Raw genomic sequence first — 71,771 nt, 5'->3', positions numbered from 1 at the left:
GATCGGAAGATCAGTAAACTATGTGAATATGCCTCAAAAAATCTGATCCGTATCCCAAAGGTACAAGGTCTTTATTTTGTGACTGACATTGTGGAAGAATGGGTGTGAATACATTGTTGTGCATGAGGATCATATTTGCCTAGGACCTTGCATATTTGGTTCATTATTTATCTATTCTTGTTTATGCAACAGTTTCATATAATTGGAATTTTTTATATATAGTTATTTCATATAATTGGAATTAAATGAATTATGTTTATGTGCTATAAATAAATTAATATGTAGAAGGTGTTAATATGGAAGTCTTGATGGAAAGCTGTCTATTTGGAAGATTGATAAAAGGCTATCCAAATAAAAAGAGTATATCCAAGTCTAGGGAAGGACACACCTTGATTGTGTAAAGATCTTACTCATTGCATGCACTTTGGTTAATGTATAGTTACATCACTTCTAAGCTCCAGTGGTTGAAGGGGTTTAGTGGCAGCCATCAAGATAGAATGTGTGATAGTGGCTATCCAAAAATTTTTTTATTAGTTCGGTTACTGATGATAACCAAATTGAACAGACACGTTTGTTGCCTATAGCAAGGAAGCTTGTTTTGTTAAAGATTACTTGTTTCACTCCTACATGCATTGTATTGTTTTGGTTGACTAAATTTGGCATTTTGAAGGAGCCCAAGAGACTTGAAAGATATTTTAAATAAGCATACCTATCCAAAAAAAAAAAAAAGAAAATTTAAAAGAAGCATATAGTTTTTTTTACCATTGGAAACTTAGCTTGTGGGGCAATATATTAAAAGGTTTGTTTTTTTGGGTTTAGTTTTGTGGAGTTAATGTCAAGTTAGAAATTTGTAAGATAACTTTTGATTAAGTAGGACTAAAATAGAGTACATGGAATGTAAGTTTAATATAAGTAGGAACAAAGATGAAAATTTAAGAGATATAAAATGAGTTTTCAATATCTTGGATCAGTCAGCTCCATCATCTTTTGAAAATTTAAGTAGATGCATTGTGCCACATGCCCATTGAGAAAGAAGTGTTTGTAACAAAAGAATAGTTTGTGGCAACACACATAGGTTTATACATATATAGGAGAGTAAGTCGGCACCTCCTTCATTGTGAAGGAGTTTGCATTGCATACAAACATGATTTGGAGACTTCCACGCCACTCCAATAAAATCCAATTCCTAATGGGACTCTTAATACATGGCAATTGGCTAAGTGCCATTAATCTAACTATATATGATCTTCTAATATCTCTCATATAAAATCAGATTTTAAAAAAAAAAAAATAATGCTAACGTGAAAACTTGTAGAGCTTAGCAAAAAAGTAGAAGCACGTTGAAAATAAAAAGAATCTAAAATAAAAAGGAAAAGAAAATAGTGATGACGTGGAAAATTGTGGGAGCTTCAGAGGTATCAGTTTTATATATATACTAGTTATAGGCCCGTGTGTTGCACGGTTTTATGAAAAAACTTATAAAATATATGTATAAATAATTATATATTTTAATAATTATTATAACAAAATAAGTACTAATTTGTTAGTGACTTGAGGTAGTATTAAAAATAATATCAATGATTAAAAAATGTTAGAAGTATTTTTTTCCTTTGGAAAATCTTTGAATACTTATTTGTACACTATGTTTTTAGAGTATCCTTGTTCTTCTTTGTCATTATTCTTTATTAAAATCTTTGTACATGGTATTATAAAAATTGGCCACTTTTAAGAGATAGAACTATTCAAAGAATAATAACCTTTAATTTGTTCTAATTATAGAACCTATCATAATTTTTGCTTCCTATAGGTTGCACGATTTTATACATAAATTCATATAATACAAAATTTATTTGAGAAACAAAAAGAAAATGAATAGTTTGAATTGTAAGAGAGACACAACGTGTGAATGAAAAAAAAAAAAAAAAAAATTTGCAGAGCTCTACATATAGATTACACACCTTTCTTAGAATGCTTGGAATCTTTTATGACAAACTTGGAAAACAAAATCAAGAAAAAAATTAAACTAAGTTAAAAAAAAAATAAAAAAATTGAAGCATATAGATTGTAAAATTGCATATGAGTCTATGACCATTTAATAGTCTATGACCATTTAATACCAGGCTTTAGTTTTTTTTTTTTAAATTCCTATAAAGAGCTATCATTTCCACTTTGATTTTACTACTTTAGTCAAATAAGTTCCATAATCACAAGGAAAAAAAAAAAAACCTATTTTATAATGATGGTAAAAAATTTTGCAATTTAAAACCAAAAATATAAAAAGAATAATTAATGAAGAATTTGTTGGGAATAGAAGATTATACTAATAATTAGCAAAAAAAATATTAATTAATGTTGCAAATGGATACATAATTCTATGCACACTTTACATAAATAAATGCTAATATTCAAAATAAAAATAAAAAGTAAAAAGGGAACAACATGAATAAATCATACTTGACAAAATTTATTTCATTTTGTTTGATAAATTATATAAAATAAATCCTATTAACTTAGTTTTAGTCTATTTAAATGATCTAGAAAAATAATGAAGAATATAATTTTGAGCCTAAACATCTAGCAAAATAATAAAGCATTCAAAATATTGAAAGGAAATTTAAGTTCATATATGCTTGTATGAGATACATACCTGTCCATAATAGCAATGGAAGCCTCACCTTTGAGATGAAGAATCAATCTAATGCTAATAAAAAAAAAAATTAAAAATTAAAAAAGAGAGAGAGAACTTGGTTGATATATATATATATATATATTTTATAATATAAATGATGCAAAAATTCATATCTACAATTAAAACCTATCAATTAAAAGGGCCATTGATGATATAAACTATGCAATATTTTTTGAGTCAATCAGAGCAACAAACATACATGTATCAAACTCATAACACAGATAGGAACATAAAAATCCAATGCATCCAATAATCTACATCTAACCCCATCAATTCTATGCATCGGTATGAAAATAATAATAACAAAGTAATGCAAATCCAATAACCAAAAACAAAAGAAAATATGGAAGACCTTCAAACTCCAAAGGAAGAAGCCCAAGTTTAAAAAAACCATTAAAGTATTCAACTTTTACCATAATAATATTGCTAATGGTGCTAGACAACGGTGAGGTGCAAGGTTCCCATGGAGGATAAAAGACGTGTGAGGTTGACATGTGGAGGCCAATGGATGATGCACTAGTAAATGAATAAGCCATTAGGCAAAAGGGAGCGAGTATGACTTGTTTATGACCTATGGAGAGGTCTTGAAACCCACTGAGAGACAGAGACTCACACGTGAGGGGGAGATTGTTGGGTATACACGAATGAGTGAAGTCCCACATGGAATAATGATGAGAAAAATGGTAATTAATATAATATAATTGAGCATATATCCATTGGACATAAGCCTTTTGAATTAAAGTGTGTCTATATATGTTATATTAATTATTCAAAAAGCTCTCCATGGTATTCAATTTCCCAACATATTTTTATAAAATATATATATATATATACACACACACATTTAACTTAGTCCCCTAGAAAAAATTTAAATAATTGGTACAGGTATTACTCCTAATACTCATACATGAACTTCATTAATTGTATATATGAATAATACCGAGCATATTTCTTGTTCAACGTATCTAAAAATCAATTTTGCTTTTCCAATTATAAATGTTCGATTACGTATTCTAACTCTGTTTCATAAATGGATAAATTCTTGCAGGAGTATGGTTTTTGCACCGTCATTTCGAACGACACTTAAGTTGGGGAATGACCACAGTTTCTATAGTGAAAAATGGTGGCACCCTTGAGACGAGTATTCGAGAATCTCCTCCTTATCAGCCTCCTTGTAAAAGTTCATCTACTGGTAAGCTCCAAGGCTATAAGAACTCAGATGGGAATAAATTAAACACGATTTAATTAGTTGACCATCACTTGAAAATGTTTTCGTTGAGCTCAGAACCTGAGGGGGTTGTACTTTTGAATAAAATGACATCGTGGAAGTTTGCTTTTTCATGATCATAGCTATTGTAAGGTGTGATCTTGCACCTAGTGTAAAATTGCATTGAATAATACAATTGCGTAGCTTTAGATTATAATTTTCCCCAAACTACAAAAGGGCTAAGAAACAAAAAAGGAAAAAAAGAACTTGCGGTACAGGAACGGGTTTCCTGTTTACAACTGTCTCACACCTTATAGAGCAGCATCTCAATAAATTTTCGTCTATTCTTTCCATAACAACTCTCTGCAAAAGGGGATTTTCCTTGGTCGATCAAACATGATAACTGCTGCCGATTATGAACTCAAGGTTGGGTGTTTGATGGATAAAATATGTGCCTCCTCATTTTTTGGGTAGAGAGAAGTTTTTCTGAAACTGGGAATGCCTATATTATTGGTGATCAATGTAAGGCAATTGGTACTAATTGGTGATCAATGGTGCTTTTTGTGTTGTGAATCCCCCTCAATTTATAGAGGTGGAGCTTAAGGTTGTAGAGTTTAATTGAAACTCTTCATTTTCAAAAAGTATATGGTTGCCAAGAAAGTGAAGGAAAAGAAAAGAAAGTGAGGATTGGGTTATTTTCAGGTTCCGATCTTCTACTTGGGGTAGTCATCTCTTCAATAATGCAAGCCAGCCATCGAAGTTAGATGACAAATTCTAGCATAGCACTAAGATGACTTGATAGGTCACCATAATGGACCTCTAGGCTGTAGCACCAGAGGTCTGAGAAAAAAAAACCTTTGTGGCTTTGTACATATAGAAGAATTCTTTACTCTTTGCAATGCACCAATTTTCCAAAACTCTAGTGTGGTGTCTGAAATGGTTGCACCATCTTGACGGCCCACTTACTTTGTGTAATTGGATAGGAGCAATACTCCGGCCTTAATTTTACTTGTTGGGCTCTTCTCAAGACGAAGACGGCCAATTGCGTGTGTGGAGTCACAAATCACAATGTCATATATAACATGTATAAGCATTTAGAGCATCCTCATCAACAATTGTAAAAATTTTAGCATTTACAATTTCAAAACACTACTTTTACAATTTTAACACCTCATTTTACAATATACCAAACATTAAATATTCTATTTTTTTTACAACTTCTTTTAAATATTCTTTCTTTAACATTTTTATTCATTTTTTTTATATATTATTTCTTACTCTCCCTCTGTCTTTCTCTCCCACTGTCTCTCCATCTTTCTCAACCCAGGGCACAACCCACACCCACGGCTAGCCACTGCCAGCCACTACCGCAGCCCAGCCTCACCCCAATACCAATAGCCACAACAGCCACCACAAAACCCACCACCGCCTATACCCAACTTAACCAAACCAAACCCATGACCCATCACCATCCATGGCCAAAAACCCATCACCAAAACCACACCTACAGCCAAACAAATACCCACCACCACCGGCCCACCACAAACCATACTCATTCAAAACCAAATCACAAACCTACCAAAATATGCCCAAATCGAAACCCAAGGCGTGAGATAATCCAAAACACCAAATCCATAACCCACACAACCACTGCTGAATCTACCATTAAATCACAAACTAAAAAAAAAAAAAAAGAAACCATTGCGATAGAGATCGACTTGGCTTGATACTCTGACCTGGGTTTCGTCAGAGAAGGAGGCAAAGACATCGAGGAGAGGGAGAGAGAAAGAGAGCAAGGAAATGGTTGGAGGCTCAGAGCAAGAATGAGAGACAAGGAAGGAAAACAAAAAACAAAAAAAAAAAAAAAAAACAAAAACAAAAAACAAAAAACAAAAAAAAAAAAAGAAAAGAAAGCAGGCCCCACCTGAATAAAAAAATAATATAAGTTTTACCATTTGTAAATAGTGCGATCTCAAATTTGAGATTGCACTGTTCATCAATGCCAAATATTATGGCATTTAAAACACTTGATAAAAGTGGTTTTTTAGAGTTTGGTGTGTCAAATGCCAAATATTTGACATTTGACACACTTGATGGGAATACTCTAAGAACCATAGCTACATTGGGGCAAGTCATTAACTTGGTTATTTATCTAGAAAATTAAGTTAATGGTTAAAAGGTTTGACTAACCATTAGAGAATGAAGTTGTATCTAATTGTTGTGATTTTCAAAGAACTGATTGAATATTTCTACCTCCTACTCCCTTACCTCCCATTAAAATGGGAGGGGGAAGGAAACAAATACATAGTTGATGCATTAAAGGAATCATACAAATATTTGAAATATAGTTGTACTTTCAAAAATTCTAGTACTACAAACTAAATTACAATTATTCACATAGTGAGTAGTGGGTTCATTTTAAAGTAAAAGGTAGTCAATCACAGTCTGTCATGTAACATAATTATAGCAAAAGTTTTGGTTTAGTTTGTGGTACTAGAATTACTTTTATGCTTTTTGGTTTTAAGTTCCCCCCCCCCCCCCCAACCCCTTATTTAACTTCTTTAATTTATGTATTTACTCTTAATTTCATTTTTTTTTTATCTAATTAGAGTTGTACTTTTGTCCAATGTATATTTTAAACAAAATGAAATAAATTTTCTAAAAAAAAATATTCAATAGTTGTGTAGAGGTTTAATACTTGTTAGTTGTTAAATATTTAAAGGATATAATTATGAATTCTAGAAAATAAGTTCCAAAATCGAACCCTCTTAAAAAAAATATTTGAATTAGCCAAAATCAATCATTGCTCACAAAATATTTCATAATTGTCAAAGTGCTAAGTTGTGAAAAAAATATTGTAAATTGGGTTTCGGTGACCATTTTGATTTGTCTTTTAAAATAGAGAATTTTGGTATCATTGTTCATTCTTCGTTTTGGGATCATCGACACACAAATATATATTTAACATTAACACTCTTATTCTTTCATCATCAATAATATAATAAGAATTAAATCAAAATAACACAGATAATTTTTTTTTTTTTTTTTTGTTGCCAAAATGATCCAAAATAGATTGAAATTTAACCTGAGGTGGAATTATGGAATTTCTCATTACAATTTGGATATTGAAACGGAACGAAATTCACAACATTGATTATAAATGGTAAATGATAAAGTGAAATATCAAGCAAGCTCAAATAAAACTAATAATAAAAAAACCTTTCTATAAGGACACAATTTGATTCCCAAGCTTAAAAGATGGATGAACTTAAGCCTAAAAAGCCCAATACAATGAATTTGTAGAGAGCGGGTTAGAAAACTAGGACCTAATGAGTTGAAACAACAATTAAAGCGGATCTAGATGACAAGGAAACAAAGATAAAAAGGTTTTACACAAAGAAAATCGTCTTCGGTACAGTCCGAGGAGATTAATTCTTGTATTTTTCTCTTTAGAATTTGGTTACAAGTTCAGTTCTTGATTGCTAAAGTATTTTTCTCTCAAAATCCTGATCCCCTTCCTTCAAGGATCTCCCTCTATTTTATACTCTCTTCTTCCTTTTATCTCCACCCTCCACGTGTATATTTAGATTGCTAGTGTTGATACTTGTTTTATCAGCATCTTTCTGAAGTATTTGGGAGTAGCTGTAAGGCTGAAAATTACTGTTCAGGTATCACTTCCTCATCAATGCGGCTAGAGAGTTAGCTACAGAGCATTCAATGAGGTGGTAGTAGTTTTCTCTTAGATATTTCATAGCTTTCCTTTGTTTCGTGCTTTCATGATGCATATCCTTATCAATAGAACCTCTTGGAACATTGCTTCGGGTTGGCAGACTGCACCTTCTGACCTCTGCATCACTCAACTGAGGAAGCATCTCTCCTTGGACCATCATGACCAAACCCCTTTCTTTATTCATTAATGCCGACCTCCATAACCGTGTTTACCCGTCCTTGGACAACTAGGCGTCTTCGGATTAGGCCCCCAGCCCAATATATACTACTGGGCCCATCATCCCTACACTTTCAATTCACTTATTGTAAAAAAAGAATTGTGTTTATAACATTATACTAATTTTTAATTAAAAAAATCAAAATTATATAAAAAATTTAAAGAGAAATGGTCCATTTTAAACTTTTTATTTTTTCAATTTTTTACCCTCCCATTGCTAACTGGCCCCTGACACAAGTTGATAGTGCCACCCACCGCATAGCCGTCATTTCCCAACAAAAGAAGCTTAAGCTAAACTCCCACAATTTCTTCCCATTCCCTCCAAAATCCAATCCAATCCTCTTCATTCCTCATGTCCAATATTTCCAATTATTACAATTCCTAACCAAAACCAAACTAATCCTCTATATACTTCAATCCTTACAAAACAGACTCTTTTTTATTTACAATCATGGACAAGACATCATTTTACACAAAAACTTAAGCCTATGAGTTTTGGCTTAAGAATTTTTTAACTTTAATGTGTGACTTGTATACCCAACAACAAAATGAAGAGGCCAAATGTGTGTGGAATGTGGAGTCACAATATCATATATGCACAAGCACCATAGCTACATCAGGACCAATTTATGAAGGCATCCATGAGTTTGGCAAGTCATTAACTTGGTTAATTATAGAAAATTAAGTTAATTAACTCTTTAATTTGTAGAATCTTTCAAGAGCTCCACCGCCTAGCCTCAAGAGGGGTGGCTTGGTGGTTGGGATCTGTGAATCAACTTTGAGGTCCCTCATTCGAGCCCTGGCAAGCACCTAGGGAGGATTGTGTGTATCTTTGCTGAGGAGCCCCTAATTACCAGCTCTATCGAGGTGCTAGGGTGAGGTTTGTGGTCATCTCGAATCACAGTGGCTATGGCTCAATCTAACATTCCTTAGCAGGAGGTGCTCCTATGGTCACACCCAGCGGGGTGAGTCACAATGGTTGCCCCCGCCCCACTTTTTGTTCATCAAAAAGAGCTCCACCGCCCATATAGACTATTTGGGGTGAATTGGTGAAGCTTCTTAAGAGGTTTGATTGGCCATTAGAGAAGGAAGTTACATCTTTTGGCATAAATTGTTATGAATGTCAAAGTATATTGATTGATATCTCCCTCCGCTCCAATTAAGATGGGAGAAAAATTAAAGTAAGAGCTAAATCACTAACCTCAAAGTTGAGGCATCAAAGGAAGTATACAATTGTACTTTGGGTTTTAAAATTCCCCCCACCCCCACCCTCCGGCGGAAATCTACATATTTAAACTGCTTTTTAATTATATTTTTGTTTCTAATTAGTCATGTACTTTTGTCCAATGTATATTTTAAACAAAATAAGCTTATAAAAATAATTTAGGTGACTTTTAATTGGTGTTCTTGTGCATTCATTAAGAAGGCCTCAAAACTCTTCTTATGTCAAATACCAATTTGTCTACGTCTTACAGTAAATTAAAAAAAAAAAAACCAATTTTCAATTTAGCCTAACAATAAAAAAAAAAAAAAAGATTATAGAATAGACATCATAAGTTAAAATTCAATTGTATCTAATACAAACAAAAAAAAAAAAAAAAAAACACTTAAAAAGGTTTCCACATACCCTAAGAGGTAGGAAAAACTAATTAAAATATATAAATTTTAGAAAGAAAATGGCTCGACTTTCTATTAAAAAACCCAATTGACTACATTACAAAATTCTATCTTAATACATGCACAAAAACACCCATAGCGGACCCAATAATCTATACCAAAAAAATCTTATCGGACAACAAAGGTTAATATGATGGAGAAATTTGTTATATATATTTTTTTTATTTATATCGGGTGAGACGGAAGGGCTTATAATTCATCACAAGGGTTGGATTGGCCAAGAAAGAAGCCAAGATTAAATAACCAAAAAAGAAAAACCCTCTTTTAAATGTATTTTTAAAATTTTGGTTAAAGTTTTTATTTTGTACCTCAAATTCAAAAAATACAGTTTGTAAAATATTATATTTTCATTTATTTGTCAATAAATTTATTTTCCACATAAAAAAGTAATTTTTTGTAAACTTATCCCAATCAATTTGTTGTCTATATAATTAATATATATATATATATATATTTACAAAAAAAAAAAAAAAGTGTTCCCATAGCCCATTCCCTCTTCCTCAATCCAAAATGACCCTTAAACTCATTTGAGATGAAATTTAAAAATTTTAAGTTTTAACAGTGATGAAGTATTTGAAGGATATAGTTATGAATTCTAAGAGTTCATTTGGTAACATTATTTAAATTTTGTAAAAATACATATAGGTGAAAAAGTATGTGGAAGTATGTGTTGTAGTGTTTAAACAATAGTTTTTGTTGTTTAAACATCGTTACCAAATGAGCCTAAGAGCATTCGCATCAGGTTTCTTCAAACTATTCTATTTTACCATCTCAAAACTTACTTTATCATTTATATCATATCATTTTACATCACTCTCAACGTCCTATATTTTATTTTTCTATTCTACTCATTAAAATAATATATCTACCCAATAAAATATATTTTTTCATTTTTTTCCCAATTTTTTCCTCCCCACACGTATACATCTTCCAGACTTTTCTTTACTTTTCACCTTCTTCCAAACTCCTCCACTGCTCACAAGCTCCCTCAACCTCTAGCACTGCGCCTCCACTGCCCAGTCACCACCACCGCGCATCCACCATGCCCACTTTGCCACTACTGCCCATCAAAATCCCACTGGAACAAAAACCCATATTACAAGTAAAAAAAAAAAAACCCAAATTAACCATGATCAAAACCTAGACACCGCCGCCATTAGATCAACACCGCCACTGCTGCTACTGGATCAACCCAGATCAACCCATCATTGGCGAGAATCATAGCATCACAAGAAGGAAAAAAAAAAAAAAAAACCTCAGTTAGATCAACACTGCCACTGCCGCTACTAGATCAACGTTTCCTCCATCGTTGATCAACCCATCATCGGCGAAAATCATAGTACCATAACACGAAAAAAAAAAGAAAAAAGAAAAGAAAAAGAATAACCCAGATCAACGTTTCCTCCAATGTTTCCTCCATTGTGATATGTGATGTTGATATTAGGAGGAGGATGGTGTTTAGGTCTGAAGAAAGGAGAGAGCAGATGAGAAAGAGAGAGGGTAGAGAGAGAAGAGAACAGAAATAATGAGAGAAAGGAGAGAGAAATACTGGGGAAAAGGTGAATAAAATATATATATATATATATATATGTATATATATATATATTTTTACAATACTGCTACAGTACAATTCTACTTTTAGAATTGTACTATAACAGTATTGCAAAAAAAATTGCAATACTTGAGTTTTACAATCCCAGATACTAAGCACTTTGGAACTTGAAATGCCAAATTCTTCTTACATTTGGCATTTGCAATCCCCAAGCTCTAAGTAACAAATGCCATGGTAAATTGTGAATAAAATGAATACAAATTTGCCAAATTAATTATTATAAAAAAAATTGTGATGTAACAATATTATTTAGTACATTACTCAAATCAAAATTATATAAAAATGTTGTATTTGTACTTTGTATTTATTATTAAAAAAAATATTGTTTTTGTAATGTTTTATAAATTTTATTTTTAATAGTTTCTTTTAAAATTTTCCCTTCCCCATGGCCAACCGGCCCCTGACACAAGTTGACAGAGCCACCATGGCCGCATTTCTCAACAAAAACAGCTTAAGCTAAACTCCCACACACACTCCCTTCCCATCTCTCCTCCAAAAATCCAATCCTCTTCATTCCTCATGTCCAACATTTCCAATTATCTCAATTCCTAACCCAAAACCAAACAAAACAGAACAAATCCTCTATACTTCAATCTCCCCCTCTATTTACAATCATGGACATCCTCTACGCTCAGATCCAAGCCGACCTCCGCTCCAACGACGCCCTCCGCCAAACCGGAGCTCTCCTCCAAGCCCTCCAGCAGTCCGCCGCCGGTCGCGACATTTCCATCCTCGNAAAAAAAAAAAAAAAAACCTCAGTTAGATCAACACTGCCACTGCCGCTACTAGATCAACGTTTCCTCCATCGTTGATCAACCCATCATCGGCGAAAATCATAGTACCATAACACGAAAAAAAAAAGAAAAAAGAAAAGAAAAAGAATAACCCAGATCAACGTTTCCTCCAATGTTTCCTCCATTGTGATATGTGATGTTGATATTAGGAGGAGGATGGTGTTTAGGTCTGAAGAAAGGAGAGAGCAGATGAGAAAGAGAGAGGGTAGAGAGAGAAGAGAACAGAAATAATGAGAGAAAGGAGAGAGAAATACTGGGGAAAAGGTGAATAAAATATATATATATATATATATATGTATATATATATATATTTTTACAATACTGCTACAGTACAATTCTACTTTTAGAATTGTACTATAACAGTATTGCAAAAAAAATTGCAATACTTGAGTTTTACAATCCCAGATACTAAGCACTTTGGAACTTGAAATGCCAAATTCTTCTTACATTTGGCATTTGCAATCCCCAAGCTCTAAGTAACAAATGCCATGGTAAATTGTGAATAAAATGAATACAAATTTGCCAAATTAATTATTATAAAAAAAATTGTGATGTAACAATATTATTTAGTACATTACTCAAATCAAAATTATATAAAAATGTTGTATTTGTACTTTGTATTTATTATTAAAAAAAATATTGTTTTTGTAATGTTTTATAAATTTTATTTTTAATAGTTTCTTTTAAAATTTTCCCTTCCCCATGGCCAACCGGCCCCTGACACAAGTTGACAGAGCCACCATGGCCGCATTTCTCAACAAAAACAGCTTAAGCTAAACTCCCACACACACTCCCTTCCCATCTCTCCTCCAAAAATCCAATCCTCTTCATTCCTCATGTCCAACATTTCCAATTATCTCAATTCCTAACCCAAAACCAAACAAAACAGAACAAATCCTCTATACTTCAATCTCCCCCTCTATTTACAATCATGGACATCCTCTACGCTCAGATCCAAGCCGACCTCCGCTCCAACGACGCCCTCCGCCAAACCGGAGCTCTCCTCCAAGCCCTCCAGCAGTCCGCCGCCGGTCGCGACATTTCCATCCTCGCCAAATCCGCCGTCGAAGAAATCGTCGCCTCCCCCGCCTCCGCCGTCTCCAAAAAGCTCGCCTTCGATCTCATCCGCTCCACTCGTCTCACTTCCGATCTCTGGGACACCGTCATCACCGGCGTTCGCTCTGATCTCGATTTCCCCGACCCTGACGTCACCGCCGCCGCAATCTCCATCCTCTCCGCCCTCCCCTCCCACCGGCTCTCCAAGCTCCTCACCGACTCCACCAAAGAGATCAACACCTGCTTCGATTCCATCAGCGATAACCTCCGCTTCTCCATCACCGAAACCCTAGGTTGCATTCTCGCTCGCGACGACGTCGTTACGCTCTGCGAGAACAGTGTTAGCCTCCTCGACCGAGTCTCCACCTGGTGGGCTCGGATCGGCCTCAACATGCTTGATAGATCCGATAACGTCTCCAAAGTCGCATTCGAATCTGTCGGGAGGTTGTTCCAAGAGTTCGATTCGAAGCGGATGAGTAGGTTGGCCGGAGATAAGCTCGTCGATAGCGAGAACTCGCTTGCGATTCGATCCAATTGGGTTTCTTCAATGGTAGACTTCGTGTGGAAGAAGCGGAACGCGTTGATGGCTAGGTCGTTGGTATTGCCGGTGGAGAGCTTCAGAGCTACGGTGTTTCCGATAGTGTATGCGGTCAAGGCCGTCGCTTCAGACGCCGTTGAAGTCATTCGGAAGCTATCAAAATCTTCTTCTTCTTCAACTAGTAGTGTATTGGATTCAAATGCGGAAAGGTTTGTCGGGGTTTCGGACGTGGTTTCGCATTTGGCACCGTTCTTGGCTTCGTCATTGGATCCGGCATTGATCTACGAAGTCGGGATTAACATGTTGTATTTGGCTGATGTACCTGGAGGAAAGACCGAGTGGGCTTCACTCTCCATCATTGCGATTCTCACGCTTTGGATAGGCAGGAATTCTCTTCTGCCAGAGAGAGTATTGTTAGGGCTGTTGTTACCAATCTACACCTTCTTGATCTTCATATGCAGGTGCGCGTGCTCATTTTTCTTTTCTATGGGTGTTATTATTTACTGTTGAATTTGAATTTTTCATGTATTGGGTGTGTACATTGTAGTTTAGAATACTGTGGAGTGGTTGTCATGGAAATTATTGGGTCGAGTTTGAGTTGCCAATTTGTGGTTTAAAGAGTTGCACTTTACCCGTAATTGTATTTGCATTTAGTTCATGAGTTTAGGCTTTCTTTTTGAAGCAAGTGATTTACATATGTGAATTTTAACAATGGGTAAAACTTAATTACAGTTCCTTAGGTGCATTATATTAGGTTTTCCCATTAAATTCAAGCACGTAGCTACATTGAAGTTGATTTTCCTTGGAAAAGATAACACTTTTTGCGTTTTATTGGTCAATGCAACCATGTGTTTGAATTTTGGAGAACCTACTGAATTGCACCTAAGTAATTGTAACTAAGTTTTGCACTTTAACGATTTGGGGATGAAAGGATATTGGTAGATTGGTAGAGTGCAATTTTTCAAACCTTTTGAAGCACATGTTGGTAAATCAAACTCTACCAAACCAGTGTTATTAGCCGTTAAAAAATAATTAGTGGCTCAGCTTTAGAAACTAAAATCGTAGTCACTTTGTCAAGGATAGAGAATGAAACCTGAAAAAATTTTAAAAATAATAATAATAATAATAATAATAAATCATTAGTTTAGTTTTTAATTTTTTTTTTTAAAAAAATTTGATGTTATTTCTTCACAATATTTTTTTACAAAAACTTTTATGTGGCCACTGGTAAAAAAAAAAAAGTAATTCTAATAATAAGTTCAAATTAGAACTAATAACAACTTAGCATGAAGGTCAAATTACCAAATTTGATTCAACTTGAGATGAGTGTTAGAGAAAATAACTACACTTGGGTCATCCAATGGTTTCTTCTTAAAAAAAAATGTAGTTTTTACTTTCAATTGTTGATTTAGTCTTTACTTTTTTTAAATAAATACTTTTGATTTTATTACGGCCAAGTTTTACTAGTAGTCTTGATTATTCCTTATCCCACCAAAGCAATTTACTGTACACATACTGCCATGTGGGCTGAAATCATATTTTGAAAACATAATTTCAATTAAAATTGTGAAATTATGTTTACGGAATGTACAATAAAAAGTATGTAACAAGATTTAGCATCTACATGACTTGTAAACACAACATTATGAATTACTTAATTTGTAATTAACTCAAAATAAATAAGTCCATAATATGTGTCATGATAAGTTGATTCATTTTGACATAACTCTTTTAATCCATATAATAAATAATAAATATTATTCTTATTTAACATAAATTTAAATGTAATGCATATAATTATTTGTAACTTGAAATCAAACAAAAATTATAGGACCACAAAAAACACAACTTTTGCCATAAGGCCACAACTTTTCATGTAATTGAGTGGTGAGAAAAAAAATGATGAGTTTATGTAAAAGTAACAGTCAATAAGTCACACTCTTTTTTTTTTTTTTAGAAACTATAATATAATAAGTCACACTCTATCACATAAGATAGTTATATTTGTATTTTATATGGTATTAGAGTTACACTAAAACTAAAATTTTAAGGGGTATATAAAACACATTTTAATTTAATTTTTTTCACCAAAATTTATGGGACCGCAATTCGAGTGGGTGGTAAAATACCAAAAAAGTTTTTTCCTTTTTTAGTTTTTAGTTCCGTCAAAAATAAATAGGTATTGCCGTATTGGTTTGTTGATTTCTTTTGAAATTCTATTCCTCTTTAATGATTAGAGAGTCCGAGTTAAATTTGACAGAGAGATCTGATCAGTAAAAACCGCCAGTAAATCTATCATCTACGTAAATTTGGGCAATTCAGAAGTGATGCTTCAAGCTTGAGTTATCCTTTTAAGAATTATCTCCTGCATCATCAATGTATATATATATCACTATATTATATAAGATGTTTTACAATATTCCAAAAAAAAAAAAAAGTCTTAGAATATTTTATGTGGTGTGGATCTACTAATTATTCAATACATATATTTAAGCATAAGATCCCTTTTCGTTTTTTTAGTTAGATAATTGTGATTGTATCATTTTCATTTTGATTAATATATAAATCATTGCCAAAAGTTTTATTGGCACCTCTTGAGGTTTCAAATAGAAACATCCAAAATTCAAATTTTTCCACCCCTATTATTGATGTATCAACAAAATTTATTAAAGTTTCTAAGACTTATTATGAATAAAAATCATGAATTATAAGATTGAGTTGAGTTGGAATTGGGTAGGAGTGTTCACCAAACCACATAAACCGCATAAATCGCAAAAACCGCATCAAAACCGTTTGTAAAATGGCATAATCACACTGCACCGCAAGTAATAATGCACTGCACCGCATGGTGCAGTGCGGTTTTATAATAAGAAAACCGCACAAACTGCACCGCACCCTCTCTATATATTAATATATTTAATTTTTTTTAATATTAAATATATTATTAATAGTTTAATAACCCTGGTTTTCAAAAAAAAAAAAAATAGTTTGATAACTCTAGCAAGTGTTGACTAGGAAAGTCAGCAAAAAGAAAAACTAAGCTCAATAGTTTAAAACTTGGACCAAAACAAAGGAAAAAAATAGTTTTTGGCTGGGTAGAAAAGCCTAAAATTTGAAAAATATACCAACTTCAAATCATTCAAATCGCATTTTATATATTGCACCGCATATGTGACCGCAAAAATGAGGTGTGATGTGGTTATGGTTTTGGCTAAATTTTGAACCACATTGTACCGCACAAGTGATCGCAAAAATAAAGTGCGGTGCAGTTATGGTTTTAGCTAAATAACACCGCAAAGTATGGTGCTAAAACTAGCTCAAAACCGCACCGCACCGTACCGCGAGTACCCTAGAATTAGGAATGATGGATTACTATCAAGGGACTCTTTCAATCAGTCCCGACAGACTAATTATTGGATATGCAAATTTTATAATTGCTCTAGTGTGAATGCATTTTTTATTAAATAATTCAATAGTTGATGGTGAAAGAGTTGAAATGTTAGCTTAATGTATTTTCACCATTTTTTTCCTTTTTTTTTTTAACCTAACAATAGTGTTTAAGCTTTTATAATTTCCCACATACTAACCGCCATCTTACCGAGAATGAATAATGTCCAAGGAGGAGATTTTGGTCTTGTGTATAACTAAGATTAATTCTGTATTTGTATTTTCATATATGCATACTAAATGATGATCCTCCTTTTCATATGCTAGATTTTCCCATTTTATGATTGCATTTGCAGGAAACCTCTTCAGCAGGATTGACTGACAGGTCGAGAGGAACCAAACCCGCCAAGTGTACCAAGAAAGTAGATACTTGCGGAGATGTGTTGACAGTGCAGAGTGGTGGTGCTATGGTCGGAAGGACTAAGAATATATTTTTGTCTTTCGGTTTGTATTCCAACAGTTTGTGTTGAATTCCATTCATGTACTTTTTTTTCTAGATACATCCTCATGTACTTTAATTTACTAGGTAATTAATAGAAAAAAAATCCCATTTAATCTTTTATTTATTTATTTATACACAATTGATAAAATAATTATGTGATCAAAGAGTTCTAAACACCCACATTAACAATATCAGAGTTCCGATATAAAAATTTAATACTAAGACAGCTTATATACCTTAAAAATAACAAAAATTTTAAGACCACATAATACAACCACAACTCTTGGCACAACTACCTATATGACGGACTATGAATGATAGAGAAAAAATGATATGTTTATGTAAAAGTAATTTGTAGCTAATTGTCACGTAGAATAAATGTGGTAAAAATTATGACTTTTCATGTGTTATTAGAATTATTCTAAATATAAGCCTAGTTTGTTCTATACTCCAGAATTACCACCTGATAACTTCCTAGAATAATAAGTTATATTCCTATTGCAAAAAGATGAGAGACTCGAAGCCGCTGTTGGGCATGCATGCGTGCAATAATTGATTATTCAACGAAAAGTAGATGAGGGTGAAATACAAAATGGGAAATTCAGAACAAGTTGAGCTGAGGCTGAGCATAATAAATTGTTAAATCATAAATGTTAATCGTAGTACACTAGTACCAGTGGCTGGCTGCGAGTGCGAATATCCATTTCAAGTGGATATATATATTCCTTGTTGAAAGCTCAGTGGGGTAAGAATAAAGGTGATACAACTTTGACCTTTGTGTTGTGACTACCATTTTTGACCATCCAATTTAGCCTATGCCGATTGATACCCAAGCCAAAGAATGTGACCATCTTTCTTCTTTCCCTTTTAATAAAATTAATTATTAAAAAAAATCCAAGAATTTTTTTGTTTGAAGAGAGTTTCAAAAAGAAAAAAAAAAACCAAAATACCAATCGGTTTTTAACATAGAGATTGAACCTTAAATCTCTTATTCAACTATTAGAAAATTTACCAATTGAGTTAATTAGAGCCAAAAAAAAAAAAACCAAGAATGATGGGGGGGGGGAGGAGAGAGTGGGGCTTGTTGAGTATTTGCCTTAGCAGTTCATCTTATTGGGGGGTTTTGAGAGCCTTCTCCAGTTTTCCTTTAAATGATAGTCTTTCTTAGTCAATGAAATTGTTTTTGATCAATCCCTTAGTATACATATGGTGGGGTCTATAGTTACGAGAATCGTGTCTGTTATCAGGTTTTAACAGGCTTTAGTGATCAGAATGTGTGGAGTTCCTAAATATTATTTTTACTGTAATATAACTTACCCCCACCCCACAAAAAGATTCTATTTTTTTTTTTTTTTTTTGAGTTTTTTGTTATCCATTTTCCTGATGTTATTTGTAGGATCCAGTACTGTCCAGTGTAACGGTGGGTGTAACTCATTTTGAGAGATGTGCCCTTTGGGTGCAAGTATTATATTATCCATTCTATGGGAGTGGTGCTGCAGGAGATTATGAAGGTGACTACACTGAAGAGGATCCACAAATCATGAGACAAAAGAGAAGCTTAAGACCTGAGCTAGGAGAGCCTGTTATTTTGAGATGTCAACCTTACAAAATTCCGCTGACTGAGCTTCTTTTGCCGCATAAAATCTCTCCTGTTGAATTTTTCCGCCTATGGCCCAGTTTGCCAGCAGTAATAGAGTACACTGGTACATATACATATGAAGGAAGTGGCTTCAAGGCTACGGCTGCACAGCAGTATGGTGAATCACCTTTCTTAAGTGGACTGAAATCTTTGTCCTCTAAGCCATTCCACAGAGTTTGTTCACATATTATCCGGACTGTGGCAGGGTTTCAGGTATAGTTTTCTTGATATATGAGTCAACAATCCCTTTTGCAGTTCATTTTCTTATTCTAGTTTTGTCCTACTGTTTAGTTGTCATTTCTCTGTGAAACCACTTTTGGTATTTCTTAGACCTATCTTGAATTCAAGTTCTAATTGGAGCACAAATCTGTCAGTGGCAAATTTCAATTTTGGCTTTGATATGTTGTTTTCAGAAACTAAGAATTTCTGATAATTAGTTGAACTTGGTAAAAATAATTGAATATCACTTCTTGACTAGGATCTAAAATGGTTGAAAGTTCAAAGTATTTGGAGCTGAAATTATATGTGAAATATATATTTATTTTGTGGGATTAGACCAGTGCCATTCTTCCTACATGCTATTTTCTTGGAACAAATTATTGAAACAAAATATAAATTAATTCAATTTATTGGAACAGCTTTGTTTTGCTGCAAAAACTTGGTATGGAGGTTTTCTGGGCATGATGATCTTTGGTGCCAGTGAAGTGAGCAGAAATGTGGATTTGGGAGATGAGACAACCACCATGATGTGCAAATTTGTGGTTAGAGCCTCTGATGCATCAATTACAAAGGAGATTGGATCAGATCTACAGGGATGGTTGGATGATCTTACTGATGGGGGTGTGGAGTACATGCCCGAAGATGAAGTGAAGGTGGCCGCTGCTGAGAGGCTTAGGATCTCAATGGAAAGAATTGCCTTACTGAAAGCAGCCCAACCTCGACCAAAGACTCCAAAATCTGATGATGAAAACGAGGACGAAGATGAGGATGAAGATGAGGAAGATGAGGATAAAAAGAAGAAAAAGAAGGAAAAGAAGAAAGATGGTGAAGAAGATGGAAAAACGAAGGGACCTTCAACCTTGTCAAAGTTAACTGCAGAGGAGGCTGAGCATCGTGCTCTTCAAGCTGCAGTGCTCCAGGAGTGGCATATGTTGTGTAAAGAGATGAACCAAAGTCAAAATTAATCATTCTTTAAAAAAAAAAAAAGGGATACGAATATATTCTTTGTATTCACTATTCATAGGTATTCTTTTTGTGATAAATGATTTAGGTGGTAGTTGAAAATTTGACAACAGAGTGCTCTCGTGTCTTTGCTTTTCTCCCCTTTTTTTTTTCTACTTATTCTACCCCTTGGGGAAGTCCCTTGTACATCTTGTATCGGCTTGTCATTGGTATGGTGTTCACTTTGAGAAATTGATCGTTACTTGTTAGAAATATGATTTGTGTTTAGTATTTATTATATAGCAGATGTAATTCCACTTTGAAATTTCATTTCTTCTGTACACTCTTGTGATTGTTCAGAAGAAATTTGTTGTTGACATTTGGAATTGCTTGTTGATCTGGTGCATTAAAATTTATACTAGTTCTCTTTGCTTTCCTGTCTTTCTATTATCTGCTTTCTAATGAGCCCCGACATGGCTTCTTCTCCAGGCTATATTATAGAATATAGACCCAAATCCAGAATCTGAGCAAATGATGGGTCTAAGTATCCCAACTCCCAACGGTTGAACTTGAAGTTTTGAACCTTGATCTCCAACACTTAGATCATACCAAGTGTTGATTCTCAAAAAAGAAAAAGAAATATATATTTTACCAGATGTTAAATTGTCAGCTTGCGGGGAAATTTGCCTTTTTACATATTCTTTCAGCTTGTCTTTCTACCGGACTATAGTGTCTACTGTCTGGCTAAGAAAATAAAGAAATTTCTTCATCAGTCTTTTTGGATAATTTGACAGGCGCAACAATAGGAGAGAGAGAATTTGAACCCTAAAATATCTTTGTAGAATACCCCAAGAAATGTCAATTGAATTACAAGACTCTTGGTGATTCTTTGTTAGTTGATTGCCCACATATTAGATACTTGGTGCAGATTTCATTGCAAGAGGTGTCTTTCCCAACTGAAGTAGAGACTAAAGATTAAGATATAAGGGCATTCGTCTACAAATTGTGCTCCAGCACTATATCAAGAAATGGGAATGTTTTTGGTATTGCACTGACTCATCAATAAGTTTATTTATTTATTTTTTTTTGAGGATCAATAAGTTTCAATTTGAAAACATTTCAATGTTAACAATGCATAATGCTTAGACCATCATTGAGTTATTTACCAAGACAAAAAAAAAAAAAAAAAAAAAAAAAAAAAAAAAAAAAAAAAAAAAAAAAAAAAAAAAAAGAACATCATTGAGAAAGAATACAGGAAACGATATCATAAATAATTGAGAAAACACTTCAATATAAAACATCCTCATAACTAAATAGTAATTGAACAAGGTTCTAATCACAGATATCCACATCTCTCATTTTGGGAGTAAAATAACAAAAGAAAAATTTTCATCTCTTTGAACAATAAATGCCGATGGAGCAAAGTATGTGGTCTGGCATCATTCTCGTAATCATGTATCATTTCCATAGATCATGGATGACTAATCAAGATTACTTCATATGTTAAATTTCTGAGGAACAGTATCAAAGTCATCGAAGTCAAATCTCTGTCTCTCTCTCCCAGCCTGAACGTATACATAATAAACATGTATTGTGTGATCAGTGATCAATAATTTATACAAACGAGTTCAGCAAACATATAGACAAAATGAAGTGATAGGCTAACCTTTGCTAGGTACTGAGGATCACATGACATCTGCTCTTCCATAGTAGTCAGCTTCCTTGACAGTGACATTATCCTGGAACATAAACAATTATAGAAATGGAGATGACTTCCCATGATAAAAGAACAGATACCAACAGTAGAAGGTTGAAATCTTTACAATTTTTACACCCAGAGCAAAAAGAAAATAATAAAGAGAAAAAACAACCACTGATATTCTGTTAATCACCATCAACAATGATTCCATACTCTTATATTGATATCATTAAAGAAATATTGTAAGAAGTGGAAAAGTAGCAAACAGAGTTAAAACATGGGCTCTGCTCCACGTCTCTGATATGGTTACAATGCTTTATGTGCAGCATGATATATTTTTCTTTTTTGGATACATCTTAAGTGGGGGGAGGGGTATTCAACTCTGGATGCATTGTGAGCTTTATAATTATACTTTTGGTAAATAATTATAATTTTACTTTATTTCTAAGATATTCACTTCATATAAAATGTATTTGACTCGAACAAGAAAATCATTCAATGCCATCTCACTGGAAATTAAGACTTGGAAAATACAGGAAGGACTAAGATATCATGTACCCTTCTCTAATAAACTTGAAAACTTGAACAAACTTCAAGCTGCATACCTTTGGATGGATGAATCGATACGCTCAATCATCTCACAGGACTTATACTGTTCAGGGTCCTCCAGGAATCTAACCATTCCATCCTTCTGGTTGATTGTTGCAAATATCTCACCATCTTGGATCTAAATTTGGCATAGAAATGTCAATAGCACAATTTAAATAACGTAAGGCAATATTATAATACATAATTGTCTCTCTGAAACTACCATTTGTAGGACATGCATTTCTGCCTCCTTAGGGCTGTTTAATTGTACTGTGTTGGCAATATCTTGGAGAGAGAGGGTCAGGTATGTCTGAGTCAATCTCTGTATATTTCGCTTATACATGGATGACACAACCTGCTTCACCAGTCCAAGATTGTTGTCCTGAAAAGAAAAATAAAGCCACCTTTAGATAACTGAAGTATTTGGGTTAGAGCTTCACCAAATAACTATAAAAAACCCAAGTATAATGTTGTGTCCTACTTGACTTAAGCATAGATCTCAGACTTCTAAGTTCTAACCAAAACAAAGTATAGAATGAATTGTGTATAGTAGAAAGCTCACACTTTCAAACTTCTCCCCATTTGTCTGGACGTACTGGTCTAATTCTGCAATTTTCCCAGTGCTATAACTATTCGCCAGTTCAATGTAGGGCTGCACAAAGAAGATAAAAGAACAAATAATTTTTTTTTTTGATAAATAAGATAATTAACAAATAATTGTTTTGGAAAATGTTCGCAGAGCTCCAAATTTGAATACCATGAACAATGGTTCAAATATGCTCATGAGAAAGAATAAAACAAAATTTCCGGATATTCTATTTGTGATTTGTTGCACAGAAAGATGACCAAGAATGAGAGCTGGCGGACTAGTGTTGTGCCTGAATTGTTGTTATGTCTAGCCGAGAAAAGATAGATTTAACAGAGCAGATTAATCAAAGTGGTATGCTGGCATTAGATGCCAAATTGTTGTTATGTCAAGGGCCATAAATATAACATAGGAGTCACAAAGGTGAATTCATGTCGCATAAATGAAATATAGGAATCACAAAGGTGGGTGCATAAGACAAGTTAAAAGAAAACTACTTACCTCCATATATAGAAACAGTTATTGTTTTGAGTGTGAAGTGTGAAAAGTAGCCTTTTCAGCTAGTTCACACAAACATCTCTTAGTTCATGTTTGTCGGCACATTAGAACCTTAATTTGGGCAACCCAAAGAGATCTTTTCTTCATATATATATATATATATATTATGTAGTTTTAGTCAATCATTATATTCTAGCCATAATGCTGGCCAACCATTCAAACAAGGCAACTATTTTAGTCCAAAATGTCTAAAGATTATTAGTACTTAATTTCTGCTTGGAAAGAAGAGGAACACATTGATCTCTGTAAGTACAAAATGAAATTAATGAATCCAAGATTTAAAAGGAAAATCTATTTATTAATCAATCCAAGCCTCTCATTGAGGCCAATTATCAAATTAGAGTTAACAAGCAAACACTATGTTAAAATGGGCATGCAACAATGTGGATAAGAAATTGGTCTTTCCATAGCATTTATACAATAACTCGGCTCACTAAGAGCATTGGTGTTGCTAAAAGTGCTAAATAATTTAGCAACCCCAAACACCAAAATAGAATTGCTCTCTCTCTCTCTGTCTCTCTCTCTATACGCCATTGCTGGGTTTCCCCAGCGTTTTTGTAGTGCTACTATGTGGTACTCTTTCTGTTCTTTAATGTTTTCATTGGTATCAAAAAGAAAAAAAAAAAAAAAATATTGCGATAGTTTTGGTTGGAGAGGAAGAGAGACAGAGACAGAGACAGAGACAGAGAGGAAGAGAGAGTGAAATGAATCAATAAATGAATAGTGTTGATTGTGAAGTGAAAAATAAGAAATAGGATGTAGTGAGTGGTAAAATAGTGTGTTAAAGTAGATAAAGTAGTCTTTTATGTGTTAAAATAGGTATTTTTTACAAATCTGGATGCTAATGCTCTAACCATGACATAAAACTTAGTAGCATAACAGCAACAACAACAAACAAGCCTTAATCCCAAATTTTTGGGGTTGGCTAAGGATCTTCATTAGATTAGTTACGATCGGCTGCATGAATTTTTTTTTCTCCATTCTATTCTATCTAAAGCCATATTCTCTGTTACTCACTTAATTGATAAGTCCTTTTTTATTAATTCTACTAATGTTACTTTAAAACTTAGTAGCATACATATCAAAAAACTTAAAACTTAGTAGCAAGCTTATAAATCATTAGTCCAACCAAAAAAAAAAAAAAAAAAATCTAAACCCAGAATCAGTAGCAATGCCTAAATTAATATAAAAAATACCTGACAGTAGTTCTTTAGATTTCTCTGAGCGGCTGAAGAAGTGTACTTAGGAAGACTGGTAGAGAACTGCCATAAAAAATATAAAAAGTAATTTTATTAGTCTAGAAGAGTGACAGCAATTTAGTTGCCCATAAATTGTATCCCGACTGTGACTTATTTGACCACGTTTTCTTTAATAGCCTTCTCTTCAGTCCCATCAGTATGAGGGTAAAGAAAATGAGCATACCTGTCCATTGTGAATGAGAGAAACCAATATGTATTTTTTGTAAGCTTCAACAGCTATGGCATTTATACTTGACATTGGAGCAGTAACAACCTGAAAGATAAGCAATGAGCAATTAGGATGGCCATGTGCATAAAAAAAAGTCAAGATGTCAATGACAACCTTTAACTTAACTAGTGAGCTGTATAGATATAACACACATTATGTAGGAGCTCCAGTGCCTTGCGAAAACGCTTTTGTCCTATACATATCATCCCCCTGTAATCATAACAAATGCGAAAATCTGTAAGCAAACTTCCTTACTAATATCAATAGCCAGAAACCCTATAGATTGATAAAATCACACATCAATTGAGAACTGACATTTCCCCATATTATTAAGATGATACCACCTTAGAGATGATGAAATTGGTTGCATTTGCTCACAAGCAGTAAATAAATACAATTTTGAAATTAAAAAAGTAGAGGCTTCCCCCCACCCTATGCTATTTAGAGTAAAATAAGAAATTATTTTAGGATTTAAAAGTTCCAGACTTCTCATGAGACCATTCTGCTGCCATGTAGAAAACCTAACATTTGTAAACAAGAAACAATGATTCTTTATCTCTGAATAAAAATAACTAGCTATCAACAGCTTAATACACTCAAAAATTTTTTTTCCCTTGAAGGACCATACATAATGGGATTGTACTAAAATTTGACATATTCATACTTAGGCAACTAAGCAGTAATTTCTTCCCATAAAAATTTCTTTCATTGAATAAATTACAAAACTATCAAACCCTTGATGCATCAATGGACGCCTCTCACATCACCAAGAAATAAATGCCTCACTTATCTTAAAGGTGAAATTGCACATTATTAAATTTCTTAAAAATGCACTGCAAATGCTTCTAGTTATACAACAAACATCAACGAAGTAATCAACTAAGCATACAATCAAACAAGAGAGTTCCAAAGAATTTAAACCATATGGATAAAGAAAGTAAAATGACAAATGAGAACAGGAATTCCACCAAGAAGATTAAAATGGACATGATAACAAGAAGAGTTCCCCAAAAAAGATAACCACAAAAGCTGAAAAGTCTTGGCAGAAACAACCCACCCATAATAACAGTAGAGAAAAAGGTCCCTTGGTTGATCAACTTCAAAGATATCTTCCTCCAAAATTGACAGGCCAGTTTTGTAACACTTTGCCAATAAACAAAGAAGAAGAAACTCCGGATGCAAAGTAGTCAAATGTTCTGAAGAATTCTGAAGTTTCCGTACAGCTGCCTGCAATGGAGCCACCCCACGCATTGGTGTTCCAAGTAGCATGACCTGGTCCTTGAACCTCTTACAAACAGCTATGACTGCAACCCCGACAATAAATAACATCAATATGCACACTACACATGATTTAACAGCATTTGTGCCCATCAAATAAAATTCACGCAAGTAAAGATACATACACTTTTCAGGGGCCAAACGAATTTGCTCTGGAGCACAATAACTAATAAATCTGGCAATGTAGGGAACCAGCATAGCAGCTTGCTCTTTCGAAACCGGAGCAGACGTGCAAGCCTCTCTGTCACCACAAATATGCAATCCATAAGAAAAAAAGCAGGATCACCACAAATACATACAAATTCCCATTGTAATCATGCGCAACATCACACATGTCTGCCAAAAATCCCCGTCCCAATTATAATGTGATATATTCATTTAAGTTAAATAAAAGCATTCTCTAAACTGTATCAAACCAAATATATATATATATATATATCTTTTTTTTTTTTCATAATTGAATGCTCAAGAAAATTTAAAACCCCACCCAACTGAACATAACCCAAAAAAAAAACATTGTTTCTTAAATTCTGTTCATTATTGAAAGCACAAAGAATTTCTTTCCTAGGTTTTCCACGCAATCAAACAACTTTAACACTCTCACTCCAATAAATTTTTTTAAAAAAAAAATATTAAAAAGTAATAATGTCTCGAATATATAAACCCTAACACACAGTGTATATTTACAGATAAAAAAGTAAATAGAAAAAGAAAAAGGAAAGAGTGTAATTAGGAGAGTGAAGAAGAGCATACAGGATAAAGAGATAACCGAGAGAGTGGTTGGAAGGGTCAAGCTGGTCGAGAATCGGAGACAACCGAGTCGACTCGGAGCGGAGCGATTCCTCGGCTTGTTTGAGGATGACGTGGAGGCGTGAGATGTCTCCGGCGCTGCTCGACAGCCCTTGGATTTGCACCACCACACCTTCCAACGAATTCATCGTTTTAACTCGCTGATGATACCACCACCAACAATAACACCAACAACAACAAACTCTCAGTCACTCACTCACAGCTACGGAGACACAGCGAGCCAAAATATATAAATAAAAAAGTCGCAAATAGAAGGAAAAGCTATTTGATTTTGATACAGTGTTTTTTTTTAATATATATAAATAGGGACCAAATTGAGTCAGACCGATCTAGTTGAATGGGCCCGTGAAGTGGGTCCATCGTCCATCAATGTTATGTGGGCCATTATTTAAGCCCCGATTCGGCCCCCATAACTCTGGTTAAAATATATTTTTAAAAAATGTTAAAACATATAAGGGTTTTATTAATGTGTGTCCTTAGGGCACACATTAATTTTTATTTTAAAATTTTTTTTTTTGGAGTATTGAAAAAACATTCAATTCCCGAGAAATATTTCCAACATATAAGTAGCTTTTGGCAAAAATCCCTTTATGGTACCTATATTTTGGCTAAGTTTTGAATTTAGTCTTTTTGGCTAAAATGTAAAATTCACCATTTAAGTTTCACTAGAATTTATTTCAATTTTTAACTTGGCTTTTATTTATTTAATTCTTCTAAAATTCAAGTTTAGTACATTAAGATCTCTCCATCAATTTTCGTTAATTTTTTTAAAATAAAAATTATAGAAAATATTTTTCAATCATTAGTTTAATTTTTTTAATTTAAAAATATTGAAAATAAAAATTTGAACTATTAACCGTAATATAAAAAGTTGACAGGGAGTTCTTAATATATATATATATATTTTTTGGTGATCTTAAAATAGATAAAATTCTACTTTAGAATAATTTAAATGTACATGTTTGTGAAACTCTCTCCTAAAAACTTAAACTTTGGCCCTTACTTCCTGTACTTTACAAGTACTTATACTTGTAGAGAGTTCTTAATTAAGAGTTTGTTTAGATATTACTTATTACTGAAAACTGAAAATTGAAAATATTGTAGCAAAATAATTTCTAAATGTGTGAATAGTGCCATGAGACTCAATTTTAAAGTTATTTTTGCTGAAAAAGGTACTTGTGGGTCTCGTGAACAGTGCACAAGACCCACAGAAAAACAACGCAAACGCGCAACGCAAGCTCAAAAACGCTATCCAAACTTCACCTAAATAAACTTGAAACTTATATGACTAAAATGAATGAAAACAAAGTTAAATTTTGGTAAAACATAGAAGGTGAGTTTTGTATTTCAAAAAAAAAAAAAAAAAAGAGTTTTTGTTAGAAATAAAGTCTGATTGGAACGTGTAAAGTTTGGGCAATGAAAAGGTTATTTGGGATGTGTAAAGGCTGAAATATGTAAAGCCTATAAGGGAAATAAATGTTCATGATTGTACTCATCATTACAATCTTATCCCATAAACTCTACAAGCATTCTAAGGTCCTATATATGTGGGATTTCTTTACTGTTATTGTACACATCTAAGAGAGATCAAAAGAATTGTGGATGACCACTTGAATACAAGAGTTTATCATTTTCTTGTTCCTTTTACTTTGTTTTATTTCCATCATTTTATAACACTATTGAACCAATAGACACCAATCAAGCTAACATATCCCCCCTTCCCCTTTGCATTAATGTTTTGGTTCTTTATGTTTGTGCATGAGAACGAGAAATTGGAGGATAAATTTGCTAAAAGGTGACATTTTTCCTTCCTTCTATTTTATTTTTTCATGTACATATTCACATGTTGAATATATAATAAATAATACTCAAATGTTATATTATATATTATCTTTGCAACGTAGTAACTCTCACATGTTATGTATATTTACTTCACATGTTTTGCTTGTTAATAATTATTTGTCATGAATATTCACATTATATGTTATATGTAAATAAATACTCACATATTCGCGCGCGTGTGTGTTTGTATTGTTTGTAAAAAAATCTTTTTCAAAAACCAAATGCCAAGTATCTAATTATTTCTCTAAAATGTTAACATTGAAATTAAAATTAAAATGGGGTATTATCCTTCGGATAGGCGGTGTGAGGTGCCTAACACCTTTCCCACCTGTAACCGAACTTCCAAGTCCAAGATCTTTGGTTCAAGAATTTGGTTTACCTTAATTAATTAATTACCCTTGAATTGGTTTTTAGTTAATTAGGTAACTAAAAAGAATTAGAAAAATAGGTGACCAATCAAACCAAATACAAAAACCAATGGTTGGTGGCAACTCCTAAACATAAAATAAGAAAAAGAGACTCACACACACACCTCACCTTAGAAACACATGCACACAAAAGAGTCACGTCCCCAAGGACTCAATATATGGTAAACCAAAAGCCTTTTTTGGGTCGCGCATAGTTCTGAATACTTAGAAAATGTGCAAAGCTACTATGTGTGAGGTTAGAGTACAGAAAATAGGGTTTTATAACACATGGAGGGTAAAATCAACTATCTCAAGCTTGGTTTTTTATTTGAGGCATAAAGTTGGTATTTATACAAGTGAACTAGGGTTTTTGAGGACTTTTAGAGGCTTTTGGACATTCCTAAGGTTGTAAGGGGCGGCCCAACCCAAAGATTGAAGATTTTGGCACTAAATATAAGAATAAGAAATTATGGAACTCAAGGTGCATGTGCAGGATCGTGAGTGTGTGTAAGCAGAACTCCAATTTGATTGGGTTGTTGGCCTGACTTCAAATATCCATAACTTACTTACTTTAAATCCAAAATAGGTAAAATTTGTATTCAAATTGATGTCCAAGATGTCTACTTTCCAATGAAAATAATCACATTCAATAATGTTAGGTTAAGATAGCTTGACCTCGATTAATTAATTCAATTACCCAAGTTGATTAATTAGGTTCAATTATATGCAAATTGTGAAGGCACCAACAAATCACCAAATTAACTAAATATAGTGGAAAATAAATTGACACGGTGATTTGTTGACAAATGAGGAAAATCTCTTGCAAGGTAAAAACCCTATTGGGTGATTTTAACTACTTCCAAGAATCCGCTAATCAACAATCAAGCGATTACAAGTACAAGAAATCTTACCAACTACCATTGCCTATCCCAAAATACCAATCTATGGTTGAACTTTCGCTTCAATATCCAATTAAATTTGATCTTGTAGTAGCCTTCTTTCCTTTGATGTGCAAATCTCCAATTTGTGACTAACCTTTTGCACAGATCCCAGTACGTGACTAACTCCAGCAACTTTGAACGATGTTGTTGGTTGCAAAGTTCTTCACTTCGTCAATAATGAAAATCAGGAAACACTTGGTTACAAAACCCTATGGTGTACAAGTGTAGTAACTTCTCACAGAAAAAATAAATCTCTTGGTCTTTGTATCCATGTGTGATGGCTCTTAAAATAATCTTTATATATGTCTAAAGTTGAGAGAAAAGAAACCCTTAACAAATACATAAGCCTGGGCCAAATTTCAGATCTGGAAAACTGAAAATCATAAATCTCGATAGGACGAGCTGTTGTTGAGCTATCTATCGAGCTTCACATTAGGTCTCGATAGTAGGCATCAATCAAGCTATCAGTCGAGACTTAGTGAAGAACTTTTTTTCACTTATTTCTTGGACCAATCTTCACGTCTTTTAATACGAACACTTGATATGCTTGAAAAACATATTTCTTGATGTATTAAACCCATCTTAGGTCCACCAAATTACAAGTAAAGTGCATTTTGTTAAAGGATTAGCTAATTACTTAAAATATGACCCTAACAAATAATTATTTGAGGTTCAAAATTATGGCCAAGATATAAGCAAAGGTCATTTTTCAACATCGTTTTCAAAGTTTAAGCACTTTTAAGTTATGATTACCTCCGAACTATTTGGAACACTTTAATTACCCTTGGTTGACATTTGTCAAGCTCATCATTGAGACTGGGGACTAATGGTTATTAATGAGTACAATATGAGGTGTTTACAATCTCTCATTCATAAATGAAAGTTCTTTTGCAAAAAATATATTTTTCTGCATAGAGTTAAATAGAGAGAAAGAGACACAATTTTGTTCACTATATTATTTAGATTGACATGTTTCTTTTATTTTTGGTGATCATTATATCTTGTGAGACAAGTGACCAAAAGCCTCAAACCATCAATTGTAAGGATGTAAACCTATCTTAAGGAGATTATGTCAAACATGAGCCTTGACCATAATCATTTTTCATTTTTATACACATCAATATTGTAAATTTTTCTAATTTATTTTACAAATTTCTATTTGTTTTATTTGTATACAAATGTATTATTGTTTGTTCTATTTGATTTGTGTTTTTTTTTTTTAAATTTATCTAAGCAAGATAAGATATTTGAAAAGAAATCCTTAATCTTAATCTTTTTTTTTAATACTCTATTACTCAATTTGATACTTTATAATTAATAAATGTTAATAGAATTTTTGTTTTTGGAAATACGATATTAGAATTGAATTAAGGTATCTGTTAGAAATAAAGTCTAATTGGAATGTGTAAAGTTTGGACAATGAAAAGGTTATTTGGAATGTGTAAAGGCTAAAATGTGTAAAGCCTATAAGGGAAATGAATGTCCATGATTGTACTCATCATTACAATCTTATCCCATAAACTTTACAAGCATTCTAAGGTCCTATATATATGTGGGATTTCTTTACTGTTATTGTACACATCTAAAAGAGCTCAAAAGAATTGTGGATGACCACTTGAATACAAGAGGTTATCATTTTCTTGTTCCTTTTACTTTGTTTTATTTCCATTATTTTATAACACGTTATCAGCACGAGTCTCTACCCAGTTTCAAAAGGAAGTTGTAATCCCATTGTTCTTCAAACATCAAAGATTATTTGTGTAGTTCTCTCAACTCAATGTAAGTTTTCTTTCTAAAGAATTAGTAATTATCTTATTTATTTGTCATTACATTTTATGCTTATATTTTTAGCGATTTTTAATTGATTAAAATTTTTATGAGATTCACGTTATTCTATTGTTGTATATTGTTATGAGATTCACGTTTATTTAGTTAAAAAAAATTGTTAAAAATGTTTAGTAATATATTATTATATATTGTCTTCACGTTTATACATTATTACGTGTACTAATAATGTTTAAAAATGTAAGTATTGTTTCATTACAATCAAATTTTGAATATGTATGTGTAGTATTGTTTGATTAAAATTGTGTATGAAAAAAAAAATTAGTTATTTAATTTCTTTTGTAATTATATATTTGATATAGATGTCAAACCTTACAAAGCTTAAATTTGTTGTCATTGACATATTAGGCAATAACTTCTTATCATAGATCGATCCTTGATACTAAGATTCATCTGGAAGCAATGAATCTTGATGAGATCTATGTTGATGGAATAAATCCTGAAGATATTATGGATGGCAATGGAGTATCCTAGAAGGATCGTTCAAAAGCAATAAGTTTTATTTGTTATTATTTACATAAAAACTAAGTACTTTAATATAAAAGACCCCTTTGGAGAATTACAAGTTCTAGAAGAACTTGATCATCCTAAAAGCTCAAAATGACTAAAGTTGCAATAAACTAAAGGTGCAAGTGAGTTAATCTGGCACTTTAAAATCAGCCCACAATTAAAATTATATAATAGAAGACGCATATATCATGTTTCAAATGTGCTCCTGTAGTAGAAATATCGAGTGCATATGTTCATAAAGTGTTATGAACTAATGTTTAATCTTCTAATGGTTGAACAAAATAATGAGTTGTTGCTGAAAACCAATGAACGGTCATGAAAATAAGTGTTATAGGTGTGGAATGGAAGGTTATTGGTCACTTACCTGTCGTACTCCTAAATATTTGGTAAATTTGTACCAAGCCTCCATAAAAGAAAAGGAAAAGGGAATTGAAACGAACTTATAATGATCCTGAAGATCCGATGAATCATCTTCATTTTCTAAATTGAGTGGATATGACTCATCTTGATGTCTCTGATTTCTTTGAAGATGTTGATGGAAAATTTGATAATTTGATTAGTGATGGAAATCTCCATACAAATTAATTGTTTTTGTTATTATATTATTGGTTTGTAATAAGTATGTTTTCTTTGCTATGTTTTATTTACGTTTAAAATAATAAAGTTTAATTTATGTTTTGTATATATAAAGTATCATGGGTCTTACGAGTAAAAAAAAAAAATTAATTCCAAGATGACTAGTGAAGATTTTTGTCTAGCAGTTAATGTAACAACTCATACGATCCTTAAGAATAAGAAATATTTTCAAAGTTTAATATTATGCAAAGTCAATTTCAATACCATATCAAGTTCATTGAACTTAATTGTAAACTCTGGAAGAGTGATTATCATGTTGCCAAAGGGCACAAAATTTTGTATTGATGATGCTTTGTATTCTTCTAAATCAAGCAGAAATTTACTTAGCTTTAAGGATGGTTATCATATTGAAACTAATAACGAAGGCAGTGAAGAATTTCTTTATATTACTTCAATAGTATCGGGCCAGAAGCTCATATTAGAAAAACTGCCTATTTTCTCTTCTGGGTTATATTATACTACAATGAGAACAATTGAAACAAATGTTGCAATACACCAGAAGTGTTTGGACCCAAAGGTTTTTATGCTTTGGCATGATCGTCTAGGTCATCCAGGATCAATAATGATGCGTCGAATTATTGAAAACTCTCACGGACATCCCTTAAAGAACCAGAAGATTCTTTTACCTAGTGATTATCCATGTAGTGCATGTTCTCAAGGTAAATTAATTACCAACCCATCACATTCAAAGATTTTTGTTGAGTGTCCATCTTTCTTAGAAAGAATTCAGGGTGATATATGTGGACCAATACACCCATCTTGTGGTCCATTCAAGTATTTTATGGTTTTAATTGATGCATCAACCAAATGGTCACATGTATGTTTACTTTCTACTAGAAATGTTGCATTTGCTAGGCTTCTTGCTCAAATAATTAGGTTGCGAGCACAATTTTCTGATTATTCAATTAGGAAAATTCGTTTAGATAATGCTAGTGAATTCACATCTTAAGCTTTTGATGACTATTGCATGTCAATTGGAATTGATGTTGAACATCCTGTTGCCCATACACATACTTAAAATGGTTTAGCTGAATCACTTATCAAGAGACTTCAAATTATTGCTCGACCTTTGCTTATGAAATCAAAATTACCAGTTTCTGCTTGGGGTCATGCTATTTTACATGCTGCATCATTAGTTCGTATTAGGCCAACTGCTTATTATAAATTTTCATCATTGCAACTTGTACTTAGCCAACAACTAAATATTTTTCACTTGCGCACATTTGGTTGTGCTGTATATGTACCTATTACACCCCCACAACGCACCAAGTTGGGTCCTCAACATAGACTTGGAATTTATACGAGTTTTGATTTTCCATCTATCATTAGATATCTTGAATCTCTAACTTGTGATGTTTTTAAGGCACATTTTGAGGATTGTCATTTTAATAAAACAATCTTCCCACCATTAGGGGGAGAAAAGTCGTTGCCTAAAGCACGATGTGAGATTACTTGGAATGTTTCGACACTATCTCATCTTGATCCTCGTACAAATTAATGTGAACTGGAAGTTCAAAGGATTATTCATTTGCAAGGAATTGCAAATCAATTACCGAATGTATTCGCCGACAATAAGAAAATAGTGAAATCTCACATTCCAGCTGCTAATACTCCAGCACGGATTGAAGTCCCTGTAGGACAATCAGTTAATACAGCAGCAAATGAATCAAAGCCACACCTGAAGCGTGGAAGACCTATCGGTGTTAAAGATAAAATTCCCCGGAAGAGAAAAACACAAGAAAAACAAGTTGCAGCCTATAAAGAGGCTATACCCAGAAAACAGGTCACAGAAATAATTGATCTATCCAAAACTATGAACAAAAATCTCCTGAAAATAAACATCTTGAAGAGTTATCCCCTGAAGAGGATCAGGTACCAGAAAATAACGAGATCTCGATACATTATGTACATACAGGAGAAATATGGGATAGAAATAAAATTGTTGTCACAACATATTTTCATATAAAGTTGCCCTTGATATTACCAGAAGTAATGATAATGAATATGAACCAAAACCGTTGATGAATGTCAACGTAGAAATGATTGGCCAATGTGGAAAGAGGCATTCAAGCAGAATTAAATTCACTAAGTAAACGTGAAGTTTTTGGACCTGTAGTCCGAACACCTAAAGGTGTAATGCCTGTTGGATACAAATGGGTATTTGTACGTAAACGAAATGAGAAAAATGAAATTATAAGGTACAAAGCGCGACTTGTAGCACAAGTTTCTCGCAGAGACCTGTATTGATTATGAAGAAACATATGCTCCTGTAATGGATGCAATTACATTCAATTTTTGATTAGTTTGGTAGCAAAAGAAAATTTGGATATGCGATTAATGGATGTTGTTACAGCATATCTGTATGGATCATTAGATAATGATATCTACATGAAAATCCCTGAAGGATATAAAATGCCTAAACATATAATCCTACATCCCGAAGTATGTATTCTATCAAGCTACAAAGATCCTTATATGGGTTAAAGCAATCCGGACGCATGTGGTATAATCGCCTCAGTGAATATCTTTTGAAAGAAGGATTTGAGAATAATCCAATTTGTCCATGTGTTTTTATCAAAAAATCAGAATCTGGATTTGCTATTGTTGCAGTATATGTTGATGATTTAAATCTTGTAGGGACTCCAGAAGAGTTAACAAAAACAGCAAATTGTTTAAAGAATGAATTTGAGATGAAAGATCTTGGTAAGACAAAATTTTGTCTTGGCCTACAAATTGAACATCTTCCAAATGGAATTCTTGTTCATCAATCAACATACACAGAAAAAGTCCTGAAGCAATTTTACATGGATAAAGCTCATCCTTTGAGCACTCCAATGGTGGGTCGGTCACTTGATGTCAAGAAAGATTCGTTTCGACCACAAGAAGATGATGAAGAAACTCTTGGTCCTGAAGTACCATATCTTAGTGCAATTGGTGCTTTGATGTATCTTGCAAATTACACACGACCTGATATAGCATTTGCAGTTAACTTACTAGCAAGGTATAGTTTTGCACCAACTTGAAGACATTGGAATGGAATTAAACATATTTTACGTTATCTTCGTGGGACTACTGATTTGAGATTATTTTATCCAAATAGATCAAAACCACAATTAGTTGGATATGCTGATGCAAGTTATCTTTCTGATCCACACAAAGGCCAATCACAAACAGGATATTTATTTACTTATGGAAATACTGCTATTTCATGGAGATCTGTTAAGCAAACAATTTCTGCTACTTCCTCAAATCATGCAGAGATTATTGCAATTCATGAAGCGAGTTGTGAATGTATTTGGTTGAGATCGGTAATTCAACATATTCGTGAGAACTGTGGATTATCATCAATCATAAAAAGTCCAACGATATTATACGAAGATAATACCGCTTGTATCACTCAAATTAGGGGAGGAAATATCAAGGGTGATAGAAACAAGCATATTGCACCAAAATTCTTTTATACACATGAGCTTCAGAAGAGTGGCGATATTGATGTCAAGCAGATACGATCATGTGATAATTTGGCCGATATGTTCACTAAGCCATTACCAACTGCGAATTTTAAGAAGATGGTGCACAACATTGGTATGCGTCGACTTAAGGATATTCGATATACTCATAAGGGGGAGTAAAGTTACTAAAAGATATACAAGAATATTATACTCTTTTTCCTTAGCCAAAATTTTTTCCTACAGGGTTTTTATTTGGCAAGGTTTTAACGAGGCATATTCTTAGAAAGTGGTCATCCAAGGGAGAGTGTTAGAAATAAAGTCTGATTGGAATGTGTAAAGTTTGGGCAATGAAAAGGTTATTTGGAATGTGTAAAGGCTGAAATGTGTAAAGCCTATAAGGGAAATAAATGTCCATGATTGTACTCATCATTACAATCTTATCCCATAAACTCTACAAGCATTCTAAGGTCCTATATATATGTGAGATTTCTTTACTGTTATTGTACATATCTAAGAGAGATCAAAAGAATTGTGGATGACTACTTGAATATAAGGGTTTATCATTTTCTTGTTCCTTTTACTTTGTTTTATTTCCATCATTTTATAACAGTTTTGTTTTTTAACTTAAATTTTTATAATTTTATTTTGGTCTTCATATTTTTAAATTATTTGTTTTGGCCTTTATCATCATTTCACTTGCCAAAAACACAATTTTTTTAAAGCTAATAGTGCAGTACATTAATCATTTAAGTGTTTTTTGCAAGTAAGATTCCAGCACGAACCAAAAATGAAAAATAGGTTTAAAAATGTGAGGACCAAAATGAAATTATAAATATTTGAGTAGGAATTGTGTAGAGAAAAGGGTATAATTGCCATTGGATTTTTGATACAGTGAAAGTTGTCTTCGTTGTTCTGGGAAAAAATTAAAAGGAAACGAGACACACACACAGAGGGAGAGAGGGAATTGTGTAGAGAAAAGTGAGTAGTGAGAGGTGAGCAACAATGGGGGATTATCACTTTGTGTACAAGGATTTAGAGGGTGCGTCGACGCAGTGGGACGATATTCAACGAAAGCTCGGGAATTTACCTCCAAAACCACCGGCTTTCAAGCCCCCATCATTCACTCCTGCCCCAGATGAATCCTCTGCTCCAAAAGACAAGTCTTGGATCGATAACAAAACCGAGGATGAGCTCGAGGACCTCCAGGACGACCCAGATCTCGACGACGATCGATTCCTCGAAGACTACAGGTAATAAATTCTGTATTTTTATTAACACCCTTTTGTTAAAAAGTGTAGGAAAATGAAATACAGATTGGAAATTTGAAAAGTTTCAGCTTTATTTTTATAGAACCTCAACTGGGTGGTGTTTTTTGTTTTATGTTAAAGTTGTATCAGTTGTTTAATCATACAGGTGGTGCATTGATATGGGATTTTTTTAGTTCAATCATACATGGGATGTTTAGATTTTTAGTTTTACTTCAAAGGTAAATTATATAAAATCATATTCATGATGTGGGTATATGATATCTAATCATCTCCTGAAAGCAAAACATGGGATGATCAGAGTTAAGACTTTGGAGTGTAATGTAATTTCTCTTGATCAAAAGAGAATCAAACGGATATGAAATACAATATCTTTTGCCTGGTCCTGGGATTAACTCAATTATGAATATCTTAACCAAGTGTAGGATAATAAAAAGATCTCAGTCCTTATCAACCAGGCAATACTCAATTAATGATTTGTTCTTCTTAAACAGCAAGGATTGTAATGCACCACTATTATTAAACTAAGGCCAGGCTTGAGCCTTAGTCAATCTTCTCTTAAATCTTGACATACAACTTGTAATGGGCAGAGTCCATAGATGCTGACTTTTTTTTTTTTTTTTTTTTTTTTTTTTTTTTTTTTTTTTTTTTCCTATTGATAAAATTTATGGATGGATTTGAGCTTTAGTAATTTGTAGATTTGAAATGACTGGGGGTAAGACGTTATTTTAAATCGAGTATTACCAAGTGTTTTTGTTTGAGCAAAATCTCCAATGCTCACATCATCAAAGTGTTGTTTTAATTTATATCAAGCAATTTGTACTTGCAATTGTTCTTCAAATCCCTCAACTTCATATCCTTAAATCCAATTGCAACCCTTGTGAAATTCAGGGTCTTTGTTGGGTTTATTTTTTTTATTTTTTATAAAATATATTGGATGGTGTTTGCTAATTAGGAAAAAGAGGTTGGCTGAGATGAGGGAAGCAGCTAAGGTTGCAAAGTTTGGATCGGTGATTCCAATTACAGGATCAGATTTTGTGCGAGAGGTTTCACAAGCTCCATCTGATGTTTGGGTTGTTGTGATCCTCTACAAAGAAGGGTACTTTATGAGAGATCTTAATACCAAACTTAGTTTCTTTATGAGGATTGTAGTTATGTTTGTTATGTTGATGTTTTTTTGGAATTTTCTGATAGAATCCCGGAATGTACACTGCTAATGCGATGTTTGGAAGAGTTGGCAACGAAATACCCGGCAACAAAATTTGTTAAGATAATATCTACAGACTGCATTCCTAACTACCCTGATCGTAATCTTCCAACGTTGTTAGTGTACAACAATGGTGCAGTGAAAGCAAATCATGTGGGCATTCATAGTTTTGGCAGGAGATGCACTCCTGAAGGTATGTTATATTTAAGCACGCCTCATATTGTCATTAGCTTATGTATTACCTTGCTGCTTCTCTTAATCAATTGCTATTCTTTAATATGAGATTGTTTCATCTCTTTGCGGATAATCAGTCTGTGATGACTCCCAAAATTGAGGTCAATCACGTATTATGAATATGTAAAATGTCTTGGTGAAAGAAATTCAACCCAAATGAACGACAAGTTGGGTACTTATGCTTTTTTTGGAAGACAAACTAAGCTTGAATTTATGTTATCTCTAGACATGATATTAGTTGACATTTACTGTAGTAAACTGGAAATTAACTCTTCTTTTATGGGCATTTTTAGTATGATCTTTGAGGTTAGTTTGCTATGCACAAACAGCAGTGCTTATAATATTGTACTTAAGACTTACTTTTGTGAACTTCAAATGGTGGATTATTTAGTGTTTTTTTAAATACGTTTTGGCCCTAAGGGGAGGGGAGATTATCTTATAAAGCGTTTCCATGGAGCCACTCTCTAACAGCACGTGGGATCTACACATCTGTGCTCCCACATGCTGTGAGAGGATGGTTCATGGAGCGGCTCCATGAGATACCTCCTCCTAGGGGAGGAAGGAGGAGAGAATGGTGGATAATTTAAATGAACTTCATGTATCATGTATGGGACTATTTAGTACCACTCATCTTACTTTCTTGTTCTTGAAATATGTATTGCAGAAGAGAAAATTTTGTGAACCTTTTATCTTTTTTTACAAGTAGAAAAATTTGTGAACCTTATCCTGGAAATTGTAGTTGGAAGTCAAGTATTAACATTGTCAGTTGAACTTTATGTAAGGTAGTAGATGTTGGTACTTAAAAATTTAGGCTGCATCATTGGATGTTTTGTCTGGGAGGTTTTTTTTTTTTTAAAATTTTTTTTTCCCAAGTCCTGGACCCCAATTTTTTATTTTTTATTTTTATATTATTATTCTTTTAAAAAAGTTGGGAAGATTTGAATCTAAGACACCTCACACCACCCCCCCCACCTTTTGGCACTTGAGCAGAGGCATCATGGCTGTATCCAGAATGTCGGTTTCCTATACAATTAGGTGGATTTTATATCGTTGAGTTGGTGTTCTTGCCTTGTGTCTCTTGGCCTGATATCTGATTTGGAATTATTAAATTGGAGAATACTTTTCCTGAACCTTTTCTTTTCTCAGCCTTATATTATGATACCCAATTACTATGCTCTTTGGCTTGTTATATTGTAATCCTGCTGGCTTGTTACAAGTATTCTGATGAAACTCTTAGTATTTTTATTATTAAATATTTCTGTGTTCACTTGAAATTAGGTGTTGCATTAGTTCTTTGCAATTCAGATCCTGTACTTAATGATGGCCTAAGTGGGAGTGATCCGTCAAGTAAAGCTGTGATTGATGGAGTTCGCAGGAGTTTCTTAGAGAAAGTTGTGAAAGCGCATGAAGATGATGATGATGGATTTTCAAGTGATTAAATTTTTACTTTCTTTCAGGTTTAGCAGAAAAAGTTGTATTCAATGAAGATGAAGCAATGTTTGCTTAGTTGGTTTTGTTGTTTGGCTGCTTGCACACCTTGTCTGGTTTTCTCATCATCGGTGAAACTAGGATGGCTGATCCTGATGTATGACATTGTGTAACTTATGCATCTCATGGCATTAATGTATTATGTTCAATCTTAGATTTGAAAGTTTTGTTGATGAATTTGTATCATGCCAGTTGCGGACATTATACATGATTCAGCAGTAAATGTGATAAATTAATATGGAATCGTGACACGCCTTGTACCAAATGATTAACTTTAAACATGTATACCACTTTTTTTTTTTTTTACCAAACTCAAAAACAAGGGCAAACAATTTGGCAAAATGTTCACAATAATATAGAAGACAAAATTTAACTTGGTAGATTGCGAAATATGTCTACCACTCTGGTTAAAAATGTATCAGGGAGGGAGGTTAACAATCTGTGAGGAAAGGTTGATAATGCGACCTCACATTGATGATGATGATGATGATGGGTGTTGGCCTCTTGGGTCATTAAGCTCTGTATCGGCATTTGGGCGATTTTTGTTGGTTTGTTTCTATTCTGACTTGGCGATTTGCTTATTATAAACATGAACCCTTTGTATCTGAATTTAAACCTACAACCCGTTGAAACCTCCTAACATCTTAGGCCTTCTCCTGCATTATGTTTATGACATTGTGCAAATAAAATGGAAGACACAATATAGGAACTAACATCTTAGGCCTTCTCCTGCATGATGTTTATGACATTGTGCAAATAAAATGGAAGACACAATATAGGAAATTTGGGCTCAGTCTCTGCCACATTGAAATCTAATTGGTATTTTGATTTGATGATAAAGAGCAATTACCAAGAGTGAACGTCATTGTCCATAGGTTGAAAATTATCATACCTTGGCATGGGTTGTTGTGATTAGTATATAGTAAATAACAAAATTTAGGTATAGTAACCTTAGGTTATTTTTTAGGTTGCATTCTTAAGATTCAGCCATGTGGCTACTTAATTAAAAAATACACTTCTATCCCATGAAAAAAAAATCAACGTGACAGAATCTTAAGATAGGAACCTAAAAAACAACACTTAAGTATTGTAACTAAGTCTTGCCCTAAAGTAAATATGAATATTAGTGATAGATTTAATGAAAGTGATTTTTTTAATAACCACAATAAGTCATGAATGACATAGGGATAAGATCCTCTCTCATTGAATCTTTTATCTTATTTTTTATAATTTGATAGTTACAAAGGAAAGGCAATATAAATCTTGGACATCTTCGTTGAAAACAATAGAAGGTGTCAATTGAGTTGTCTTTTATTGAATTTTCTAATTTTTATTTAAATGCAACACGTGGCATTTAAAATTCAAATAAATGCCACTAATCTCACATCGGGCTAATAATTAGAAGAAATTAGAAGATTTAATAAGAAATGATCCTTTCTTGCTTTTATTTGTATAGTTTTTAACAACAAAGTCTTAATTCCAAAATTTGGGATTGACTTTTCTGTATAGTTTTACCAGACTAATAAAATGAACTAAAGAAAATCTTTATTAAGAAAGAGAGATGAATTTGGTATGAATTAGGCTGGCACTATTGTAAAATTGAAAAAAAACAAAAGAAAAAGAAATGGCGACACTTGCTCAATCTAATAGATGGTCATTACCGTTCGGCATGAACCTTTTTTTGAATTTAGTTTTGATATGCATTGCTCTTTGTTTTGTAGTCTTTCTTTTCACAACTTGTAGTTGTAGCTCTTTTATCTAAATGAAACAAATGCAAATTTTATGCATGCGCAAGCTCAAGGCATAAGTATGCGTTTTTAGACGCTGCCTGAAAGATCCTGCACTCTGCCTAAGAAGTTTCAATAGACAATATCAAGGGCAATTGATCACTGTTTTCCTTTGCTCAAGGTTTTGACACCTCAATACAAACATTTAATTAGAATTCTGACAAATTCATAAACCAAACATATTCGACTGTCCTTCCAGGTAAGAGCTGATCCATGCGCACATTTATGGTGGATGCATAAACGATAAGAAATTGCCACCTCCCAGAAAGGTGAACAAACTACAACTACTCTTTATGCTTTCACTTCTTCTTTAACTACTCTCCTTTTACCTTTCACTGTCTCATTAGCAGTCTGTTTTTGCAGCTCCTCTTTTTTCTGAGCTCGAATCATTGCTCGCCTTGCACGGGGACGCATTTCACGTACTCTTCGAGGAGGCATTATGTATGGTTCAAGGGGCCTGTCACCAAAGGGGTGCTCACTGTCAGCAAATATCCTCAACTTTCGATCTCTATCCTGCATCCACAATGAGCTAAAGTGTAAGATTATTTGATTCCAAAGGCTAATGCTTCTAGTAAAAAAATCACACAAAACCGAAATAGATTAGGTGCCAAGTAAAACTCAGAAGGACTTTTAATTTTTTTTTTTGGTAAAGAAACTATGGTGTGATCATTGTAACAAACCAGTTGCATGGAAGGAAAAGCACATGAATTAACATTTTAAAATTACAGCGACTTTATTTGTTCTACATTCCCTGTTGTCCTGTCAAAATAATCCAAGTGATATCTAATCCAAAGAACAAATTAGCCCGACTCTATAACTGAAAAGCAGCAACAAGCAAATAATCTCAATTGCCAAAAGTAGTCTTGGATTGGGTCTAAAGCCAACAGTCAGCTCTCAATTTTCCAAGGACAAATCAAATCATGCCCCGCAATCAATTAAACCATTACTCATATAACATATCTGAGATTCATGAGACTGGCAACACAACTTTTGGCCTTGAATGAGCGTCATGTCCACATAAAAGGAGAACAAAGTTTATTGAGAGACAAAACTATAAAGATAACTAATGATTTGTTGGTCAACAGCAAAATAGTCAAACTTTTGGGGACCATATTTTTAAAGGATTCACAAAGCTTGTTGAGATATAGATGATGATAACCAAGGTGATCTACATGTTATGGATGCAGACCTATAATTTTTCAAGCCATTTTCTTCCCCTCAATACTAGCACATCAAATTGCTTCTACTAATTTATTTGAATTAGAGTAATGATATACTTTATTGTTTTTATATAATTTAATAGCTCTTTCAGGCATCATAGCACATGAGAGTTATACTTGTAGGTTGAATAATGATAGTGTAGATTTCCTACAACTGAAGATGTCATTAATTGACTGCTCAAAGATTCAAGGTCATGCAAACCAGCTAGATAAAGAAGAGCATCTGAGAGGGCGTAGCCTCAAATTCAAAACTCACATCACGCAATTTGTTTCTTGGAAGCATGCGTAATACAGCTTTTCGGATGACTTCTGTTGGATCTTTAGCCATCTGGTCCTTTAAACTCCTTTCCTTGAGGTGGCCCACATACCTACAGGGCACATAAGTTTGATGTCAACATCAAAATGCATAAAAATGGCACATATTAGGAGGCAATGGCAGCTGCATGAATAGTTCTCTTTTCTACATAGATGTACTTTAGAAATGCGTCTACTTTGTTTCAAGTGGCACTTAAAGGGAAGTAAACCTTTTATTCTCACCACTGATCATCAACAGGCCTTTTTAATATATTTTTAAAAACTAAATCTTTAGACATTTTCTTTAGGCTATGTTGAACAAGTAAATACAAAATGTCTAGATTTGAACTTCACTGTTGGAATTAGGTTATCTACATTGTGATGAGAAAGTTGTGCACTCAACATATACAAAAACCAAACAAGACTTAAATCATTTTATTTTCATTCATTCCCCCAACTTTCCAATCATTCCTACAGTTCACAATCCAAGAATAAAGAGCAGCACTTGCCCAGTATGCCAGCGATAAAACTTGTTTGTAAGTTTTCTCCCGGTGACAGAAATATCCTTTGCATTAAGCACGATGCACATATCCCCATCATCACGATTTGGAGCATACGTTGGCTTATCCTTTCCTTGAATCACAGTAGATATTTGAGATGCTAATCTGCCAAGGACCTACAGAAAAATGTACATTACTATAATCATCTGTAAACTTCTTCAAGTGGATAAATTGGAAATATGAATAATTGAACAAAATTTACATTAACAAGCCAGCCACTACAGCAGATACAATCTGCCTCATTTCATTATAATTCACTGATCAACTAGGGTACATCTTTTCCCAAAATGGAGTAGAAAGAACAGCATCATTGAAATTTGAAGAATAAAATTTATTTTAGTTTTCATCCAAGCCAACTGGGATGCATAAAGATCTTATAACTTTATAATTTACCAGAATTAGTGGCATAAGGAGAAAATGATGGTATATGCAAACCTGGTCTTTGGCATCAAATACCCTCCATCGCAGACCATCCAGGTTTATGCGTCTCAGCCCAGCAAGTGCTTTCTGCAAGGATATTGAGTCATTGGCTCTGTTATTGATTTGTCATCTTAGTTAAACATTAATCAGCAAGTTACAGACTCAGGGCATGAAATATAAATTGAAAATTTTGAAATGTTTTATTGAGATTAAGTACCATTTACCATAAAGCATATTGTATGGAGCTTAACACAGATGTATATGAATCTAAATTCCCTATGGCATTCCCATAATACATAAAGATGACTTTAGGCAGGCCACTCAGTGTGTGATATCAAAAAATATGTTTAAGAACCTCGTAATGCATGCCACTACAATCCATTACATAGATTTCACAATTGAGAACTTCAGAACATAAAGAATCATAATTCCCCTTAAAAGGAAGTTTTGGCAACCTGTACGTAAACAAGAAGGTGATCGTTGAACTTTATTGTATCAATGTAAAGCCATTTGATATTTAGTTTCTTGTGAAAAATATAAGTTAAATTTTATTTTTAATTGCCCATAGAACCAAATTAGGCTAATATTTTGCTTTCAGGCACTACACTGCCCAAAATATAAGCAATACATAACATGCTGTAAATATTAAGATCATCAATCTAATTGATGTCAACCAGAGAAAAAAGTATACTTTTCTTGGGTTTTACCTATTAATGGATCTTGCTAGAATGCTAACTAATAAAACCTACACTACACCACTTAATTGTGGCAACCAAAAAAAAACCCAATAACAAATCCCAAAAGAAAAAAAAAAAAAAAAACTATCCATGATTTAAAAAATATGCATATAGTCTACTAGACAGTAGAAGTCATATATCTATCTTGATACAATTCAAAAACAGGCAATTCAAAGATTCAAGACCTCTGAAATGCAAGTTAGCAGCACTTTCAACAGTAAAGAAGAAATGGGTAGTGATAATACAGCACAAAAACTCCAAGACTTAACCATAAAAGCCCATAACAGCTAAAACAAGTCATTCAGTACATTTCACAAACACGTGGAGTGCTTCAGTAACACCCTACTCCAAGCTGTGAAAATCAGTTTCGGGTTTTAAAAAAAAAAAATTTAACAGAGAATTTTTCACAATGAATGAAATCTATAAACTTTGAAACATAAAAGAGAAAATTGCCTTGACGTTGCCATTGAAAGAGCTAGCTGCTTGGCTTGCCATTTCTCTTGTGTCTTTTCTTTTCTTTGAATCTCCTTCTTCACAGGTAAATCATTCAACCTTGAAAATTCAATTCAAGTTTAAGACTAAGTAAATTGAAAAGTTAAAAGCTTGTTAATTCAAAGCAAAATATATAAAATGGAAAGGACAAATTTTCGACCTGTAAAACCCTGAAGAGAGAGAGAGACAGAGTAGGGTTTGGCAAAGAAAGAGAGAGTGAGTTGAGCTCTGATCCAGTGCAATTCTCTGTCTCTCTTGGGAGGGCTTGATGCCGTTGCATCTTCAGATAATCAAGGATGATTAAATCGGACTGACTCTGCACTATTGGGCTCTGAAAATACACTGTATCATAGAGCCCAAGCCTATTGACTACGGAGCAAATTTTGGCTTTTAAAAAAAAATTATTTATTTATTTTTTTTGGTGAGATAGGTAAAAAAAAAAAAGGGGAAAACCATAAACAATAGCATTAATATTGAGCTATCAATTGAATCCTGCGAATTCTACATAGTAAGTTATGATTGAAGCATCATTTTCCAATGATTTTGTTATACCCCAAATATCAAATTATAAAAACTTATTAAAAGAAAAATTTTGTTTAGTTATTTTGTTTAGAAAATAAATTAGATATAAGTATAATTATATTTTGAAAAATGTGAAAATTTTAAAAATTTTTATATATAAAAAAACCAAAATAAGCCAAATCAAACATATATTATTATTAATAAATTGTATCCACCACTAGACTAATGCATTTATGACAATATACTTAATCCTTGATGGTAATAAAGACAATTCATAATCCCATTCCATTATCTATGGTAACTTATAAATTATTAAAGTATCAGAATCTTTTTAAGAATTTATATTTGAGAATGGGTAATTGTCCCAATGTAATGTTATCTTCACAAGGGCCAATAATTTCATGTCACTTTCAAACTTTTTAAAAAGGAAATGGTTTGGTCTAAGTTAGATACCACACCAGCATTCCGTTAGATAACATAGAATATAAACTATTAGACATAGATGAAAGGATATAAAGTAGTTAGTATTGAAAGATTAGGAATCAAAAATGAACTTTTAAATTTTAGTGATGAAAACCGAATTTTTCATACAAATGAAGGCACTATTTTAGCCAAATATATTTTTTGTAAGCATAATCCCTACGAAACAGAGTACTACCAAGTCTGACCCTCATGGTAACAATGGACAGTTATTCTATATTTAAAAAGAAAAAAAAAAGAAAAAATAGCAATGGACTCTTCTAACCTCTCACACAGTCCATCTAGTTAGGGAGAAGAAAGGAAGGACAAAGGATGAGGAAGCTATTAATTATTTATTTAATTTCAAATTTACCAAAGAGTTTTACCCAAAAAAAAGAAGCCCAATTCGAGAATTATCTATTTTTGTTTGGTCAAATTGAAGATGTCCAAAATTAGATTTGATTCTAGAGTCTAGATCTTTGGAATGAAAATAAAATACGAAATTAATTTTTTGGTCTTGTGTCACAAATGATGCAGTCGTACTCTAGTTTCTGTTGTATTGAGGATGTACAGTGCAATCTAATCAGTTTTTTATTTTTATTTTTTATATATAAATACATAGAATTATAACTTATAGCGTCCCCTCTATGATATTTCCTCACTTTATTTATAAAATAAATTATGGCTGAAAACCACTTGAGAAAAGAAGTAAATCGTCCAGTTATGATAAACAAAATACAAAAGATTAGGCCCAGGAAAACATAAATCAATCATCTCTGAATCACTATGTTTCAAAGATTCGACAAAGAAAATATAAATCAACCATCTCTGAATGTTTCAAAGATTCGACAAAGAAAATATAAATCAACCATCTCTGAATCACTATGTTTCAGCTTCCTCGTTCTTCTGCTGCAAGCTTTTGTCACCAAGAAACCTGTTAAAATAAAAGGAGGAAAAAATAAAAGATGTTAAGAGAGAAGGAGAGAGCAGAAACAGGGAGAAATGAATTCCTAGGCCAAGTTGCTTGCTTTATATTATAGATGGGATTATAGCAGTTGGTTTGTTGCATGGCTTAACTTATTTGTCCTCGAGTATTATTTGCTAAGAAGCACGGGTGTGTTTCGGGACTCGGGTGCGGGTGCAGGACTCGGCAATTTTTGAAAAATGTGGGTGCGGGTGCGGCGGGACTCGGCGATTAAAAAATTATTAAAAATATTTTTATTTATATTTTTAATATATTGCTAAGTATATAAACATATACGATACTTTTTCACATTATATAAACATATACCAAATTTAATAACTAAAACATGATGTTCATAAATTAAATACAACCCAGACTCTAGAGTGGCTGGAATGCAAGACTGAGTGGCTGGTTCAGTGAAGCGCAGCCCAGACAGCACAGAGAAGAGAGAAAGAGCAATGGAGTTGGAGTGAGGAGGCTGTTTTGGAGTCTCTGGACGAAGTGTGAGGGAGTTTTAGGTTTTAGGGTAAGTAAAACGGTGCGTTTTGCACCTTTTTTTTTAAATTTCGGCTTGAATCGGCCGTTTCGACGGTTTCGGCCGAAACGGCGATACGGCCAAAAAGGCCGATACGGCCGAAACGGCCTGAATCAGGCCGATTTGAGCCGCGTCGGCGCGCGTCGGCTTTGCCACGTGGCCCGACGCGGCACGGACGCGCGGTCAGCGGCGTCCGACGGGTCGGGCCGCGTCCGACGCGGGTGCGGTGCCTCTGGCGCCGCGTCCGTGCTTTCCAGATTATTTGTGTCAGTGTTAAGGAGGAAAGGATCATCCAAACAAAGGAAAAAGGTAAATTTGGTATAATTATCATGTAATGGTGATTATATGGAATACAAGAAATTGGAATGGAATTACTATTCCCATTTATCTACCTGGCAACAATATATGAACAGAACCATTGAGCAATACAGCTCATGTTTCCATGAGCCAAGCACAATTCAACACTCATCGGTCATTGTTCTTTTTAACTAATTATTAGAATTCAGAACCATGGGATTAGATTGAAAGCACAAATGATAAAACAAAAGTCGGAAACCATTCTAGTCTGAGTTGTGTGCTTAGAATTAGTCAATAATTAGATGCGCTCACCCTCGAAATTTCAACCAACGTGAGAGCTGATAGAGCTGTACACTCTCATTCGCGGCATGCAATGCAAGAAGGTGGAGATTCCGTGGCCGTACCATCCATGCAAACCTCATGAACAATGCTGAATAAACACACATAACTGCAACACAACCACAGAAGTGATAGTTCTAAGGTCACATTACAAGGCTAGAAAAAGTAAAAGTTCAAATTGAATGTTATCCGTTCTTGATTAGCCCAAAGCCTTAAAAATTTATAGAAACCTGTTGTCATATTGCCAGAAATCGACTCTGGGGTTTGTTTGTGTCGACCATTGCCTGTCAGAATCAGCAATGATATTAATCTGAAAGTAGTTAAGTTCAAAATCTATGAGTACCTAAAATTGTTTGGATAAAGAAACTACAATAAACATTTGAAGTTAGTATATATGCATTAGTGTGGCATCAGTAGAAGTATTGAAGCATACTGCAATAGGAATGCCCCAGCCCACAACAGGGCCCCAAAAGTGTGTTGTTTTAGGGCCAATGGGACTGTTCCAAAAATTCTGGAGGATTTTCATTATAAGCTATGACAACTTGGAGACCTGCACATAACAGCCAGTCAAAGCTGAAATTAATAGTCAAAATGATATTAATTACACTCAAGCATACTTAAATTAACAAGTTCACTTGAAAAAAAAAAAAAAGAAAAAAAATTTCTAAGTTAGCATTTCGGCTTCTTGAAATCATACCTTAAAAAAAATTGAAAAAGAAAAAAAAAAAGAAGTTCATGTCGCAGGAATTACAAACAAAGACAGGGTTAGAGCATATTATAAGACATAATAAAATGTTTCCTCAAAAAAAAAAAAAAGACATAATAAAATGAGAAAGTCAATAAATTAATGGTAAGCTTATTTTGAATTGGACCAATCTCAATAATTATAACAAGTCCACATGTGTCTTCATTTACACCCCCCAAACAATAAAGGTCAGGAATTTGACAGCCCATACAACAAAAGTTGAAAGCATATTAATTGTCTATAGATCATTAAGACTAGTAGTTGGTGCTACAAAGCTCCACTTTTTGTGGAGCCTGATATAACATAAGTTTGCTACTTATTCTGAAAAGTTGGATGTTTTCTGGTTTTTTATGATTCACTTGATTAAAATTCTGATGCATATTTTTAAGTGGGTCAAATAAAAAATCAAACACAATCATATTATCACAAGAAAAACAAGGCTGATCTAGGAAAAAAAGAAAAAAAAGCTTCAATCAGTTTCTATGGTATTGGGATGAAGAACATCCATGAATCTTAATCAATATAAAAAGAGAAATAGTCTTACCAGATGGAAGCTGCAGATGTAAGCTCAAGAATCCAACAAGATATGCAGAAATGAGAGTTACAATGCATCAGATGAACTGTCTCTGTATGCAAGGAAAATTTGAAAGCTTCAAAGGAGGATTTCAAGTCAAAGTCCCTCCTATCCAATAAGCTATAATATCTATTCGTTAAAAGACTATACACACCCTTGTTTCTTCTTCTTTTTTTGATGGATTCACACCCTTGTTTCACTTTCACACGCTTCCTCCCCTTCAGATGTGTGAAATAATACACTCCATGTATTATAATTCAATGAATAGTAATATATCTTTTTCTTTGTATATTAATTTGTTTCACCCAATATGTGTCGTCACTGATATAGCTGATTCTTTAAAATATACTACGTATTAGCTATTTTTATCAATGAAAATGTTCTTAATTAAGGAATCCGACGTTTTATCTCCATCCTCATATTTTAATGATGTTAACTCATCAATGTCTTCCCTGCCCCCTAATTGCCTAATATCATGCACTTCTTTGCCTCAGTGCTCCTATGCAATGAATCTGTCAAGATCATGATACATAACTAAAAGTGAACACGTGTTATAATCTTATCGGGTTTAATGCACAGAAAACTGAATTCAATCTTTGTCCTAATACGAGACCAATAGGTCTCACATACTATTGTGGGTCTAGTTGCAGATCATATTGGGGCTTGGTTCAAGCTTTATATTACTTGTTAGACCATGTTGGAAATATTTTAGTAAATGTACAATCTCTTAGTCAAAAACAAGTTAAGCCAAATAATCAATAACAAGAACCGTTTGTGCCACTAGGAGTAAAATCTGGTACGAACAGTTCGCACACTGAATAACTTAGACAATACAATCGACCTTTGTCTTGAACACAGTTCCTCCCACAAATGTTCAAGAATAACCTTTTAATAATGTCTTTCCTCTAATTGATCAAGAAAATTATCTAAGATCAAGAGAGTAATAAATAGGAAAGAGCAACAACACTTGAGGAAGAGATAAAGAATTGTTCTCAAGTAGTCTAATCGAGAAAGCAATAAATGAACAGATTGGGGAAGTGTTCTGATGATGTGTTTAATAAGCCATTAATTTAATAAATTAATAGATTAGTTTACAAAGGAAGCTATGCACAACGGTCAAACTAAACGACTACAAATGGCTATAAAGGCCCAAAAGGAGATAAAAATAAAAGTTCCAAAGAAAAAATATTTCGGATCCACACGCGTGATAAGAGACGGGGTGGGGCGAGGGGCACGTATATGATATAGATAAGACTCATGTTTGCTCTAGGCCTCATTTTAGGTTATCAAGGGAGGTCCACAATCATTTATAAGCACAAGGAAGAGCACGTTCCAAACTAATATAGTAGAGTTTGGAACACACCCACACCGGCAATCCCCACATGTTACGAACACCAACTAGGAAAGGCAAGCAACTCAAGAAAACATGCATCATTATGGACTCGGCTATTACAAGTGTTTTATATTAGAAAGCATGGACATGGCTAAAGCACAATGTGCCCATGTCGAACATAACTACCTACGTGTCTGATAATTTTGTTATTGCTTTTGGACACGGTCAAGACTCGTTTAGGACATAGTGGCAACACAAAGAGTTGGGTTTTTGACTTAGTTGGCCCATCTCTACTCTCTCTCTCTCTCTCTCTCTCTCTCTATATATATTGATACCATATTTTGTCCAGCACTAGATTTTGATGGAAATTTGAGCTTTAATTTAAGGGACTTTATGAATTTAATGGTTAAATCCCATTTTTTTTGTTGATTTCAATAAATTTTATGGGGTTAACCGAGTTTTAAATTAAAGTTCATGAATTTCCCTTCAAATTAACGGTTCGCATGACAAAATTAGATTAAAGCCAAGTGAGATATCATTAAAAGTTTATTTTATTGGGAGACATGCAATATTTTATAAATGGGAAATGCTAATGAGTGTTTTTAGGAGCTTAGGGCACTAGTTAATAATCCATTTTAGAAAAGTTTTGGTACCACTTTTATGAGAAATGAAAAAACTGTCAAAATATTAATTACTTTTTTTTTTTTTCCATTTCCCATAAAAACTTTCGTAAAATAGATTATTAATCAGTGCCCTAAGGGCACTCGTTAGCATTTCCCCTTATAAATTTTGATTTAGTTTTCCTTGTTGAACTTTTCTAAGATATATCCATGATTATTCTTGTGACTGGGTGATCCTGAAACTTTGGCCAAAAATTAATCTTTAAATTACCTTGAGCTGTGTGTCTGCAATTCATTGGGGAAGTTAATTGATTTTCCATGGATCTAATTACTTTCAAAAGGAAATTTAAATTTATTTAAATTGATTCCATGAATTTAACTAAAAAATATATGCACCTTGGTTCGTTGGAAATTCATTCAATTGTCCTCCTATTTTGATTAAGGGCATGGCCAAAGTTAATTGATCTTGGTCTATTACCATTTTATTGTGCTATGCTTTCAATTATAACAGATGCCATTAAGACAATTATTAATAAATTATATTAAGAAATTTTTAACATAACTTTCATGGAAAATATAAAAATCTATTAGAAAAATGAATTGTTTTATCATTTTTTCATAGAATGTTTCTAAAAATAATTCATAAATCAATATCCTTAGAGCATCCATTAATATTTCCCTTAAATTAATTACCTTAAGAAATGCGCACTTAAATGTGGTATGGTCCATACCGCTACCATGTGAGAGACTGAGAGCTCACAATTGATACAAGTGTTTTAACTCTAGAGTCTTCTCATAACAAACCATGTAGATTTTTATCTCATACTGCTATAAAATGAGGACATTTGCCCAAATCCTAGGCATGAAGGGAATGAAAGAAAATCAATTCCCTCTCCCCCAAGTCATAATTGGTCCTTAGGGGTAAGAAGGTCCGGAACTTTCCCAAACACCTCATTCACCCTTCCACAAATGGAAAATTCCACTAACATCACCACCAAATTTCACTTGCTATGCAATTCCAATCGGGTAGGACAAACCAGCAAATGACTAAAATGTATAAAAAAAAAGTTCGGCTCGATAACCTTCAAAATTCGGAATGGTATTACACATACTTTAGTGTACATATAGTACACACAAGTCATATAAGTGACTTGTGTGTACTATGTATACAGCAGAATGTGCACTAATAATCATCCCAAAATTTCAATCGCACTCCAAAGTATTCTAGAATATTTTTTCTTTCTCCACCCTGCTCCCATTTTCCTTAATATTGAATTCCAATTTCCAAGACTTTATTGTTCTTGTATCCTATCTATCATCTAACCACTCATGTCTTTAATTTGTCACTCTTATCTGATCATCCCTCTAGAAGTCCAAGTCAATTTTAACATCTTATCTCCTTCAATCCCTCACATCTCCCACTATCTTCTCTGTTTTATTTCCTTTTCCTCGATCTAAATTTGTCACTTCCGTTATCCGTTTGACTTTTTCCCACTCTACACATCCATTTTTGAAATGTAATGTAACAAATTAAGAAGTATGTATGTCAACGTCAAATTAGAAAAGAAAACAATGGACATTGACATTAATTCGTTGAGCATCTCTTTTTAGGACTTGGATCCGGGGTATTGCACCGGGTGCAATTATCTCATTTCCACACACATCAATTTTTATCTTTCTCATTTTTTAACTTTAACTTTTTTTCAAAATTTTTTAAAATTTTTTATTTTAATGGTTGAGATTGAAAGTTGAAAAAAATAACTTTCAATCTCAACCATCCATTGCAATTGTATTAGGTGCAATACCTATTGCACCTGATCTTAATCCCTCTTTTTAGTGTCCATATAAACCACGTATGTTAAAAGAAATTTATTACGACACAAATCTAATTAAACCCATATGCTGAAGAGCAAAACAAAAATTCCCACATTTATTGTCACCTCAACCTATAAAGAAAAAAGTTAACCACCTATGGTTTAAAGAAAATTTCCCTCAAATCATTGTATGACAATTAAAGAGACCATGAACTAGTATTTAATCATATGTGGCTATTGTGGTGAGAGATTGGAGAGGGACATTGGTTTTTGCTATGTCCAAAAGGGTGGAAACCATTATCCCACTTCAAGTCGAAGTTGAAGCCATCAATTGGGCAACTCAACAAGCCTTGAAGCTGGATGCCTACTCTGTAATTGTGGAAAGTGATGCCACAGTTTGTGTGGAGGCTATTCAGAAGCAAAACAGAGAGGATCTGTGGAGAATTTTCATTCTAATTGCTAATACAATTAGGCTGGCGCATTTCTCATAAAATATTCAGTTTAATTGGGTTCCAAGAGAAGCAAATGATGTGGCCCACTGCTTAGCAACTTGGTCTTTATGGAACAAGTTGGCTAGTTCTTTTGTTTTGGGCTCTGCCCCTCAAGTGTTCTTTGATGTAGTTATAGATGAGCAAGTTTAATTGAATTTTCAATGTAGTTGTACCGTTTCTATTTAATAAAATCTTCTTGAAAGCTTAATAGAAAAAAAAAAAAAATCATCATACTTCCATGCCTAGAAATTGAAGTTCTCGGTAGGGTTAGGGTTAGGGTTAGGGTTAGCCTCTCTGCCATACCATAGCATATAGTTTCCCTCCTTAGGGAGGACGTTGAGTCCCTATAGTAACTAGGTTACTAGTAGGGTTAGGGTTGTGGTCTCTGAACGTTTTGTGTGGGTTGTTTTTAGGGATGGAGGACCTTGCTAATAATTGGAAAAATTGTCACTGTCAGAGAAGGAGGGTGATGAGATTGATTTATCGGGAAACAGGAAGACTACGAGTTTTGTCTTAGCAGTGACGTTCTTCACTTGTCGTTCCTTGAATCTTGAAGCGGTGGCTAAGACGTTCCAGCCGTTGTGGCGTACAAGAGATAATTTTGAAGTCAGAGATGCAGGGAATAACAAGCTGTTGTTTGCCTTTCAGTCTAAGGAAGACGTGGAGAAGGTGTTGATGGGGGAACCGTGGTCTTTTGATAGACATCTAGTGGTTTTTCAAAGGTACAAGACCTCTACGTCCATTGAGGAACTCAGTTTCGACAAAGTTTCCTTTTGGATCCAATTACACAATCTTTCTTACTCTTTATTATCTGCTGAGGTTGCTCATAGTATTGGAGAGACGTTAGGGAAGGTTTCTATGCCTAAAGATATTTCGGAATTAAGGGGAGGTAATTTTCTGCGTATAAGGGTAGCCATTAATGTTAATGCACCGCTTTGTCGAGGTAGGCGTGTCAAATTTGATAAGGATGGTGAAGGGTAGGTGTCTTTCGCTTATGAGCGTCTGCCTAATCTTTATTATTGGTGTGGTCATCTAACTCATGATGATAAAGACTATGCAATATGGCTTCGGAGCAGAGGATCATTATCAAGTCGGGATCAATAGTATGGGGCTTGGTTGAGAGTAGGACAGTTTATTCTGTCGAAGAAAATGGTTGTTGAAGTGCATAGTCAGTCCAAGTCACAGTCCAAGCAAAGGGAGTTATGGAGTAAGAGACATGATGTATATGAACTGAATTCTATGAAGGTTGCAACGATGGTGGAGGACAATGCAACATCAGCGAGAGTGGTGGCAGCCAAGATTTCCACACATGATGATTTTGAGGTGGTTATTCAGGGGTTGGATGAGGCGATCCATGGGGATAAGGTTAACTAAAATTTGTGTGAATCGGTTTTGAGGAATGATAAGGCTACAGATGGTGGTGAACAAACGGTGAAAGCAGCGAATAACATGGCTTTCAAAAAGGTGGCGCATGGAGTGGATAGTGAAGGAATTATGGAGCGTCAACAGTACCATGCACAGGTGGGTCCTGTTGATGTGGTCTTCAATCCAGGGTGGGCAGCTAAAACAGGGGGTAAAAAGTCTAATAAGGGAGATGTGAAAGGAGGTGAAAGTGGTGCTCAGTGTGCTAAGCCCAAGACAGCCACCACTTCGGATATTGATGGGTCTTAGAGACAATGTTCTTGGGTTAGAATGAATAGGCCCAACTTTGTTTCAAACAGTGGAGAAGCTATAGTAAAAGGACCCAAAAGGAAAGCTCAGGTAGTAGCTATGTGTGGAGGTGAAGGGGAGGTTGAGAAGAAGGTAAAAATTGATAAGGAAGCTAGAAAATTGAGCTTGTTGATGGCATCAGAATTTAGAGCAGCGGAGGTTGCTGAGCAATCCCGCTGGACCCAATGAGTCTTTTACGTTGGACCTGTTGGGGGCTTAGGAACCACCAGACAGTTAACGCCTTGAAAGAGGTGGTTAAAAGAGAAGATCTCAAAATTGTTTTCCTTATGGAGACAAAGTCAAATGAAGATTGGATGGTTATGGTTAGAGATAAATGTTGTGGAAAGAAGAGGTGCTTTTGCATGTTCAATCCTTCTCTTTATCACATATTGATGCTTTGGTGGATGATGGGAATGAGGTTGGGGGGTGGCACTTAACGGGTTTTTATGGGAATCCTGAGACTTCTAGAAGGTCAGAATCATGGGCAAAATTGAGGCAATTAAGGCATACGTCTACTTTATCGTGGTTGGTTATAGGTGATTTTAATGAGATTATGGTAATGTCTGAGAAGGAAGGAGGGAGTACAAGACCAAGGCAGCAAATGGACAGCTTTGTTGAAGCTATAAATTGGTGTGGTTTAAGGGATATTGGTTTTTTCGGGCCTAAGTTTACTTGGCTGTATGAGAGTAGGGATGGTCTTCAAATCCGGGAAAGGTTAGATAGAGCTTTAGCTACTATGGAGTGGGTTAATCTGTTTCCCATGGTTGGCCTTTATCATCTTACTTCAGCAGCTTCAGATCATTCACCATTGGCTTTACATTTTGTTCAGAGAACTAGGGAAAGAAGGAGAAAGTGTTTGTTCAGATTTGAGTCGATGTGGTTGAAGGATCCAAAGTGTGAAGATGTGGTTCTTGAAGCTTGGGAGGAAGGGTTGGCGGTGTCCATTGATTTTCCTTTGTCTTCATGTTTAGAAAGATGAAAATTGCACCTAGAAGCATGGAATAAAGTGGAGTTTGGCCATGTGGGGAGGAAGATAGCAGAGTTACAGAAGCACTTAAAATGGTTGGAGTTACAACCGGCCTCTCCTAGCAATATAAGGGAGATGAGGAAGATGAGGATTGATTCAAATTGTTGGCATGAAAAAGAAGATGCTATGTGGTACCAAAGGTCCAGAATAAATTGGTATCAATTTGGTGATAGCAATACTAGCTATTTTCATGCAAAGGCGTTTGCAAGGCATAAGAAGAATTATATGGAGGGTTTAATGGATGACAATGGGCAGTGGCATACTGAGGAAGATAAGATGGGAAAGTTAGTTATTAATTATTATACAGATTTGTTTTCATCAATTAACCCAATGAAATTTGCTGAATTACTACAAGTTGTGCAACCAAAGGTGACCACAGAGATGAATCACAGGTTGACAATGGATTTTAAGGATGAAGAAGTTTGGATGGCTTTGAAACAGATGTATCCTCTCAAGGCTCCTGGTTCTGATGGGATGCCTCCTTTGTTTTATCAGCACTTTTGGCAGAAAATAGGTACTGTTGTTACTCACACTATTTTAGATTTTCTTAATAATGGTGTGTCTCCTCCTAATTTTAATGATACCTACATTGTTCTTATTCCTAAGGTTAAAGAGCCTAAGAAGGTGACAGATTTTAGACCTATTAGTTTATGTAATGTGGTGTACAAAATTGCATCAAAAGTTATAGCTAATAGGCTTAAAAGATTGTTACCTTCTATTATTAGTGACACTCAAAGTGCCTTTGTGCATGGAAGATTGATCACTGACAATATTTTGGTAGCTTTTGAGGCGTTGCATCATATTAAACAGAAGAAAGGGGGTAAATTGGGAGATATGGCTCTCAAATTGGATATGAGCAAAGCCTATGATAGAGTGGAGTGGGGGTGTTTGGAGAAAATCATGGAGAAATTGGGTTTTGAAGAGAAGTGGAGGAACCTTGTTATGAGGTGTGTATCATCGGTAACATATTCCATAAGGATAAATGGGAAACTGAGAGGGCATATTGTTCCTACTAGAGGCATTAGGCAGGGGAATCCTTTATTACCATACTTATTTTTGTTGTGTGCTGAAGGTCTTTCTTCTTTGATTAGGACGGCAATGGAATTTGGTGATATGGAAGGACTGGTTATTTCTTGTAGGGGCCTTAGGCTTTCACATTTATTCTTTGCTGATGATAGTCTTATTTTCTGCAAAGCTTTTATGGATGAGTGCAATTCCTTGCAAAGAATTCTTCAAGTGTATGAACAAGCTTTTGGACAGCAGTTGAATCGTGCCAAAACCTCTCTCTTTTTCAGCAGCAATACTCCAAGTGATGTTCAACAGGAGATTAAAAATATGTTTGGGGCTTAAGTGATAAGGCAACATGAAAAGTATCTGGGGTTGCCTTTGTCAGTGGGGGGGAATAAAAGGAATTCCTTTAATGATATAAAGGAGAAGTTGAGTAAAAAATTAGCCGGGTGGAAAGAAAAGCTACGTACTTTCAAAGGCGGTCAAAGAAGTGGTCATTAAGGTTGTTGCTTAGGCTATCCCTATTTACACTATGAGTTGCTTTAAACTCCTTTATTCTCTATGTGATGAGTTGACTAGTATGATCTGGAACTTTTGGTGGGGTTAACAGCGAGATGAGAGGAAAATGGCTTGGCTTAGTTGGGATAAACTTTGCGAGCCTAAAGATGTGGGTGGTATGGGTTTTTGAGAGTCGAAACAATTCAATCTTGCTTTGCTTGCTAAGCAGGGCCGGTTGTTGCAAACTAAGAAGGAATCTCTAGTGTACCTAGTTTATAAAGCTAGATACTTTCCCCAAACTGATTTTATTCATGCCTCTGTGGGTCATAATCCTTCGTATGCTTGGAGGAGTATTATGGCGGCTCAATTCATTGTGCAGCAAAGTCTTAGGTGGTCTGTGGGGAATGGTGAATCTATACGGGTTTTGGGGGGGTGGGGGGGGGGGGGGGGGGGGGGGGGGGGGGGGGGTGTAAGTGGCTTCCTTCCAAGTCAACCTACAAAGTGGTCTCAACAAAACTTTTCCTACATGAAGATACAATCCTTCCAAGTCAACCTACAAAGTGGTCTCAACAAAACTTTTCCTACATGAAGATACAAGGGTCAGCGAGTTTATTGATCCGGATTTGGCTAGTTGGAAGGGTGAAGCTTTAGATGCAATATTCACACCTCAGGAAGCGGAGCTGATAAAAAGCATTCCCATTAGCCTACAGCTACCGGAGGACAAGTTGATTTGGGCTTAACTTCTAATGGTGTTTTTAGTGCGCGCAGCTAGTGCTTACAGGTTAGCGATGGATCAAGCAAAGGCTGAACGAAATGGCTCAAGCTCAGATGATGGCAGAACCCGTAAGTTTTGGAGGAACCTGTGGTGCTTGGAAGTAGTTCACAAGGTCCGTCATTTTGCATGGAGAGCAGTCAAAGGAATTTTGCCCACAAAAGCGAACTTGGTGAAGCGTGGAGTGATAAAAGAGGATCGGTGTGATGAGTGCAATGAAGAAGCTGAATCGGAGGGACACTTGTTGTGGTCGTGTCATCGAGCTCAGGACGTGTGGCAGAATTCAAAGCTCCATTTTAACTTTGAGAGGCACAGGGTTCGGTCTTTCCAAGATTTGATATGGCTGTTGCTGATGTCTGAAAACCCAGATGTGGATTCGGCCAAGGAAGTGTTGATGATTGTGTGGGCGGTATGGCACAACCGGAATGAAGTTAGACACGGAGGTAGGAAGAAGAATGGGAGTGAGTTAGTCCATGCGGCGAAGCAGTATCTTCAGGAATTTAATGAAGCAAACGTGGGTCTTCCAAAGCTTATTCGTAATCAAGGTTTGGCCTGGGCTCCTCCTTCTATTTCACGGTATAAGGTCAATGTGGATGGAGCGGTTTTTGCGTCGCAGAAATCAGTTGGAGTTGGGGCTTTAATCCGTGACTCGTATGGTCAGGTAGTGGCTGCGATAAGCAAGAAAATAAATGCTCCGTTGGGTCCATTAGAAGCTGAGGTAAAGGCTTGGGAGGAAGGTGTGAAGTTTGCAAGGGAGGTTGGTGTTTATGATTTTACTTTGGAAGGAGATTCACTGGTGGTTTTTAATGCTTTACGTTGACTCTCTACTCCACCTGCTGCTGTGGAATCTGTGATCAAAGGAGTTTTAATGGCTTGTGGGTCCTGCTACATGGTTGATTTTTCTCACATCGAGAGACAAGGTAATAGACCAGCTTATTTATTAGCTAAACATGTTTTAGGCATTGTTGATTTTAAAACTTGAATGGAAGATAGTCATTGCTTTCTTGAGCAAGTTTTAATCCATGATGTATTTATTTTGGTTTGAAGTTTAATATGAGTTCAGTATTCACATAAAAAATAAAAAAAAAAATCTTCTTGATTTTCATATGAAAAAAAAACTTATTATATGACAATAAAAAAGACCAGTACTTATAATTATATAATGTTTTAAATGAGTCATGCAATTTATTTAAGATAAGTACATATAGTTTATTAGCCTCTTAGCACATGTGTTGAGTGTGTTTAGAGGCTTTTCTATTTTTTTTTTTTTTTTTTTGTAAAAGTTAATAATTTCCATCAATTATAATATAGAAATATATGTTTTTTATGGGGGGGGGTGGGGGGTGGGGATTCAAATCCTCTCCATCTCATTAGAAATGGAGAGTGTCCAGTTAAGGGCTGAGATTTATATAAAATAAATCCATGACCTAAAATATATCACGTCATTTAAAAGCACTAACAGGAGACTTAACTGAGTAAAAGGCTAAACTAACATTAGTTTCAACGTCTAGGTTTCTTCTCTAACTCTCTATCCTTCTCCTCTCTGTTTCTCTCTCCCTCCCATCAAACCCAACAATGGTCATTGGTCAAGCTTCTCCAGTTCTTCATACCCACACATAGTTGTGCATCAACTATATTTCAGCCATCCACCTCTGTTTCTAAAGGAAATTTTGATATCAAATTTATGTATTTTTTTCCTTTTCTTGTCTTGTTGTCTTTGCCAAGATCATCCCTTTCTTTCATTTATAGCACGAAATATTATGCTTTTCTTTAATTGAATTTTTTTTCCTTCCTTGTTATAGATTTGGGGTAACGGTAGTTGGAGTATGAGTCTCTCTCTATTTTTTATTTTTTCTTTAATTTTTATTTTTGTTTACTGAACCCCTTGGATCTCTTTTTTGTTTCACTTTTGATTGGCTTGATGATTGAGTTTTATTATTAAGTATAGAGCTTGATGATTTTGCTTGGGTTTTAAACTTGTGTTATTGGCAGGACTAATTTGAATGATAATGTAAGTTTGGTAGTCATTAGATCATAGTCGCAACTTGAAATAAGCTTTCATATGTAATTGCTTCTTATTAGGATACCCCTTTGTTGATATGGACAACAAGGATAGATGATGGAGATAAGTAACCACACGTTTAATGGCTTTGAGTTATCAATTATTGAGCTAAAATCTTTATTTTTGTTGTAATTGTCTGAGCATTGTACTAGATTTGGTAATGTTTGTATCCCTTCCTTTGTAGACTTTGTTAATAAATTGAATTTTAGACTCTGTTTGAGAGGAGACGAAAGTTTAAGCTTATTTTAGTTTTTAGCTTCTTTTTTGTATTATTTATGGGTTCCGTTATACTTTTTGGTATTATTTATGAGTTCTATTGCACTATTCAGCTAGCTTTTAATCTTTTTTTTTTTTAAATACTTTCAACAACAAATTTTCAGTTTCAGTTAAAAAGTTTTTAGTTTATAATTATTTAGAGGGAGTCTATGTATGCTGCTTGTATATACTTATCAAAAAAAAAAAAGTATGATGCTTGTATATAAACTGTTTATTGATATAGTTTGTATCACTTGATTCACTTGTCAAATAATAAGTCTTACAGGTATCATCTCTTTTCATGGTTTTGTTTTGTGTTTGCAGGAATTGATTATTTGAGGAATCCTCTTGGTATTGATTGGATCCATCTTGTTGCATGACTGCCTATTTGCAGTTGAACTCAACTCTTTACCATTTGAGCCAAATATCTGTGAAATTAGTCTTAAGTGGAGTGTATAGGATGGTGCACATAGTCAAGCCATTTTTCTAGCTTAGGATTTTGTTTTTCTAATTTAGAATCATGTTTTGTAATCTTTGACATAAGTTGTGAACAAATGCTCTAATGGTTGTTTATATACCAATTGGTTTGGTAATGTTGTACTAGTGTTTCGAGTATACTTTGTACATTTGAATATATGGAATTAGGATATATTTCAAGTTCATAGCTTGTTTTGAAGCACAAGATGACTGTAAAACGAAAAATCCTCCAAATTCAATTCATGAATGGAAACAACAGAAGTTACTACCAGAAATCTTGCTTGTTAAATACATAAGATAAGTACCTCTTATCACTTATACAAGAGTTGCAAAAGAAATTCAACATGAAACCATTCAAGGTTCACGTTTTCAACAAAGAAAGCAATATTCAAATCAAATACATATAATAATTCTTGCTTAGTTAATGCCAAAACCTAGAGACCCATCACACTCCAACTATAAGTAGGTCACTTATTCAATCACAACCATGTGGGTCATACCCATAAATCCCAAATTTCAAATCAAAGAAAAATTATCAAGCTTTACACCCAACAAGAAAACACAATTATCAAACTGATCAAAAGTGAAAGAAAATGAGACCCAAGGGAAAAAAAGAGAGACACTGAGATGAGAGAGACTTATACACATGCTACGGTTACCACAGATCTAAAGCAAGGAAAGGAAAAAATTTTCAATTAAAGAAAGGTATAATCTTTAGGGTACGTTTGGTACGCTATAATAGCTCCTGTAATGGAATAGCTATTCATGTGTAATATCAATTCGGTCATTTGGTTGCACCTTTATTACATGGATTAATTATTACATTGGAATAACTATTATTTAAATTGAAGAATAGTTATTCCTTTTTAAAATGGATGTAATAGCTATTTCTTAGTGTATATAATAGGTTTTAAAATTAATATATTTCCAGAAGTGTAAAGTTTCCTTATACATTTTCTTTTACAAGTTTTCCATATGTAACAACTAAACTTATGAATAGTAATAATTATTTAATTACAATGTTTTCTATTCCCAGTAATAAAGATTACTATTCCTAATATAATCTACATTCAGTGTACCAAACGTACCCTTAGTGTTATAAATGAAAGGAAAGGATGCTCTTTGACAAAGAAAACAAGAAAAGAAAGAGCAAAACTATATATCGGATATTAAAATTTGAACTACGATTTTTTTTTGGGTGGGGTTTAGAAAGCTGATATCAAATCTTTAAGGTGATTTCGGTCATAAGAACTGTCAGTCGCGGTGCTGTGCGTGCAAGGAGAAGTCGACCACGGTTGGGCTTTGTTGAGAGTGAGAAAGAAACTGAGATAAGATGAGAGAGCCCCAAAGAGTCAAATGAAAGAACGCATTTGTTTTCCTTGGCTCCGTTAAAGCTCCGTTTGCGTAAGTTGCATCTACGTCCAGCGCATTTGTGTTTTTGGCCTTTTTTTTTTTTTTTTGTTGGTCCAACGCTGAGTGCACTATTCATGGGACATGAACAATGCATCAAGGCAAATGCATAATAAATTCATTAATGAACAGTAATAATTTTTTTTTTTAATTTTATTGTTTTTAGTTTTTAGTTTTAAATGATGTGGCATATTTCAAGATATAGATTGATTTTAGTTAAGTCTCAGCCCTTAACTAGACACTCTCCATTTCAAAGAGAAATGGAGAGGATCCAAATCCTGTTGGGGGGGGGGGGGATTATTCATTCAAAATTTTACTTAGAATTGACCCAAAAAAAAATGAAATACATAGAATTATAACAAAACTCAATGCAGTCTTTTTTTCTTTTTTTCTTTTCTTTTTTAAGTTTTAGATTCATCAATCTACACACAAAACACTTGACACAGAATGGGAGATTGCATGAGTCTATAAAAAGATGATAAATTATTTTGTCTTGATTGATTTATTCATACCATGATTCCACCCCCCCCCCCCNTGTAGAATTGTGTATCCTACTCGCTAACCAAATCAACCTAGTTAACCCAATCCAACATGGCAAATCAAATTGGCTTATTGGGTTGGTTATGTTACTAAAATTTTATTTGAAACTAGAATTGGGTCAAATTTGGGTTAGCAAAGTTCTCGTTTGGACCAATGCAATTAAATAAATGGCCGCTTGACCTGTATGGGATGGGTCACCCGCCCTTGCTCCTACCTTGCTTCTCCCACAAGTATCCACCCTTTAACTAATTTCTTCATGAGAAAAAGAGATAATAAGAGCTTGTTTGGATAGCATGAAAACTGAGTGATATCACTCAGTTTTCATGATCCATCATCTAAAACAAGTGGGTCGCATAGATGGATAATTGTTTGACTTGGTTTTGGATGATTGTTTCCATCACTCAATTTTCTGATTTTTGAGTGATAAGTTATAAAAACTTAAAACACATTTTAAATATTTTCAGTTTCCATAACTCTGTTTTCAATAGCATTTCCATAATTAAAACTACATACTAGGTCTCACGGTCAGAATCAGCCACAACTTTTGACCTTTTTTTTTTCTTCACTGGGTTCGGTGAGTTTGGTTTATCATCTTCTTCTTTTTCTTTTTCCTTTCACACTAGGTGGCTTCTTTTTTTTTTCTTTTTTTTTTTCCTTTCACGCCAGGTCTGGTCTGGTCTTCTTCACCTTCTTCTTTTTTCTTCTTCTTTCACTGGGTTTGGGTTTCTAGGGTTTTTTTTTTTTTTTTCTAATTTTTACTGTTTCGTGTTGTTAAAGGTGGCTTTTGTTCTAGTGAGATACATGCATTAGATGTTTCTCAAGGCCAATGGCATACGATAATGTTGATATTCTCAAACGAAGGTTCATGTTCTCTATAGCCAGTATCCAGGATGATATATATGTTGTTGGAGGTTGTTCTAGCTTGACCAGCTTCGGGTTTCTGGGTATTAGGGGTTGAAGGATATAAAAATAATAATAATAATAAAAATAAATAAATAAAAGCTACACCAAGTTACAAGTATGGGGCCCACAAACAGTTAAAAATTTTGAGTGATGACAAGTTGAGTGATTGTGCCAAACGGTGGGGTGTAGAGAGTTGGGGTATTTTAAGTGATAAGTGATGAGTGATTGTGACACATCTAATGCATGTATCTCACTAGAACAAAAGCCACCTTTAACAACACGAAACAGTAAAAATTAGAAAAAAAAAAAAAAAACCCTAGAAACCCAAACCCAGTGAAAGAAGAAGAAAAAAGAAGAAGGTGAAGAAGACCAGACCAGACCTGGCGTGAAAGGAAAAAAAAAAAGAAAAAAAAAAGAAGCCACCTAGTGTGAAAGGAAAAAGAAAAAGAAGAAGATGATAAACCAAACTCACCGAACCCAGTGAAGAAAAAAAAAAGGTCAAAAGTTGTGGCTGATTCTGACCGTGAGACCTAGTATGTAGTTTTAATTATGGAAATGCTATTGAAAACAGAGTTATGGAAACTGAAAATATTTAAAATGTGTTTTAAGTTTTTATAACTTATCACTCAAAAATCAGAAAATTGAGTGATGGAAACAATCATCCAAAACCAAGTCAAACAATTATCCATCTATGCGACCCACTTGTTTTAGATGATGGATCATGAAAACTGAGTGATATCACTCAGTTTTCATGCTATCCAAACAAGCTCTTATTATCTCTTTTTCTCATGAAGAAATTAGTTAAAGGGTGGATACTTGTGGGAGAAGCAAGGTAGGAGCAAGGGCGGGTGACCCATCCCATACAGGTCAAGCGGCCATTTATTTAATTGCATTGGTCCAAACGAGAACTTTGCTAACCCAAATTTGACCCAATTCTAGTTTCAAATAAAATTTTAGTAACATAACCAACCCAATAAGCCAATTTGATTTGCCATGTTGGATTGGGTTAACTAGGTTGATTTGGTTAGCGAGTAGGATACACAATTCTACATATCTCAAACTCGGCTTAATTTTACGAATTATTATTATTAAAGTGAAGAAATAGGAGAAAAATAGAAAAAAATGGTAAAATATTATTTTGGTCCAGAAGTATGTTTTTTATCCACAAACTTTAAGAAGTTTATTTTTTGTTTCAAAACTGTTGAAATATTTTATTTATTTTCTTAAACTTTAAAAAATATGGGGGTGTTTGTTATTATTGTTTAAACAATAGTTTTTAATGTTTAAACAATTATATGTATTTTCACATACTTTTTCACTTATACATATTTTCACAAAACAACAACAATGTTACTAAAAATCTCTTACCAAATGGGTCAATTCTTCATCCCAAATTAAAAAAAAAAAAGTTTCTCAAAAAAAATGAAAAAAAAAAAAATATTTTTCATCATTATTTTTGTTTCGAAAGTCTATTCCTCTAAACTATTGAAAACTCTTTATAAAGTTTTGTTTTTAATTTTTAATTTTATTTTTTAACAACTCTTTACAAAGTTGAACTGAAAAATGAAAATTTAAAATTTAGGGGCGAAAAATAACATTTGATAAAGTTTAGGGGCAAAATCGTATTTTAACAGAAAAAAAAAAAAATATTCCGGATCAAGAAGGAGGAGGGAGAGTTGGTTCGAAATCCAGAAAAGATCCAGGGGACACACAGGGATTAGAGAGTATTGAGAGATGGGGTGGGCATGGACGATCTACGAGAGCGTCGTCGTTTTGGGTTCACTGATCCTCCTGGGTTGGACAGGGCTATGGTTCCTCAACCAAAGGCTCTACAAGGAGTACGAAGAGAAGCGCGTACTAGTCCAGATCATCTTCAGCGTCGTCTTCGCTTTCTCTTGCAATCTCTTCCAACTCGTCCTCTTCGAGATCATCCCTATTCTCTCCAAAGAGTAACGCATCTTCTCTCTTTCTCTTACCTCTCTGTTTGGTTCCCGAGAAACTTGTGGAAAATGTTATGCCATTTTATTTATTTATTTATATGTGGTTTGGTTTATTTATTTATTTATATTTTATGTAGGGCAAGATGGATGAACTGGAAGCTGGATTTGTTTTGTTTGATACTGTTGCTGGTTTTCATGCTGCCTTATTATCATTGTTACTTGATGCTTTGCAATAGCGGTGCGTTTGATCTTTCTTTCATTTTTTTTTTTTTTTGGCTTTGTTGGTTATTAGTTCAAGCACAAGAATTCAATGCGTGTGTGTGTGTGACTGTGTAGTGCAATTTTAGTAACTATTTTGTATTATAAAATTTAGTGTTTATAGTTGATGGAGTTAATGCTTTGGATTGTTCTAGAAGGAATCCATTTTATTTATTTATTTATATTTTATGTAGGGCAAGATGGATGAACTGGAAGCTGGATTTGTTTTGTTTGATACTGTTGCTGGTTTTCATGCTGCCTTATTATCATTGTTACTTGATGCTTTGCAATAGCGGTGCGTTTGATCTTTCTTTCATTTTTTTTTTTTTTTGGCTTTGTTGGTTATTAGTTCAAGCACAAGAATTCAATGCGTGTGTGTGTGTGACTGTGTAGTGCAATTTTAGTAACTATTTTGTATTATAAAATTTAGTGTTTATAGTTGATGGAGTTAATGCTTTGGATTGTTCTAGAAGGAATCCATATTAGTGTTTAGGAGGTAAATTTGTTAAGTTGTGAAAATAATCCGTTTACGCAAAATTAAAGAAGAGAGAAGAAAACTAGACACAGCGAATTTACGTCGTTGGGCAATATGCATCCACAGGCGACAACAGAGAAAGTCCTACTATAAAATGAGAAGATTACAATAATAGCACATGCCGGCATGACATCAGTATGACAAAAATACGACAAGGGTATGGCACCCTAAATGAAGTGTCCGTGCTTCCTAGAGCACACACTCTCACGGGACCCAAACCCCAAATACACTAGAGCACTTTATTGTATTTGCACTTGACTTGCAGTACCTTTTTTTCTCTTTATGTGATTACCTTATGCACACTTATCAAATTGCCGCATTGTAGCACTGTAGTGCTGCACATATATATTTGAGTCGGCAAGAGTGAAGTCCTAATATTAATTGTGGTTATACTTATCCAAAAAAAAAAAAAAAAAAAAATTGTGGTTATGGTTAGGGTTCATGTTCATGTTCATTATGAGTTGATGTGGCAGTTTGCAAACTTGATTTTGTTGTTTTCATTCATAGAGCTCGATTGGGGTGGGCATTTCCCTCATTGATTTTTGTTCAATTATGTTAAACTCAACCTTGTCCCAAATGTTAATTTTGCTATTGTAATGCTTAGTCTGTATTGCTTTTGACATGTTTAGTTTTTATTTATCCTATGTATTAAGTTTTTACAGGGTTGGACCTTAACCATACATTTTTTGAGGGATTATTATTATTTTTATTTTTTTAATTGATTGCATTCTTCAAGGGATAACCCAGGTCGGGGAGCCTCAGTCAGCATAATTTGACATGTATTTGTAGCTTTTCTGACTAATTATTCTATTTTGAATGTTAATCAATCCTTAGAGCTTTTGTAACTGATGACACTTGGTTGTATGTAATCTAGCGATAAAAATTATCCAGGTGGAAGAATAAGGTGATTTGATAGTAATTTGCAGTCCATTGTGATGTGTAAGAATCCTCATTACTATCACAGTCTAGAGATAATACTCAGGATTGTTAGATTTAGTCTGTTGGAAAATAACAAGGTTCTTCAGGGATTTGTAGATTCTTATAACATATCAATGCAGTTATATTGATAAGTAATAATTTTGGTTGAATCTTGTTTTGAATTGAGGAGGAAGACCATAATCCTGCTGTTTAACTGTAGTTTTGTAACATGTTTAGATAGCTATATGTTAATGCAGATGGGAAAATTCCTCTGCCCTAGTGACATCAATGATCGCCTTAACATATTCACCTTTTACAATCAGAATGTCTAAAAAAATCAATGCTACAATGTTTTTCTCTCACTATTCTCAAACCCTCAACTTAACAACAACAATAACAACAACAAAGCCTTATTTCCAAAATTTTGGGGTTGGCTATGGATCCTCAATAGAATAGCTAGGGTCGGCTGTATATATTATTTTCCTTCATTCTACCCTTTAACTTAAATGATTATTTATTTATTTATAATAATTATTTTTTTTCATCTCAGGTGTAAGGAAGGAACGAGCTTCACTTGGAGCCATCTTGTTTTTGCTGGCATTTCTCTATGCCTTTTGGCGCATGGGCATTCACTTTCCTATGCCTTCACCTGATAAAGGTTTTGATTTTATCCTTATTTAGATCATAACTCTTAGATTAATTCTCTCTCTAACACCCACTTCCATTGTTTCCTTGACGTAAATGAATGAAACAAACCGATACTTTATCTCTGCATGTCTCCAACCTTTCCACTATCATTATGTTGGATTATGTTTGAAGGCATTAGACACAAAGAATTTAAAATGAAAACACAGGTCGCATTGCAAAAAATAGCAATGCATCAGGATGTCAATTAGGATTGTAGTCTTTAAGTTTTTGAAGTGAGTCATGCATTATCTAATCAAATTCCTCTCATTATTATTATTATCATTTCCACCCCCTAAATATCATGGATATCTTTAATCTCCTCTTTGCTACTTTGAGACTGATAACATTGGTTTTTGTTTTTTAATTCCTTATAGCTGGGATTCCCAAATAAGCCTAAATCAATCTGTGAGCACATGAGCATACTCAAACGTGCTATATTGTATAATCTCCTTTGCAGCTCCATAGCCTTCATTTCCATATTGTCCAAACTATACAGTCTATCATGTGGATCGATAATTATTCCTTTGCATGGCTTACTAATTTTTCTCTTTCATGCATTGTTTTTTCTTCCCCTTCCTTCCTTGTCTTTTTTCCTTTCATTCTTGTTTGTAAACTATGTTTTGTTTAATTGTTTCATAAATACCCTCTAGTTTTATGCTGTTGGCTTCTTCTTGACTTCATTTCTCAGGTTTCTTCACCATGCCGCAATTGGTCAGTAGAATTGGGGTCATTGGTGTTACTGTCATGGCTGTCCTATCTGGTTTTGGAGCTGTAAATTTGCCATACAGTTACTTGTCGCTCTTCATTAGGTAATAAATGGATATTGCTTTTATTGCTTTTTGGTGTAAGAGAGTAGAACATAATTCCTTCAGCTAATTAGTGTTCACGGAGTTATTGTTGTACTCACGTGGGAATGAGATCAAATCCATTCTACTTAATAAGATTTACAACATTGAACCTCTCTTACATAGTTCTCACTTGTGGGTATCCTTTTAACCCCAACAGAATGATCAAACTACTCTTATTCTAAGAGTTTTCTCCTCTATCAAGAGTCCACAGATCTCCTTATTGACACCAATGAGTAAAATCTTGTGCTTATGAACCCCATGGTAACAATGAAGAGTGTGCTACACTATTAGAAATTGTCAAAGTTGCAACCTTCCAAATAGGAACTTGCCAATCCCTGTACCATGAAGTTACAAATTTTTTTTTTTTTTTTTTAGTTTTTTAGTTTTTTTTTGGTTTTTTTTTTAATTTTTAATTTTTTTGATTTTAATTTTTTTTTTGTTTTTTGCTTTTTTGTTTTTTGTTTTTATTTTTCTTTAGTTTATTTGCTTTTGTATAAAATTTTAGAGCCCCACTTTTTCTACATAACGTATAACTATACTTTTTCCAACTTCCAGCAAATATGTTTTCTGTAAAAAGTTAATCTAAATGCAGAGTAATAGTCCTCTTGTCTCTTAGTTAGGAGAACTCTTCTTTTAATATTCTCTTCTATTCTCTTCTCTAAGGAGTAGTGACGCAGGACAACCAGAATACAATTAAAA

The 71,771-nt window shown here is 34.0% G+C and overlaps 7 protein-coding genes across 8 annotated transcripts in view; 4 read left to right on the top strand and 3 right to left on the bottom strand.

Moving 5' to 3' along the window:
- Nucleotides 1-12,615: 12,615 nt before the first annotated feature.
- LOC111992522 (protein TPLATE) lies at nucleotides 12,616-20,533 on the top strand. Its single transcript, XM_065771507.1, is given in 5 exon segments — nucleotides 12,616-13,895; nucleotides 13,898-14,133; nucleotides 17,263-17,376; nucleotides 18,805-19,260; nucleotides 19,686-20,533. Coding segments are annotated over 5 exon segments (2,391 nt in total). The 5' UTR covers nucleotides 12,616-12,856; the 3' UTR covers nucleotides 20,232-20,533.
- Nucleotides 20,534-21,447: 914 nt separating this feature from the next.
- LOC111992516 (COP9 signalosome complex subunit 3) lies at nucleotides 21,448-27,457 on the bottom strand. Its single transcript, XM_024024388.2, has 11 exons — nucleotides 27,138-27,457; nucleotides 26,510-26,625; nucleotides 26,164-26,410; nucleotides 25,259-25,316; nucleotides 25,062-25,151; nucleotides 24,836-24,901; nucleotides 23,058-23,147; nucleotides 22,719-22,877; nucleotides 22,513-22,634; nucleotides 21,875-21,947; nucleotides 21,448-21,773 (listed from the first exon to the last, which is right to left on the bottom strand). The coding sequence occupies exons 1-11, from the start codon at nucleotides 27,320-27,322 to the stop codon at nucleotides 21,705-21,707; spliced, it is 1,275 nt and encodes a 424-aa protein (XP_023880156.1). The 5' UTR covers nucleotides 27,323-27,457; the 3' UTR covers nucleotides 21,448-21,704.
- A 10,269-nt stretch (nucleotides 27,458-37,726) lies between these two features.
- Nucleotides 37,727-41,194, top strand: LOC111992556 (uncharacterized). The gene is made up of 4 exons (XM_024024438.2): nucleotides 37,727-38,077; nucleotides 39,048-39,191; nucleotides 39,287-39,492; nucleotides 40,812-41,194. Exons 1-4 carry the CDS (start codon nucleotides 37,830-37,832, stop codon nucleotides 40,970-40,972), a joined length of 759 nt encoding a protein of 252 aa, XP_023880206.1. The 5' UTR covers nucleotides 37,727-37,829; the 3' UTR covers nucleotides 40,973-41,194.
- A 1,699-nt stretch (nucleotides 41,195-42,893) lies between these two features.
- Nucleotides 42,894-46,822, bottom strand: LOC111992533 (uncharacterized). Its single transcript, XM_024024409.2, has 6 exons — nucleotides 46,692-46,822; nucleotides 46,493-46,591; nucleotides 45,318-45,389; nucleotides 44,832-44,998; nucleotides 44,285-44,396; nucleotides 42,894-43,321 (listed from the first exon to the last, which is right to left on the bottom strand). The coding sequence occupies exons 2-6, from the start codon at nucleotides 46,532-46,534 to the stop codon at nucleotides 43,100-43,102; spliced, it is 615 nt and encodes a 204-aa protein (XP_023880177.1). The 5' UTR covers nucleotides 46,535-46,591; nucleotides 46,692-46,822; the 3' UTR covers nucleotides 42,894-43,099.
- A 1,386-nt stretch (nucleotides 46,823-48,208) lies between these two features.
- On the bottom strand, nucleotides 48,209-51,262 carry LOC111992549 (mitochondrial pyruvate carrier 1). Its single transcript, XM_024024428.2, is given in 6 exon segments — nucleotides 48,209-48,446; nucleotides 49,621-49,756; nucleotides 49,878-49,910; nucleotides 49,913-49,931; nucleotides 50,081-50,197; nucleotides 50,937-51,262. Coding segments are annotated over 5 exon segments (333 nt in total). The 5' UTR covers nucleotides 50,174-50,197; nucleotides 50,937-51,262; the 3' UTR covers nucleotides 48,209-48,394.
- An 8,993-nt stretch (nucleotides 51,263-60,255) lies between these two features.
- On the top strand, nucleotides 60,256-61,059 carry LOC111992467 (uncharacterized). Its single transcript, XM_024024325.1, has one exon. It carries the CDS (start codon nucleotides 60,256-60,258, stop codon nucleotides 61,057-61,059), a length of 804 nt encoding a protein of 267 aa, XP_023880093.1.
- Nucleotides 61,060-67,552: 6,493 nt separating this feature from the next.
- The window catches only part of LOC112037412 (GPCR-type G protein COLD1), a 23,328-nt gene continuing 19,109 nt past the window's right edge, over nucleotides 67,553-71,771 (top strand). The window contains exons 1-4 of one of the 2 annotated variants that reach the window (XM_065771546.1): nucleotides 67,553-67,835; nucleotides 67,964-68,064; nucleotides 70,088-70,195; nucleotides 70,913-71,033. In XM_065771546.1, coding sequence (XP_065627618.1) covers nucleotides 67,621-67,835; nucleotides 67,964-68,064; nucleotides 70,088-70,195; nucleotides 70,913-71,033 — 545 coding nt within the window. In that variant the 5' untranslated portion in view covers nucleotides 67,553-67,620. Of the gene's footprint in view, nucleotides 67,836-67,963; nucleotides 68,065-68,273; nucleotides 68,380-70,087; nucleotides 70,196-70,912; nucleotides 71,034-71,771 lie in introns of those variants that run through there. The other variant, XM_024070227.2, reaches the window with a different exon arrangement.

This window comes from Quercus suber, unplaced genomic scaffold, assembly GCF_002906115.3.
Source record: "Quercus suber isolate HL8 unplaced genomic scaffold, Cork oak 2.0 scaffold_45, whole genome shotgun sequence".
Taxonomy (NCBI): Eukaryota; Viridiplantae; Streptophyta; class Magnoliopsida; order Fagales; family Fagaceae; genus Quercus; species Quercus suber.
This window is presented reverse-complemented; position numbering and strand designations above follow the sequence as displayed.

Excerpts from the sequence above, each read along its gene's own strand:
- LOC111992516 (XM_024024388.2), bottom strand. The coding sequence starts at position 27,322 with ATGAATTCGTTGGAAGGTGTGGTGGTGCAAATCCAAGGGCTGTCGAGC. Across the intron at positions 25,152-25,258 it reads CACTGGAGCTCCTACATAAT|GTTGTTACTGCTCCAATGTC; the intron begins GTGTGTTATATC and ends CTTATCTTTCAG. Across the intron at positions 24,902-25,061 it reads CTCTCATTCACAATGGACAG|TTCTCTACCAGTCTTCCTAA; the intron begins GTATGCTCATTT and ends TTTTTATGGCAG.
- LOC111992556 (XM_024024438.2), top strand. The coding sequence starts at position 37,830 with ATGGGGGATTATCACTTTGTGTACAAGGATTTAGAGGGTGCGTCGACG. Across the intron at positions 39,192-39,286 it reads GTGATCCTCTACAAAGAAGG|AATCCCGGAATGTACACTGC; the intron begins GTACTTTATGAG and ends ATTTTCTGATAG. Across the intron at positions 39,493-40,811 it reads CAGGAGATGCACTCCTGAAG|GTGTTGCATTAGTTCTTTGC; the intron begins GTATGTTATATT and ends ACTTGAAATTAG.
- LOC111992533 (XM_024024409.2), bottom strand. The coding sequence starts at position 46,534 with ATGGCAAGCCAAGCAGCTAGCTCTTTCAATGGCAACGTCAAG. Across the intron at positions 44,999-45,317 it reads TATTTGATGCCAAAGACCAG|GTCCTTGGCAGATTAGCATC; the intron begins GTTTGCATATAC and ends ATTTTTCTGTAG. Across the intron at positions 43,322-44,284 it reads CAAGAAACAAATTGCGTGAT|GATAGAGATCGAAAGTTGAG; the intron begins GTGAGTTTTGAA and ends TTGTGGATGCAG.
- LOC111992467 (XM_024024325.1), top strand. The coding sequence starts at position 60,256 with ATGGATCAAGCAAAGGCTGAACGAAATGGCTCAAGCTCAGATGATGGC.